At 35.4% G+C, this 72,089-nt stretch overlaps 1 long non-coding RNA gene across 1 annotated transcript; it reads left to right on the top strand.

The window, feature by feature from the left end:
- Positions 1-19,580: 19,580 nt before the first annotated feature.
- LOC105719317 (uncharacterized) lies at positions 19,581-53,639 on the top strand. The gene is made up of 3 exons (XR_001107950.3): positions 19,581-20,005; positions 53,033-53,112; positions 53,207-53,639. It is a non-coding gene; the product is annotated as an uncharacterized LOC105719317 (long non-coding RNA).
- Positions 53,640-72,089: the final 18,450 nt, after the last annotated feature.

The following is a 72,089-nucleotide window of genomic DNA, read 5'->3' as shown; positions in this document are numbered from 1 at the left end:
GTCACCAGGCGCCAAGCTGGAGTGCACCGGGCAATCTTGACTCACTGCAACCTCTGCCTCCCGGGTTGAAGCAATTCTCCTGCCTCAGCACCCCTAGTAGCTGGGACTACAGGTGTGCGCCACCACGCCCAGCTAATTTTTGTATTTTTAGTAGAGATGGGATTTCACCATGTTGGCCAGGATGATCTTGATCTCTTGACCTTGTTATCCACCCACCTCCGCCTCCCACAGTGCTGGAATTACAGCCCTGAGCCATTGCACCCAGCCAATACTATGCACTTTAAAGATTCATCAGTTGAGAAATTATACCCTTATATGTATCAAATCAGTATATTTATATAATCTTCTTAAACAACATTTGTTTAGTGTCCAGGCATGACTCTGAGTTAAAGAGCTGAAGAAAAGCTGTGGCTGAAGTCCATAGGGACCAGGGAATTGAAGAAACTTGGAGAATATGTTTTAAACAATTGACCTCTTAGTTAATATTGAAGCAGGGTATTAGAAAACCAAATCTTGGGGATTGCTGGCAAGATAGCTGAACAGGAAAAGTTCCAGCGGGCAGCTCCCAGTGAAAATGAGGCAGAAGGCAGTGAGGTACCTAGTTCATCTCACTGGGACTGGTTTTTCCAAGTGAGGTACCTAGCTCATTTCCAAGTGAGGTACCTAGTTCATCTCACTGGGACTGGTTGGACACTGGGTACAGCCCAAGGAGGGTGAGCCTAAGCAGGGTGGGGTGTTGCCTCACCTGGGAAATGCAAGGGGTCACGGAAATCCCTCTCCTAGACAATAGAAGCCATTAGGGTCTGTACCCTCCACTCCAGCCTGGATACTGCACTCTTTCCATGGTCTTCACAACCCACAGACCAGGAGATTCCCTCCAATACCTACACCACTACGAGGGTCTTGGGCTCTCAGCACAAAACTGGGCGGTCCTTTGGACAGACACCAAGCTAGCTGCAGCAGTTTTTTTTTTTTCATAACCCGTGGTGCCTGGGACACCAGTGGAACAGAAATGTTCACTACCCTGGAAAGGGAGCTGAAGCCAGGGAGCCAAGTGGTCTGGCTTGGTGGGCCCCACCCCCATGGAGACCAGCAAACTAAGATCCACTGGCTTGAAATTCTCTTAGCCAGCACAGCAGTCTCAGCTCAACCTGGGATGAGTGAGCTTGGTAGCAGAGAGGGGCATCTGCCATTACAGAGGCTTGAGTAGGTGGTGTTAACCTTACAGTGTAAACAAAGCTGCTGGGAAGTTTGGACTGGGGAGAGCCTACCACAGCCCAGCAAGGCTGCTGCAGGCAGACTGTCTCACTACATTCTCTTCTTGCTTGGCAGTATATCTCTAAAAAAAGACAGCAGACTATCAGGGATTTAAAAATAAAGCCTCCACTTTCTGGGAACAGAGCACCTGGGAAAAGGAATGGTTGTGAGCACAGCTTCAGCAGACCTAAATGCCCCTGCCTGGCAGCTCTGAAAACAGCAGTGGATCTGTCAGCATAGCACTCAATCTCTGATAAGGGACAGACTGTCTCCTCAAGTGGATCCCTGCTCGCACCATGTATCCTGACTGGGATACACGTCCCATTAAGGGCAGACAGACATCTGATACAGGAAAGCAATCTTTGCTGTTCTTCAGCCCCTGCAGGTGATTCTGAGGCAAGCAGAATCTGGAGTGGACCTCCAGCAAACTCCAGCAGACCTGCAGCAGAGGGGCCTTACTGTTGGAAGGAAAACTAACAGACAAATAGGAATAGTTTCAACATCAACAAAAAGGACGTCCACCCAGAGACCCCATCCAAAGGTCACCAACTTCAAAGAACAAAGGTAGATAAATCCACAAAGATAGGAGAGACCAGCACAAAAAGGCTGAAAATTCCAAAAACCAGAATGCCTTTTCTCCTCTAAGGAATCACAATGTCTCACCAGCAAGGAAACAAAACTGAAATGGAGAAGGAGTTTGATGACTTTACAGAAGCAGGCTTTAGAAGGTGGGTAATAACAAACTCCTCTGAGCTAAAGGAGCATGTTCTAACCCAATGCAAGGAAGCTAAAACCTTGAAAAGAGGTTAGGCAAATTGCTAACTAAAATAACCAGTTTAGAGAAGGACATAAACAACATGATGGAGCTAAAAAACACAGCATGAGAACTTCATGAAGCATACACAAGTTTCAATAGCTGAACTGATCAGGTGGAAGAAAGGATATCAGAGATTGAAGATCAACTCAATTAAACAAAGTGAGAAGATAAGATTAGAAAAAAAAAAGAGGCAAAAGAAATGAACAAAGCCTCCAAGAAATACTGAACTATGTGAAAATACCAAATCTATGTTTGATTGGTGTATCAGAAAGTGATGGGAAAAATAAAATGAAGTTGGAAAACACTCTTCAGGATATTATCCAGGAGAACTTCCCCACTTTAGCAAGGCAGGCCAAAATTCAAATTCAGAAAATACAGAGAACACCACAAAGATACTCCTTGAGAGGAGTAACCCCAGGATACATAATCGTCAGATTTACAAAGGTTGAAATGAAGGAAAAAATACTAAGGGCAGCCAGAGAGAAAGGTCAGGTTACCCACAAAGGGAAGCCCATCAGACTCACAGTGAATCTCTCATCAGAATCCCTACAAGCCAGAAAAGAGTGGTGGCCAATATTCAACATTCTTAAAGAAAGGAATTTTCAGCCCAGAATTTCATATCCAGCCAAACTAAGCTTCATAAGCAAAGGAGAAATAAAGTCCTTTACAGAAAAGCAAATGCTGAGAGATTCTGTCACCACCAGGCCCGCTTTACAAGAGTTCCTGAAGGAAGCACTAAACATAGAAAAGAACAACCAGTACTGTCACTGCAAAAACATACCAAACTGTAAAGACCATTGATGCTATGAAGAAACTGCATCAACTAATGAGCAAAATAACCAGCTAGCATCATAATGGCAGGATCAAATTCACACATAACAATATTAACCTTAAGTGTAAATGAACTAAATGCTCCAATTAAAAGACACAGCCTGGCAAACTGGATGAAGAGTCAAGATCCATCAGTGTGCTGTATTCAGGAGACCCATCTCATGTGCAAAGACATACATAGGCTCAAAATAAAGGGATGGAAGAAGATTTTTCAAGCAAATGGAGAGCAACAAAAACCAAAGGCTGAAATCCTAGTCTCTGATAAAACAGACTTTAAACAAACAAAGATCAAAAGAGACAAAGAAGGGCATTACATAATGGTAAAGAGATCAGTGCAACAAGAAGAGCTAACTATCCTAAATATATATGCAACCAATACAGGAGCACTCAGATTCTTAAAGCAAGTTCTTAGAGACTTACAAAGAGACTTAAACTGCCACACAATAATAGTGGGAAACTTAACACCTCACTGTCAATGTTAGACAGATCAATGAGACAGAAAATTAACACGGATATTCAGGACTTGAACTCAGCTTTGGAGCAAGCAGACCTAATAGACATCTACTGAACTCTCCACCCCAAAACAACAGAATATACATTCTTCTCAGCACCACATTGCACTTACTCTAAAATTGACCACATAACTGGAAGTAAAAAACTCCTCAGCAGGCCAGGCATGGTGGTTCATGCCTGTAATCCCAGCACTTTGGGAGGCCCAGGCGGGTGGATCACGAGGTCAAGAGATTGAGACCATCCTGACCAACATGGTGAAACCCTGTCTCTACCAAAAATACAAAAAATAGCCAGGCATGGTGGCACATGCCTGTCGTCCCAGCTACTCGGGAGGCTGAGGCAGAAGAATCGCTTGAACCCAGGAGGCAGAGGTTGCAGTGAGCCAAGATTGGGCTACTGCACTTCAGCCTGGCGACAGAACAAGACTCTGTCTCAAAAAAAAAACTCAAAAAAAAAAAACAAAAAAAAACTCCTCAGCAAATACAAAAGAATGGAAATCATAACAAACAATCTCTCAGACCACAGTGCAATCAAATTAGAACTCAGCTTTAAGAAACTCACTCGAAACCACACAACTAAATGGAAACTGAACAATCTGCTCCCTACTGGATAAATAACAAAATGAAGGCAGAAATAAAAACATTCTTTAAAACCAAAGGGAATGAAATGGGAATGAAGACACAACATGCCATAATCTCTGGGACACATTTAAAGCAGTGAGTAGAGGGAAATTTTTATCACTAAATGTCCACAAGAAAAAGCAAGAAAGATCTAAAATCAAAACCATAATGTCACAATGAAAAGAACTAGACAAGCAAGAACAAACAAATTTAAAAGCTAGCAGAAGACAAGAAACAACTAAGATCAGAGCAGAACTGAAGGAGAGAGAGACACGAACACCCATCAAAAAATCAACGAATCCAGGAGCTGCTTTTTGAAAAGATCAACAAAATAAACCATTAACCAGACTAATAAAAAAAAAAGAGAATAAAATAAATGCAATAAAAAATGATAAAGGGGATATCACCACCGATCCCACAGAAATACAAACTACTGTCAGAGAATACTTTAAACACCTCAATGCAAATAAATGAGAAAACCTAGAAGAAATGGATCAATTCCCGGACACTTACACCCTCCCAAGACTAATCCAGGAAGAAGTCAAATCCCTGAATAGACCAATAACAAGTTTTGAAATTGAGGCAGCAATTAATAGCCTACCAACCAAAAAAAGTCCAGGACCAGATGGTTTCACAACCAAACACTAACAGAGGTACAAAGAGGAGCTGGTACCATTCCTTCTGAAACTATTCTGAACAATACAAAAGGAGAGAAACCTCCCTAACTCATTTTATGAGGCCAACATCATCCTGATACCAAAACCTGTCAGTGACACGACAAAAAAAGAAAACTTCAGGCCAATATCCCTGATGAACATTGATGCAAATATCCTCAATAAAATACTGGCAAACTGAATCCAACAGCACATCAAGAATCTTATCCACCACAATCAAGTTGGCTTCCTCCCTTAGATGCAAGGCTGGTTAAACATACAAAAATCAATAAATATAATCCAACACGTAAATAGAACCAATGATAAAAACCATATGATTATCTCAATAGATGCACAGAAGGCCTTTGAAAAAGTTTAACCGCCCTTCATTCTAAAAACTCTCAATGAACTAGGTGTTGATGGAACATATCTCAAAATAATATGAGCTATTTATGACAAACCCACAGCCAATATCATACTAAATGGGCAAACACTGGAAGCATTTCCTTTGAAAGCCAGCACAAGACAAGGATGCACTCTCTCACCACTCCTATTCAACATACTATTGGAGGTTCTGGCCAGGGATATCAGTCAAGAAAAAGAAATAAAATGTATTCAATTAGGAAAAGAGGAAGTCAAACTGTCTCTATTTGCACATGACATGATTGTATATTTAGAACACCCCATCGTCTCAGCTTAAAATCTCCTTAAGCTCATAAGCAACTTCAGCAAAGTCTCAGGATACAAAAATCGATGTGCAAAAATCATAAGCTTTCCTATACACCAAAAACAGATAGAGAGCCAAATCTTTAATGAACTCCCATTCACAATTGCTACAAAGAGAATAAAATACCTAGGAATACAACTTACAAGGGATGTGAAGGACCTCTTCAAGGAGAACTACAAACAACTCCTCAAGGAAATTAGAGAGGACAGAAAAATGTGGAAAAATATTCCATGCTCATGGTTAGGAAGAACCAATATCATGTAAATGTCCATACTGCCCAAAGTAATTTATAGATTCAGTGCTATCCCCATCAAGCTACCATTGTCTTTCTTCACAGAATTGGAAAACACTACTATAAATTTCATATGGAACCATAAAAGAGTCCACATGTCAAGACGATTCTAAGAAAAAAAAAAAAAAGCTGAAGGCATCATGCTACCTGACTTCAAATTATACTGCAAGACTACAGTGTTCAAAACAGCATGGTACTGGTACCAAAACAGATATATAGACAAATGGAACAGAACAGAAGCCTCAGAAATAATGCCACACACCTACAACCATCTGATCTTTGACAACCCTGACAAAAACAAGCAATGGGGAAAGGATTCCCTATTTAATAAATGGTGTTGGGAAAACTGGCTAGCCATATGCAGAAAGCTGAAACTGGATCCCTTCCTTACACTTTATGCAAAAATTAACTCAAGATGGATTAAAGACTTAAATGTAAGACCTAAGACCTGAAAACCCTAGAAGAAAACCTGGGTAATACCATTCAGAACATAGGTATGGGCAAAGACTTTATGACTAAAACACCAAAAGCAATGGCAACAAAAGCCAAAATTGACAAATAGGATCTAATTAAACCAAAGAACTTCTGCACAGCAAAAGAAACTATAATCAGAGTGAACATGCAACCTACAGAGTGGAAGAAAATTTTTGCAATCTCTCCATCCAACAAAGGAATAATATCCAGAATCTACAAAGAACTTAAACAAATTTACTAGATAAAAAACAACCCCATCAAAAGTGGGCAAAGGATATGAACAGACACGTCTCAAAACAAAAAATGTATGCAGCCAACAAACATATGAAAAAAAGCTCATCATCACTGGTGATTAGAAAAATACAAATCAAAGCCACAATGAGATACCATCTCACACCAGTTAGAACAGTGATCATTAAAAAGTCAGGAAACAACAGATGCTGGAGAGGATGTGGAAAAATAGGAATGCTTTTACACTGTTGGTCAGAGTATAAATTAGTTCAACCATTGTGGAAGATGGTGTGGTGATTCCTCAAGGATCTAGAACTAGAAATACCATTTGACCCAGCAATTCCATTACTGGGTATATACCCAAAGGCGTATAAATCATTCTATTATAAAGACACATGCACATATATATTTATTGCGGCACTGCTCACAACAGCAAAGACTTGGAACCCACCCAAATGCCCATCAATGACAGACTGGATAAAGAAAATATGGCACATATACACCATGGAATACTACGCAGCTATAAAAAAGGATGAGTTCATGTCCTTTGCAGGGACATGTATGAAGCTGGAAACCATCATTCTCAACAAACTAACACAAAAACAGAAACCAAACACCACATGTTCTTACTGATAAGTGGGAGTTAAACAATGAGAACTCATGGACACAGGGAGAGGAACATCACACACCAGGGCCTGTTGTGGTTGGGGGACTAGGGGAGGGATAGCTTTAGGAGAAATACCTAATGTTGATGACGGGTGATGGATGCAGCAAACCCTCATGGCACGTGTATACCTATGTAACAAACCTGCACATTTTGCACATGTACCCCAGAACTTAAAGCATATACAAAAAAAAATCTTGAAAACTAGTTGTTTTGAAAAACTGAGCAGAACTCACAGGCAAGGAAAGATTCATGTGTTAATCCAATGCCATTCAAATTGAAAAAGAAAAGATCCATAGTTGGGAGATATCTATATGCAGAATTATAAAAAGGGAGTCAAAACCAATACAAATGGGCTAGCAAATAATAGGGACTAAATGTAGGATAGTTAGCTTTAATTTCAGAATCTACATGATGATTTCACAAACTGTGTTCAGAAATGATAAAAACATAAAACCTGTCTAAAAAAACGGTGTGTTGTTCACTATTAGAAATTCTGCCTTTAAGTTATCATGGATCCCCAGGTAGATATGTCCAGGGGATATAGGAATTGCAGGTTTAGGGTAAGATCAGGGTAAACTTTGGCAATATAAGTATTATAAACCAATGTTTGTGTCCACTCAAAATTCATTTGCTGAAACCCTAATTCCCAAATATAATTATGTCACAAAGTGGGGTATGGGGGAAAAAGTAGGTAATGAGGTTACAGCACTCATGAATGAATTAGTGCCCTTATAAAAGAACCCTAAGAACTCTTTTACTCTTTTTCTACCATGTGAGAATAAAAATAGAAGTTGGTAGTCTACAACTCAAAAGAGGGCCCTCATCAGAACCTTACTATCCTGGCACCCTGATCTCAGACTTCCAGTCTCCAGAATTATGAGAAATAAATTTCTGTTGTGACTAAGCCACCTAAACGAAGGTACTTTGTTTTAGCAGACCAAACTGACCAAGATACTATGCATGTAACTTGAGAATAGAGAGATTTCTCAAAGAGAACAAAGAAATAAGATGATCAGTGGGTGAAAGGTGAAATGTCAGCACAAAAAGAGGCATAAAGGGGTGGAGGAGGAATAGGAGACCTGATGGAGACTTGGAAAGAAAGATTTGAAGAGAAAAGAGGACAATTAAGAGAATGAACCTACAGATTGGTAAACACATCTAGAGCCAATGTGGTATTTTTTAGAATAATTATATGAGTAGTTTGATTCTAATTAAAATATTTAGCTTAGTGTTTCAAGTAAAATTTTCACTTTTTCAAATTATTGTTTTCTCTCATTATATATATATATATATATCTTATAAATTATCATAATAACCAAATTTTTTTTTAAAAAATATGAACTATATTAGTTTTATGAATACAGAATGATCTTATTCAAAGTATCTTAAAAATTAATCATTTCGAATCTAAAATTAAAGATCTAGAGAAAAAGTGAGATAAACATATGACAGAGAAATTATTTATGGTACAAACTTAGTTTTTATGATTACTATCGTAGGAACTAATTCCTTTTTCCAAATGAATGTTTGCCTCCAGGCAAACTAAATAATTTGGAAAGGCAAAAGTTCTTTTGTGACTCCATTTATAATTCACATAAAACACATTCTTCTAAAGGTTATATTTTATCTCAATGACCTACTATCACTTTATAATACACTAAAGCATTCTGGTCCTGCCCTTCCTGGTATTGCTATGCTCATTGTTTCTTGGTTCTGCGCCTCACACTGATTCCCAGGTAATTTCCATCCCTCCGCAATGTGATGACTTCCTCTATTGGAGTGAATATAAAAACAAAGCATTTTTGGTTTCTCTGCAGTTGTTCAGGTTCAGACTTTAAAGTGCTCTCTTCACGAGATACATTTCTAAGGTTCTAGCTATTTGTTTGGCTTTTCTTCTGCCCCACATAGATGTCTGTGATAACAGTACTTACCAATATTAACTTTCCTTCAGCATGTCCTCTGCCCAAATCCCTGCCGCAGTTGTGTGGAATTGGTTTATCCCTCTCCTCTGAGATAGCAGAATTGGGATTATTTAAACTGCTCTGACTTTTGGAACAGGGAGGAGTAAAGGAATTTATTTTAAAATTAAGTATGGCCTTAAAAAAATATTTTTTCAAAGCATTAAGAAAATCCTCTCTGGCTATATTTTGTGTTGAGCTAAAAATTGCCTTAATAATAAAATCAACTCACTTGCTTCTCCATGAAGTAGTGCTTTCACTCTATTATTCCCATTTTAGACGTAGGGACTGAGGCACAAAGACACTCAAGGTCATGGAGTTAGTGAGTAGGAGTCAGGGAACATGACTTGTTTTTTTCCTGGTATGTATATTGTCTTCTGCACAGCAAGAAGGGTTGCAGAGTAGAAAGACTGGTCTACAGCAGAGCTTTATGCCAACTTACATGTGAATGCATAATACTACATACTGTGCTTACCAAGTTTCTGAGAACCTAGCAGAAAGCTAAACTCCTTCCCAGGTCTCTGAGTTCATTGGGCAAACAGAGAGGAATGGACTGTCTTCCTACCTTCTTTCAGATGGCCAGCATTTGCTGATGCATTTCTTTGAGTAAAGCATAGTAGGCCACCAATGTTTTTTTTTACCCCAAGTGCATTATCTTTAGAATAATTAGAAATGTCTTTTAAAACATGATAGTCTTTTGACCATTAGTCCTGATCTTTTATATTGCAACTATTCCATTTTTCTGAGCCATTTTAGATATTTTAGAGCAAGGTTGAAAGAAGGCTGCTTCAGGGTCTCCCAGAGAGGTTTCCTTTTAGCTGAGAACCTGCCATTAAATACTCTTGGTGAGATGAGTGACAGCATCAGAACTGTGTTTTCGAGAGATTTATCTGGCAGCAGTTTATAAGATGCATTGAAATGGGGCAACATGGATTTTATAGTATTATGTTTGTTTATGCATGAAAAACATTGACATTCAATTTCCTCCTTCTGAGGTAATACTGGTTATAGGAACTTCTTCGAGTTTGCTACAGTCACTCCAAATAATATTGGGTTGTACGAGAAAAATTTGACTGGTTAAACGTTGCCTTATTTAACTAACATTAAGCAAATCAGGAAGCTCAGCAATAATGCCATGCTGCATTTTTTAAATGTTTGATAATTTTAGCATTATCTTTTTTCCAGGCATAAAATAATTTTGGGATAACATTATTCATAAATTAATCTAGTCTTAAACCTTGATATGCCTTTATATCCATGCATTTGCACTCTGACAGAGAGGTGAAATAAAAGATGTTATAAAGACTAATAAAAGACTGTGATGACTGAAGACACTTCTTAGTAAAAAAAGGAAACTATCCTGGGTAGACCTCAGAGCTGTAAATCAGTAGTAATAAGATATATCATATTGGTTCTATATGATTAATAGTAATAATTTTTTAGTTATATAAACTAATTCCATAATACTAGGGCAACCTGGTAGTTTTTGGAGCTGACAATATTAAGCCTTTTATGTTTTAAAATTCATTTAATATGTCTCTCATAACTATAAAGTTGTAACATTTCTCTTAGAATTATAGGTCTCTGAAAATAATAGGAGAGATATTTAACAAACATGCTTCTTTATGATTTATTTTGAAAATAACTTTTTATGGTTGCAATAGAAAAAAGCCTTTGTAAACTCCTTTTTCCCTCTTTTTCATAGCTTGCTGCCAAGAGGAAATGAATGGTGTCTTTGAGATATTCACAAACATCCGATGCGGATGGGGAAGCTCACTTTGAGAGCCAGCGTTTATTCTATTTTCTGTATTTGATCCATTCTCAACAAAGGCCGTTCCCAACCCCATCTTTCACAGTGTCTTTCTGCTGCACCAGATGTTGGAATAAATCTGTATTTTTTAATCAAATGTGCATTCCCTCTGTGTTGCCCTCACTTGTTCTCTTATTCTAGGACCTGGGGATATTGAGATCTGAAATGTGCCCTGTAACCTCAACTGCTCCTCCCCAACCTAATACAAGGGAAGGTCCTGGGGACCTGACCCAGCAAAAAGGGAGGTCCTCAACAGTTCAGGAATAAAGTATTTATATGACATGTGCTTCCTATGAAAGCCTTATGTACTGTTATACATGCAACCTCCCATTGACCCCATTGGGCAAAACCAAGTATGAGCTTCAGGAATATCCTCCTGCTAAGTGGAAACTTTCTTCTCCTTCAGGAAAAAATCTATTACTTAAGGAAGCATAAACATTGTGTAGCACCACTTCCCCTTCCAGTCATTCTGTTGCACATAAAGAGCAAAGAGTGAACCTTTCTGCCTCTTCCCTCCCTACACCTCATGAATGTGAATATATAGCCTATAGGAGTTTTCTATGCTATTCTAATGCCCCCAATATAATTTTCCAAGAATACAGACATACAAATATTATTATAGTCATACTTTCCTTGCAACTTCTAATTAGTAGTAGCAATAACATATTTGGAATAAACCATGCCAGTGAAGTTTCCATACTGTCAACCATTCTATTTATCTCAAGGCCTGCCTGCAGCCCCTCCTAAGTGAGAAATAATGATGTTTCCCATGCTTGCTCTGCAGTTCCAGTGGAATTCTCTTCTTACTTTTAGCCAAGCTAACTCTTAAGATTTAGGTGAATTCCTTTTCTGTTCTTCCTTTCCCAGTGGGCTAATGGCCTGGTTCTTCACTGAGTTCTACCCTCTTTTCTCAAGTGGAAGCTCTCTCTTTAGCTAGTTCCATCCTACTCCAAAGAACCTAGTTCTTACCTTGTTCTTCCACTCTGTAAAATTTTCAGGTCCCTGATCAATGCCCTTTCCAATATTTTTCAGCTGTGAGCCAGTTTTCAATGTCATAAAATATTATGTGAGCTAGCAGCTATGGCATGAATGGACACCTCACAAGATTAGCTTGTGTATGGTGGTCCAACTGGGGGTCAAGACAATGCACACAACTAGGAGAAGATAATGAGGACATGAGAAAATAAGAAGAGCCAAGATGCCTTTCAGTCATATTATTCTGATACAGGAAGGGGGCAGGGAAGTGCTGGTAGAGAAGGGTGGCATCCTTGGCAAGGGCTCCACCCGCTGGCCTGTTCCCATGGATCTAAGTGAAGACAGATATTTCTGTTTTCATGCCCAAAAAGTTGTCTTTTGTCCTACCATACCCCCTATGCTGTGCCCATTTAAGCCCAAGACTTTAAGCAGGCACAGACACAAGCAGCTGAACATCGTGAGGAGCAAAGGAACAGAACAGTGGAGAGCAGTAAAGAGTGTAGCAGGGTGGCACAGCAGAGAAAGATGGTGTTGTTTGTTTTTTTCTAGTAAATTTGTTTAAGTTTATTGTACATTCTGGATATTAGCCCTTTGTCAGATGGATAGATTGCAAAAATTTTCTCCCATTCTCTAGCTTACCTGTTCACTCTGGTGATAGTTTCTTTTGCTGTGCAGAATCTCTTTAGTTTAATTAGATCCTGTTTGTCAATTTTGGGTTTGTATTTGATCCATTCTCAACAAAGATGTTTTGGTCATGAAGTCTTTGCCCATGGCTATGTCCTGAATGGTATTGCCTAGGTTTTCTTCTAGGGTTTTTATGGTTTTAGGTCTTACATTTAAGTCTTTAATCCATCTTGAGTTAATTTTTGCATAAAATGTGAGGAAGGGGTCCAGTTTCATTTTTCTGCATATGGCCAGCCAGTTTAAGGATTATAAATCATTCTACTATAAAGACACATGCACAAGTATGTTTACTGCAGCACTATTTATAATAGCAAAGACTTGGAACCAACCCAAATGCCCATCAATGATAGACTGGATAAACAAAATGTGACACATATACCCCATGGAATACTATGCAGCCATAAAAAAGATGAGATCATGGTTTTGCAGGGACATGGATGAAGCTGGAAACAATCATTCTCAGCAAACTAACACCGGAAGAGAAAACCAAACACTGCATGTTCTCACTTATAAGTGGGAGATGAACAATGAGAACACATGGACATGGAGGGGAACATCACATACTAGGGCATGTCAAATGGTGGGGGTCTGGGGAAGGGATAGCATTAGGAGAAATACCTAATGTAGATGACAGGTCGATGGGTGTAGCAAACCATCATGGCACATGTATACCTATGTAAGAAACCTGCATATTCTACACATGTATCCCAGAACTTAAAGTATAATTAAAAAGAGAAACAGAGAAGAGAAAGGACATCTGGACACCAAGGAGAGTTCAGCTAGGAGTGGTCAGAGAAGAGACCGGCTACTGGGCAGCCCTACTCCAGGGGAAGATCACCTTTCCACTCCATCCCCATCTTCCAGCTCCCCATTTATCTCACTGAGAGTCGCCTCCACCACTCAATAAACTTTGCTCTCATCCTTCCAGCCTGCATGTGATCTGATTCTTTTGGTACACTGGGCAAGAACCCAGATTGTCACATTGGCCTGCTGTCTTCAGATAAAGCAGTGGGTCTAATTGAGCTGATTAACACAAACCATCTGCAGAGGACAAAGCTGAAAGAGCACACCGTAACACAGGCCCACTTGGGATTTAGGAGTTGTAAACACTCACCCCTAGAAGGTGCTGTGGGGCAGGAGCCCAAAACATGCTCCTCAGGACCTCTGCACCTGTCCGTCTGCACACCCTGTCTAGGGGTTTGAGCATCAGGACATGGAAGAAGCTAGCCACACCCAGGTCACACACCCTGCCAAGGGGATAAGGGAATTTCTCTCATTTCAGTTTCACATTCCTCAAAATTTAATCTATGCTATGCTTCTACCCTGTATTTGTCTTCCTTCTCTTAATTTCTTTTTTCCCTGCCCCTTTGACTCCAGTATTAATTTCCAGTTGTACTATTACCAAGTACACTTCAACCTGGAGCAATGAGACAAGATTTTACATTTGGAATACTATATCAATAGAGCAGCAGTGAAGATAAGGCAGAAGCCAAGGAGGACTCATGTTAGGGGCACAATATGTGGAGCCATTACACCCAGTTAAGTAAATCACCCATTCCACATGGGTGGAGTCACTACCTTAGAGAGGGGGCCAGTCTGGCTTCCTGCAACCCTCTAATACATACTTTTTCTTCTATCAAAACAACTAGAAATGCAATGATATAGAAGTTTCCAAATCTACTATAGAAACAACCTTCTTACCAGTTCCTAATGCTTTGGCTCTCCCTTCCATTTCCATTGTGCTAGACCAGAATCATGTTAAACAAACAAAAAAGCTACTTTGTCAGAGTACAAAGAGAAAAAATATTAACAACTTAAGAAGTATAAATACATTTTACCGTGTTTTTCAGAAAGAAATACCTAGACATTAAAAAGTTCGAAACTTACAAAATTAATTGTGAATCAGGTACTAATTAATATATGATTAGACATTTTGAGACCCAAAATCAATATATGATTAGACATTTTGAGACCCAAAAAGAGAGAAAAAATCACTGAAAGGCAAATCTAGAGGAAACTCTTTGAGCAAGAACAAAGGTCTGTGAGTGAGAGCTCACTCTAAGCTTCCCCTAAAAGCACAAGGAATACCTATGGGAGTTCCTAAAGGGCCAGATATTGGTATAACTGCTTCACAAAGCTGTCATCTAAACCCACTTCAGATATGGCCTGAATGCAGATATCATGCAAATGCAATCCTGAAAAAGACTCACAAAACCTTTGGTTTTCTTCTTAAACAGTCATTTTTGAAATAAATCCCTAGAAATCAACTTCAACATGATTTCTAGGGAGGAAACTAAGCACCTTCAGTTTTCACACTTGGTTTTCAGTTTCCAGTTGCATATTCTAACCTATTGAGAAGTTTCATTTCCATTAAACATTACATATTGTAGATATGTATATACAAATATAATACACATACTCTATAACCCATTGTGTGTGTGTCGGCGGTGGGGAGGTCAGTATTTTGCAAAGTATCCGGAAAGAAAAATTATTTCACAATTTTTCTTATTAGTTTATTCCTGGAAATTTTAATGGACCCTCATTCTGTTTTTTATACTTGAAGTAATAGGTCAACTCTCCTGAGTGATATCATAATCATTGTGAACATGAGTACTTAATAGTTACACACAAATAAGAAACATAAATCTGGAATAACAAGCTACAAATGCCCTTTCTATATTAGTTGAGTATTTTAGTCTCCCTTATACATAAGACAAGCTTCCAGTTACACATCTGATTCTTCATTTGGGTGAGTTTTTCACCTTTCTTACTGGTGTTAGAATGAAAGCTTTTATTTACTGTGCGTTTTTTCCCCTCCTTACACAATTTCAAAAGAGCGAAAATTTTAGGAGCTATAGAAAATATATGGGCACTTAAATCAGACAGTGCATAAGCTAAATTCAAGTTTCACCAATTTCTAACTTGCAGTGTGTGATAATTTATTGAGCTGTAGGGTTATATCTATGTAAAGAATAACATCTAGCAAACAAGCTTGATGTAAGAACTTAATGAATAACCTATGTAAAGACTATCATTGATACCTAACAAGTATTAAATAAATCCAAGTTATTATTGCCACATATTACACGCATTAAGTCATCTATCTTGAGTTTTTTTCCAAAAAAATATTGCTGAGATTTTAGTAGATGAATGGGCAAAGAAAGAAAAATGTTAAATTATATATTTACTTTTAGCCAAATATTTGTTGAGCATTGTATCCAGTTGTGCCATAGCCTAGATAAAATGAATAAACCATGCCATCTAATAGCTCAAAGCTAGGTGGGGAAGATAGAAACACAAACAAATAATTACAACAGACTCTGAAAAGTGTACAAATTAGTATATGCATGAAGTATACTTGTGACTGATATAAGGAGTTTCAGCTAAGTATTCACAGAAAGAATACTTGGCCACCTATTAAAGGATGAATAGACCTCCTTTACATATAACTGAAACATGAAACTGTCTCAACCTTAAGTACTAGAGAATGCATAAATGAGTGCTCTGACAGTGAACAGACTAAAAAAACTTGATATGACCTTGTTTATAAGACTAGATCACCTTATTGATGAATTTAATAGCTCCTTACATATATCCCCTTTTTCTGACTCAGCATTAGAAATACTGAAATGCATTCTCTCTCTTCGTTCACTCTATGTATGTATTGAATCATGAAAACTTATCCACTCTGTATGTATTGAAAACTTGATATGACCTTGTTTATAAGACTAGATCACCTTATTGATGAACTTAATAGCTCCTTACATATATCCCCTTTTTCTGACCCAGCATTAGAAATACTGAAATGCGTTCTCTCTCTTTGTTCACTCTATGTATATATTGAATCATGAAACTTATCCACTCTATGTATGTATTGAATCATGAAAACAGTTGGGAATTTCCCTGGAGTTGCTTGCTTTTCAGCATTTATTATTTTCCTTCCTTCAAATAATATTCCATCTGCTTTTGGGAAACTACTAGTTATCCATTATTGGTTATGCAATTTTGATGGTACTGCCTAGGGTTTATCAGCAAAGCTCACGTCCTTGGCCACAGTGATTGGGGTCAAAGAGGTGTTCCAACATATTGATTATTTACTGGATGAGTTAACTAATAAATGGATATATGCAGGCTTCAGCCAATAGGCACATTATATTTTCCTGTCCATCAGAATTGCTGCAGGTATTGGCCAATAATTTAGTCCAGTCCCAGAAGTGTGATCCTCAGAACAATTGTTAGGCCTGTGAGACATTAGCTTCTCTGAAGTAGGTGGTAGAAGAATGTGAAGGTCACTGCTCTTGTACATCCCTTGAGAGGCACAATTGAAAGGACTGAGCTAGCCTAGAGGGCAAGGGACAGCATAAAGTGAAATTCTAATCATTAGAATTCTAGTTTCTAATTAAACTGAACTACTTATTTACATTATAGCCAATGATACCTCAGTTTTATTAATTCAACTTAAGTTGAATTATCAATCACTTAGCGGAGAAAGAGCCCTAACTGGTAGATGCTACTATCTTTCTGGCCAACTTGTTGCAATTCTTCATTTGCATAAATTGGTAAACTTTTCACCTCGCAACAGTTGGGATCTTATCAGTCTAAAGAGAGGCAGTCTATTTTTTTTTAATCAATTTTCCACTTGTTTCACAAAATCAGGGCAATTCAGGAACTGCCTTCTATGTAACTAAGGGCATTTAAGTGTAATACTTTCTGATACCTTTTCTCACTTTATTTCCTTTATGTTATCTCTTTTCTTCTCTGGTTAAGAAAGTCAATTTCCATTTTCATGGGTCTTCCAATGGACTTTCTTTCCTAAAGCACCTTGTTTTTATCACAGATATTGTAGGTTTTAAGAAATTGATGTATACAGTTAACATGCAGAAGTACTTTCTTAATTTCCATGCTCTTAGTAGCTACTAAACTGATTTATAGCCTGTCAGAGCAAGTATCTCTGAATACCATTTTATCAAAGATAAAAATTATTTGAAAATACCAAAATTAAAAATAATTACTTGGAAAGAAGTATTCTAACCTACCAATGATCAGATTCACATGAGTGCCACAAATTGGGTATGAATAAGAAATATTTAAAAATACAAAATGTAATAAAATGTACATAATATTATGCATAAAACCATATTACACATACTATAACATACAAATTTGTTTTTTTCTGAATCATAAAGTGCTTCAAGGACATCAATAAAGAAAATGACCATGTTTCTGTTAATTTGTATGTGGGCTCCTTGTTTCTTAAAGAATTATGGTTGACTGCTTGATAGATAAGTTTTATCTTATTTAAATGGACTGTGCTACCATCCATTTTTTTCCTCACTTAAGTTCCACACACAAATATGCATAAAATGTTGGTTATTAGTTATTCCCCTTTCTTTTCCTGTGTCATTTATTTTCTTCAATAAATAGCTTCAGGGAAAAATGAAACATTGGCTAAAGATTAAAAAAAGTTACTTGTTCTTTTCCAAGTTACAAATTAATGTTTATAATTAAACTCCAACTTTAACAATTTATTTGTTTTGAATCCATCCTGTTGAGTGGTTACAGAATTGTCCAAATATATTTCTTCTAACCTAATGCTAATAATGTGCTGGCTTCTACATCTTTATAATTGTTCATTAGCTTTAAGCAGTATGTTTTGACTTTTATGTCCTTGAAACTATGAAATTATGTTTCTATAATTCAGTTTTTCTTAATGTTTCTACTTTACATAGAATGTATAATGAAACTGAGATCTGAGACATTTTTAGAAATTCTGAACTGGGAATATCAGTTTAGTCAGAGTAGTGTCAAATGTGGAATCCAAACAACATAATTGGTACTTCGAGGTTGAGGTTGATGTGACATTCTCTTGAACATATTTTAATGCTTATGCATATTTAAATTAAAATTTTAACCTCCTGACATTCAAACCAACAAGCCAATCACCATTCAACTAGAGAGACATGTCTTACAAATAAGATGACACCACAAAAGTCAATTGTCTTGAATCTATCTTCATTGCACAAGAGATTTCCAAAAAGCCTAATTGTTTACTAATATTTTGACAGTGGATTTTTAATTAGAATAGCTTTTCCAATGTATTATACACCCAGAATTCATCTCAAATATATTTGTCTATATACTAAAAGTCTGCTATCTAAAAATGAAGGTATGGTGTGTGTTCAAGCATGACATCCATTTTATTTTAAGATTTTATCTTTTTATATGGCAGGTAGGTTTCTGGCTATCCCACACAATATAATTTTTTGTTTTCAGGAAGACTGGATGAGGTAGGCATCTGTATTAGACATACAGTATACCTCCCTATCAGAATCTACCTGTCCAGAAATAGTATTATTTATTGTATCCATTGTCGACCCTTGTTACCAGCCTCAAAGTAGCAAGGCTTCTGCAGAGAAGCTTAGCTTTGATCATGGCCAGAGCCAGGTTGACAGGTTAAAGTTTGTTCTGCCCCAGTATGATCTTGTCATGACCCATTTTGGTGCCATACAGCTGAAGGTATCGTTTGGTTGAGGATTCTAACTTCTAGTGGAAGTGGCACCCCCATGCACAGCCGGGTCATGTTGGGAAAAAGGATCATCTTTCAACCCTTCAATGGTATTTTCTCTTAAAATTTCATTTTACATTTATTAGAGTACCAGCTTTGTAGTAAAATGCTGAAGTGAAAATTCTTATGTTTAATAGCAGGCAAAAGTGAAAATTACTGTATCTGACTGAATCTGTACTTGCAGTGAATGGTTGAAATTTAAATTGGGAAGGTGCCAGCGGCCTATTGGCTTCCTTCCATAATTGTCAAGTTTCATGGAATTGAGGAAGTTATTTTAATTCCAAGTAACAAGAATAAGTTTGCATCCTGAGATCCAATGCTGCTACTTAAAACCAAAATACATCAACATTTTATGGCACAGAAATACAGAAGATTCTTCTTGCCAATTGCCTCTGTGTTTATTTATTTCAAGTCCCAGAAGAACAACCCAGATCAGTTTTGCCACTGACATTATAAATAGCATAGCAAATTCATAAGGAGTCTTTTCTTCAAAGAGCGGAAATGACTCTGAAGTCTGACTAAACTCACAGTGTCCTTGTGAGGGAGATGGGAAGAGGCAGAGTATTTTGTCTAATTTCAAGTTCAAGAAAGCAAAGAACACAAAAGTTAAGTGGCTGGTGTCCATTTATTCAAGTAAATTTATTCAGGAGTCGAGCCAGAAATAAAGATCAAGTCTCCTGGCCCATGTACTAGGCCCCATGCTGCCTCACAGCTTTCAAAACCTTCATTTTCTTGGAAAAAGCTAAAAAGCTTTCCTCTACCATACATACTAGATTCAGACACACTGCCATCTACTGACCCACCAAAGGATGTACCAGCTAAGACATCCTGACCTTCAAGGGAGAGAGGAACACCTAGAGAGGAGTTGAGATCCTGCTTTCCCTTCAGAATGCCATCTCCAGGATGCTAATGGAGGAATGTGCTGCAAGAGGTAAGTGAATTTAGAACATTTCCTCCCCGATCATAGGATTAATATTCATATTAAATGCACCATGGCGTCTATATGTGGGACATCCTTGAAATCACCCCTTCCTCCTAGTACTCTTATTTTGACAGACTCATCTAGGGATTTGAATATTCTAAGACAACCTTTCTTTTTCACATAAGACAGTCTGAGGAATGCTCTACGATTTTTGCATTGTCTATTTTGTCTTTCACTGGTGTCCTACAAGATGTGCTAGTTATCCTACATGATGCCAAAAAAAGCATAATAGAAACACCAAGCTAAACAGCCACAGTCCTGTGCATGTAGAAAATACCATAAAATGTCCAAAAAGAGCTCTAACAATAGGAGAACTAGGCTCCTATGTATATTTTCAGTAAGATTCTTTTTTGTTCAGAGCCAAGGTATTTTTTTCCCAGAAAAAAAATATCAGTGTCTTTCTTGCCACATCAACTCTTTAGAGCTTGCCTGCATTCTTCTTAGGATAAAAGTATCATTTTCCAGACTTGATCAAGAAATGATGAATACAATTACTATTTTCATTCCATTTTTACAGTCAAAAATTAAAGTTATGATGTTTGTCTATTGCTTGTGATTTTACTTAGTTCATTGACTCTAAGAAATAAGTTGAATTTAAATATGTGGACCATATATTTCTTTGTTGATGAGAACAAATGAACAAAATTAATATCTTAATATATAATAGGTATCTATAAAAGATTTCATATAGTAGCAGAGAGGTATCTGTGGCACCCCGGTTGCTTGTCTTCATTTGCTTTAAGATCTCAGGAAAAGTTTATTTCCTGGGATGGTGGTTCACAGGCATCATGATTGAGAACTATACATAGAAAACTTATTTGTGAATATAAAACTTATTTCTGTTCTTTCAGGATATGAAATATTATGTTCACGACAATTTGTTTTTATAAAAGAATTGGTTTGGCAGTTACAGGTAGTCAAGTAGAACTTATTCTTTGAAGTTTAGAGATTGAAACTCAATCTGAAGAAGACCATTGATTTAATTTAGAATAAATGTCTGTATGTGTCCATCCAAATCTTTACAGAAATATCTTATTTTGAAGTCTTCTTAGGCAGAAATAAGAAACTGTTGTTTCCAAGTGTTTTAAATGTCAAGAGGGTTTCTAAAATCAAGAAAGATATGAGGGATGCCAGGTGAGATACATTAAGAATGGAAACATCTAGGAGTTTTACTGACTCAGTGAAACCAGGACATTGTGAAAATTTTATTGAGAAGTCTAAAGACAGAAAAGTCCAGTTCAGAAATCTGGCCCTCACATGTTCAGTCCTTCGTAAAGGCTTATTAGATGTTGCAAGATAAGAGTGAGGTCCAGGAATGGTTAAATGGGAAATGAGAAGATAAAAGCTTATGAGGAGAGAGGGAAGAAATGATAGGAGGGTGCCAAGGCATTTGAACATCTTTGGTATGAGCTTGGACAAGATGCCAGATATTTGAAAAGCTTATCTGTGTTAAACAGAACTACTAAACTTATTGAGAAGCAGTAACAAGAATAAAATGTCCTTTAGCCTTGTTCTATTTAAAGCAGATGCACTTATACCAATCTTTTACAACATGATTATTTACATTTGTTGCTTATTGTAAAATCATCACAGGACATCAAATTGTCAGAATAAATAGATTTTTAAAATGCTTGCAGAAACTATTTTCCTGACACTGGAATGGCGAATTAATTCAAGTGTAATCCATATGTTTCTTACGTTATTCATTCTTTTAATTTTTTCAGTCCTTGTATTTTGATGATTTGAGTGATAACATCACATTTTGTTAAATACAGAATATAAGAAAAATTTCACACAGAATCAAATGTATTTGTACAAATTAGTATGGTTTGTTTTAGATAAAATACTAAATAATCAGTTAAATCTCCTAGACCTAGGTGAGCCAGAAGAAACACAGGCAGGGTCTGACATTCTTGTAGAGCTGAGGAAAGAGGTGAAAGTTCCCAGACAAAAGGAGCTACGGTTCACAGAGCATGAGAGAGGGGAAAGCTGCACATGGAGAAAACTCTGGCAGTGGGGTCTGTCTCAAGTGTTTCAGTAGAGAACTGATCTGCACATGTGGGGGTGAAATCTACTCGAAACTGAAGAGTGAACCTCTGGAAGGACTAAAGGGAACAATTCTTGGAGCTCATGTTAAGCCAAGAATATTTTATTTTTCTTCACCATCCAGAAGGGTCAATTCATCAAGAGGATATGGCATTCCTAAGTGTTTATGCAGGTAGTAACAGAGCCTCAAAATACATGAAACAAAAATAGATAAAGCTTCAAGGAGAGACATATTCACAAGCATAGTTGAAGGTTTCAATATTCCACTCTCAATTATTGATAGAAAAAGTTATGGTAATTCTATACAAACTCTTCCAAAAATTGAAAAGTATGGAATACTTTCCTAATCAGTTAATGATGCTAGCATTACCGTGACACCAAAACAAACAAATAAAAAAGCATTACGAGGAAAGAAAACCAGAGACCGATATTTTGCATAAACATAAGATATAATAATTCTTAACTACATGTAAAAAATAAAGAATCCAACAATATGTAAAAAGCATAATGTGTCATTACCAAATATATATTATCCCTGGAAATGCAAAACTGGTTTAACATTTGAAATTTATCAATGTTATTTATCATGTTAACACATTAAAAAGAAAAAATATGTAGTAATCTAAGTAGATGCAGAAAAAAACTAAGACAATGAGATTGAACATCTATTACTGATAAGAACTCTCAGCACATGAGAAAAAGACAGGAATTTGATAAAGAAAAAACTATAGAAACCTACATATAACATCATATTTGTGTTAAGGGTTAAATGTTTTCTCCTGAGATAAGGAACAAGAAAATTTTATTCCTTTTCAACGTTGTACTGAAGGTTCTAGTTAGGGCACTAAAGCAAGAAAAATAAATAAAACACATTCAGATTGAAAAACAAGTTTGTTTGTTTTTTTTGAAACAGGCTAGCTCTGTCACCCAGGCTGAAGTGCAGTGGTGTGATCTGGACTCACTGCAACCTCTGCCTCCTGGGTTCAAGTGATTCTCCTGCTTCAGCCTCCCGAATAGCTGGGATTACATGTGTGTACTATCACGCAGTTCTAATTTTTGTATTTTTAGTAGAGATGGGGTTTCACCATGTTGACCAGACTGGTCTCAAACCCCCGACCTCCAGTAATCTGCCCACCTCAGCCTCCCAAAGTGCTGGGATTACAGTCTTGAGCCACCATGGCCAGCCGGAAAACAAGGAAACTTTTTATTTGTAGACACAGTCAACTGACATCTACAAAAAAGCTATTAGAAACAATAAGTGAGCTTAGCAAGTTTGCAAGACGCAAGGTCAATATGCAATAAATTAATTGTATTTCTATATACTAACAATAAACAATGCAAAATAGAAATAGTATTTGTAATAATATACATAAAAAGCCCTTATGGATAAATGTAATGAAAACATGTAAACAATATAAAGCATTGATGAGAGAAATTAAATATGATATAAATAAGTGGAGAGACAGTTTATATTTATAGATGAGAAGACTCAATATTGTTAAAATAGCAATTCACAGATTGATCCATATTCAATCCAACTTCAGTCAAACCACAGCAGTTTGTTTTACAGAGGTTGGCAATCTAATTCTAATATTCATATGGAAATTCAAAGAACTTAGAATAGCTCAAATAACTTTGAAAAGGAACATAGTTGAATGACTTACATAAGCTGACTTCAATGCATACTATAAAAGCTGCATTAATCAAGAAAGTATGATATTGGCATCAAGATAGACAAATAGATAAATAGAACAGACTGAAGAATCCAGAAATTGATTTTCAACAAAAGTACAAAGGCAATTCTGTGGAAATAGGATAATAGGATAATCTTTTATAAACATGATGTTGGATAAATTGTATATTCACATGCAAAAAAAAGAACTTTCATCCATATCTTACATTATGTACAAAAAACTTAAAACTATTAAAATTCTTAGGAGACAACAGTTATCTTGAGTTAGGTAAAGATTTCTTATATAAAACCACTAAAACACAAATATATATGAGAAAAAAATGAATAAATTCCATGTCATCAAAATAAAGTATGTTTGTTGATCAAAAGATACTGCTAAGAGAATGAAAACAGAAGCCACAGACCAGAGGGAAATATTTGCAATTCACATAGTAAATTATTTGCATATTGAATATATAAAGAATTTTCAAAATAAGAAACAAACAAAAAAATTGTATTAAATTATGGGCAAAATTTTGAACTGACTCTTTAAAAACAATATGGATGCCAAATAAGCACATACAAAGATGCTGAAATAATTAACCATTAGGAAAATGGAAACTAAATTTGGAATGAGATATCTCTATACACCTAGTAGAATGTTTACAATTTAAAAAATAACTGATCTCATCAAGTGTTGTGAAAGATGTGAAGACATCTCTTTCATTCATAGATATTTATACAAGATGAGTGAAAACATGTCCATAGAAGAGGTGATTCATAGCAACATTATAGGTAATCTACAATACCTGGAAACAATCCAAATTTCAATCATAGATGAATGTGTAAACAAATTTCAGCATAACTAATTAGTGCTCAGAAAGAAAATGGAATGAACTAATGATACGCAAAATGACGTATAATAAGATTCAGGAAACACTACATCAAATATGGCACCTTGGCATACAGAAGAAAAGAGTAGAAGCAGACATGTTATTCTGAACTTACCCCCAACCCTCACCCTTCTTCTCTTAAGCAGGTCATAAGATCCTCATGGGAGAGTTGCCCTCCCTGTACCTCAAGGAAAGAAACCTCTTTCTCTCTAAAGATGAAGGGTCACAGAGAAGCATCTGAATAAACACATCTTACTAAGTTTCCCCCAGTTTATTATTATTAGATCACACCCCCTTTGCCCAGTATATCTGCTTTTCCTCAAACCTACTATAAAATACAGCTGACTTGTGAACAACATAGAGGTTAGGAGCACTAACTCCCTACACAATAGAAAAACCACATATAACTTTTGACACCCCCCTAACTTAATTACTAATAGCCTACTCTTGACCAGAAGAAGGCTTCCCAATAATATAGACAGTTATTAACATGTATTTTGTATGTTAATGTATAATATACTGTATTCTTACAATCAAGTAAGCTAGAGGAAAGAAAATATTGTTGAAAAAATCATAAGAAAGAGAAAATACATTTACAGTACTATACTGTATTTACTCATGCCATAAGTTTACCTCATGTGTTTACAAGATGAATCGTCTATCTGAAATGATGAGCAATGGCAGCTGCAGACCTCAATCTACAGTACATGTCAAGCAATTCAACTTTTTTTGAAATTCCATGACTTTTCTCCATTCCTTAGGGACACTTCCAGCAGCACTAGTGGCACTTTATGTGGGTCCCTGTTCCTAAAGGTTTAAGGTATTGCACTATACAAGATGAAAAATACGTGAGAACTGCAAGAGATCAATTTTTACTGCAATACACAATTTACTGGAAAGATCAACTGCTCATTTGAAGATGATTAGCCTCATCCAGCATTTGAAGCAGACACTTGCAACACTTGAGCTCATAATTATTAATAACAAGAGGAGGTGACTGCAAAAGTATTACAGTAGTATGACATATACTATAGGTAATTTATGCAGTTATGATTTAATACTGCATTTTTATGTTTTTTTTTTTTTTTTTACATTTCTCTCAACTACATATAGCTGTGTCACATATACTCTGTAAGTGCATGCATACATTTTGACAAATTTTATTTTTTGTAATAGATGTGTATACATTTTGTGGGAATCGATGAAATGGTATAGTATCTATGTACAATTATTTTCATTTTTGACATAGCTTTTATTTTTTGATATTTCTAGGCTATGTAGTTTATCTGGGAGTTTTTCAAATTCTTATAAATTTCTAAAAATTTTTCCAACATATTTGTTGAAAAAATTTTCATGTATAAGTGGACCTGCATAATTCACACTTGTATGGTTCAAGGGTCAATTTCGTACTCAAGCCTAACTGTTTCTTTTGGTTTTCATATCCTTATGAGGATTCCTTTGTCATGTAAAATATATTAAGTAAAGGTTTATGCTTTTATTAATCTGTCTACTGTTACAGAAGCCTCAGTTGTGAACCTAGGATGGGTGTGAAAAAGATAATATTTTTTTGTTCCCTATAGATGAATCTCAAAACACCGGTTCTAGGTAAAAGACGTAACAGAAAAATGAATACATATTGCATGATTACATTTACATTAAATTCTAGAAAATGCAAATCAATACATATCAATAGTATATTAGTAGGTTATTTGGGAATGGGTGTGGGTGGTAGAAGTATGCAAGGGGCAGAGATTATCAGGGCCATAGAAACTTTAGAGGATGGTGAATATATACAATATCCTGATTGTGGCATTTGCTTCATGAATGTATAAATATGCCTATACTTATAAAATTTTACACTTTCTTAGCAGTTTGTTATATGTCAACTATACCTTTGAAAAAACAAGCAAAGCAATGTGTAGAAGGAGATAAATTGACAATGCTGGGTTAAAAGATCTGCAGAGAAAATGACCCCAAATTATTTCCCTTCTTGTTTCCATGTCTTTGGCAATATGACCTTGCAACTCCTCCCATTAGAAGTGAAGCTTAAATCTCAACTGGACTTGTAACTGTCTCTAGCTAATAGATTATGGCATACATTACAATGTGCAAGTTCTGAGCCAGCCTAGGTCTTAGGAAATCTTGCTCATTTTTGCTTGCTCTCTTAAAATCCTACCACACCATAAGAGCAAGCTGGGCTAGCCTGCTGGAACAGAAGACAAGCTATCAAGAAGAGCTGAGACCATCCAGACAAACTAATAAGTCAACTGACACTTAAAACCTGAGAGAAAGGTTAGCAAAGATTAGTAGAGCCATCCAGCTGGGCTGTAGATGTATGGCAATGAAAACTGCTTGCTATTTTAAGCGATGAAATTTTGTGCCAGTTTGTTTCAAACAGTAGCTAATTGGTAAAACCTCTAAAAATCTAGTTGAGAAATAATACATTAAAGCCATGCATTCTCTGTAAGAACCCCCTTCTAAGGGATCTGAGCTATCTAAGGTTAAGCTCCAGCAACTACTGGGCAGGGACTATAGGCTCAGCAAGTGCTGTAAGATAAAAGGAAAAAAAAATTCTAAAACAAAGGCCAAACTCCCCAAAGCTTAAATTTATTGGAGATACAATTCAAACAGATATCAATTACTAGTAGAAAAAGAAAGGAAGTGATAACACAGAGAATTGTGAAATAGATAATATAACAAGGAAAACGTTTTATCCTCTCATAGGTGGCACATAATTTTCATATATAGCATCAAGTTGAATTCTTCACAAGAGTTCTACTAAGTCAAAAATATCTTATTTTTGGATAAGCTGGGAATAAAAGAGGACCAAGTCTTTCAGAATTAGTTGAGAATCAGTGTTTGAAAAGTAAGGGTTAGAGACAATGAAATAAACTGGTCCTCAGGAATTAAAAAATACTCCAGACAAAAGTTTCTGAGAAAACTCTACATTATCATATCATATGATGTCATTATCATATCATGTCAGAGTTCCTCTGAACACCCTCTGATTTTGATTCTGAGGTTCATGGTTGTAGGTATGTGTTCTACCCTAAGAAGAACATAGTCCTTTTGTTTCCACCCAGGAGTCTTGGTTTCTAGATGCGCATATGCCAACCTGAGAGACACTGAACGAATGCAGTGTGGTTATCCCTATTTGAAAGTCCTTTTTTGTTTAAGGAAAGGAGAACAATTCTCAGAGAACTCATCTAGAATAACATGCCTTTACTTTCTTATGAGGAAGAGAAAGTTGCTTATTTGAGTCTTTGGAGATACAAGTTTTAAGGTGTTAAGAAAGAAAAGTAGATCACTCTATTTTTTCTCTCACAAAGCTGTGTCTAATTTCCACGATAGGAAAGTCATATCTCTTATGTCACTACTAATCTACATGTCATGTTCTGCCTTGTTTTAAAAAAAAAAAAAATTTATTTTTGTATTTCAATAGGCTTTTGGGAAACAGGTGGTATTCGGTTACATGAGTAAGTTCTTTAGGCATGATTTCTGAGATTTTGGTGCACCCATCACCCAAATGGTGTACACTGTACTCAGTGTAGAGTCTTTTATTCCTCGCTATACCCTCGCTCTTTCACCTGATTCCACAAAGGCCAATGTATCATTCTTACCTCTTTGCTTCCTCATAGCTTAGCTCCCACATATGAGTGAGAATATTTGATGTTTGGTTTTCCATTCCTGAGTTACTTCACTTAGAATAACAGCTTCCAATTCTATCCAGGTTGCTGTGAATGCCATTATTTTGTTCCTTTTTATGGCTCAGTAGTATTCCATGGTATATATATACACACACATATATACAACATTACCTTTTTCCACTCTTTGATTAATGGGAATTTGGGCTGGTTCCCTATTTTTGCAATTGCAAATTGTACTGCTGTAAAAGTGCGTGTTGTTCCAGTGCTGTTGTGGAAAAGACTATGTTTTCTTCTTTGTATTGATTTTGCTTTTTTGTCAAAGATCAGTTGACTATACTTGTGTGACCCTATTTATGGGCTCTCTATTATGTTACATTGATCTATTTGTCTATCCCTTCATTGGTACCACATAGTCTGGATTAATATAGCTTTATAGTAAGTCCTGAAGTTGGGTAGTATCAGTCCACCAACTTTGTTTTTCTCGTTCAATACTCTGCTGTCTATTCTGAGTCTTTTGCTTTTTTATATAAATTTTAGAGTAACTTTGTTGATACAAAACAACTAAGATTTTAATTGAGAGTGCATTCAATAAATCAAATCGATAACTGACATCTTGATAATATTGTCTTGCTATCTCTCCATTTTGTCTTGTATCTCTAGTCTTGTATCTCTTCATTTGTTCTGTTATACTGTTTCCTGTACCTCAACACAGTTTTTCTGATATAGATATTGTACATATTTTCTTAGATTTATGCATAAGTATTTCTTTTGTGGGTGCCAATGGAAATGGCATTGTGTTTTAAATTTCAAATTCTATTTGTTCATTGCTGGCATAAAGGAATGTGAATTGGCTTTTGTGTATTAATCTTGTATCTTGTATCCTACAACCTTGTTATCATTTCTTATTAGTTTTAAAAGATGTTTATTCTTGTCAAGTATTTCAAGAATTGACTTTCAAAAATTTCAAGATTTTCTAAATAAACAATCATATCATCTGTGAACAAAAAGTTTTATTTCTTCCTTACCAATCAGTACAGCATTTTTTTTTTTTTTTTGAGAGAGGGTCTGACACTGTCACTCAGGCTCGACTACAGTGATGCAGTTGCAGCTCACTGCAGTCTTGACCTCCTGGGATCAAGTGATTCTCCTGCCTCAGCTTCCCAAGTAGCTGGGACTTCAGGCACACACCATTACGTATGGCTATTTTTTGTATTTTTTGTATTTTTTTTTAGGGATGGGATTTCACCATGTTGCCCAGGCTAGTCTCAAACTCCCGGGCACAAGTAATCTGCCTGTCTTGGCCTTCTAAAGTGTTGGGATTACAGGCATGAGCTATCGTGCCCTGCCCCTTCTTTTTTTTCTTTTTTGTATTATTGTATTAGCTAGAACTTCCAGTATGATTTTGAAAAGTAGTTGTGACAGGAGATATCCTGCCTTGTTTCTCATCTTGTGAGAAATCTAGCTTTGCACTATTAAGTATGTTACCTATAGATTTTTTGCAACAATTCTTCTCAAGTTAAGGAAGTTTCCCTCTACTCTTAGTTGACTGAGGGTTTTTTTTAAATCATGAATGAGTATTGAATTTCATCAAATGCTTTTTCAGCATATATTAATATAATCATGCGATTTTAATAATTTATCTTATGGAAAAGGATAACATTAATTGATTTTTGACTATTGAACCATCCTTACACACTTGAGATAAATTCTTCTTGGTCATGTGTATTATGCTTTCTGTACTTTTAAAAATTCAGCCGGGCACAGTGGCTCATGCCTGTAATCCCAGCACTTTGGGAGGCCGAGGCAGGAGGATCACGAAGTCAAGAGATCGAGACCATCCTGGCCATGGTGAAACCTCGTCTCCACTAAAAATACAAAAATTAGCCGGACGTGGTGGCATGCGCCTGTGGTCCCAGCTACTCGGGAGGCTGAAGCTGGAGAATAGCTTCAACCCAGCAGGTGGAGGTTGCAGTGATCAGAGATTGCACCACTGCACTCCAGCCTGGCAACAGAGCAAGACTCCGTCTCAAAAAAAAAAAAAAAATTTCAATTTGCTAAAATTTTGTTGAGGATTTTTGCATCTATGAGAGATACTATGATCTGTAGTTTCCTTGTCTTATAATGTCATTGCCTAATTTTGGTTTTAGGGTGATGCTGTCCTCACAGAATGAAAATAGAACGTATTCCCTATGCTTCTATCTTCTCAAAGAGTTTGTAGAGAATTGGTATTGTTTCTTCCTTCAATGTTTGGTAAAATTCACAAAACACTGTATATTGGCTTCTGTGTACTGACCTTGTATCTTGTATCCTACAATCTTGCTATCATTTTTTATTAGTTTCTTATTAGGTATCTTCTATTTTGGAAGGTTGTTAATTGTTGATTCATTTTCATCAATAAACATAGGCCAATTAAGATAGTCTATTTCTTCTTGTGTGAGTGTTAACAGATTCTGTCTTTCACTAGTATGTTGATTATTTGCTAATCAATGGGTACAGGTTACAGGTGTTTTTATTTATTTTTTCTTTTATAAGGAAACATCTACTTGTCATTATCTCTGTCCTTTCTATCAATCTGATTTATAAAGATAACAGTTATTTACTTACCTGCATAGGGTACTATAAACCTGGTAGAGAGTGTTTCTGGGAGTTCAAAAAAGAAAGAAAACAGTAGACTAAGCATTAAAGACTTTTAGTAATTTTGGTTTTACAAGAAATCTGAAAGTTGGGATTTCAGAGCTAGTGCAGTGGCTCATTGATGGGATGACTGACCTTAATTATTTCTTTTTTTTTTTTTTTCATTCTTGCCTGTAAGAATGAAATTTTTGTAAATTTCTATTTAGTCTACCTGTTTTGGTAAGTTGCTTCTCTATTGCATTCCACTGCACTTGGTGTTCTCAAACTCTCCAGGCAGTAAATCTGCTGCCTTCTATTAGGATGGGAAGGGGTAGTGAGCTGGAAGTTTTGAAGGTATAGCTATTTCACAGACCCATTTGCAATTCTTCCTCCTGGTTTTTTGTTGTTGGTGTTGGTGGTGATGGCTTGTTGTTTGTTTGTTTATGGTTCTACATTTCTTTCCCAAATTCAGTACATGGAAGATCATGTACTTGATCCTCTAATTAATAAGCCTCACTGGGAATTTGTGGACCCAACTAGCTTGATTCTTGGGGTTTTCTCCTGCAAGGACTTAGCAAAGGTATGAAAACAAAAACCCAAATCATTCTTACTATTCATGTACTTTTTTTGTGATTTCTGGATTCAGTTGGCATCTTTTCCTTTGTTCTTCTTACCCTTTTAAGTTTTAAAATCAATTTTATAATATTTTAATTGGGCTTAAGGATAAAGATTGAGATAATGCATGTATTCAATTTATCACATTCATGCAAAACTTACATTTTTTTCTTATTTCAAAAAGTTAACTTAGTTCTATTATTTTAAAAAAAGCTACATCTAAGCTCATGAAACAGAAGGTACATACAGTTAAGTAATAGGTAGTTAAGTCTCTCACATGTAATCATCAGAATCACACAGTGTTTGCTAAACAACCAGATTCCTAATTCCTCTATACATTCTAATTTAGAAGTCCTGGGGTATGGCTAGATAATTTTTTTCTTTTAATTGAATTATCTGATGAAACTTATGTTCAGACAAATTTGTAAAGGATGTCTATATCAGTGTTTTCCAATTCCACTGATAATACAAATTACTTGGGATGCTTGTTAAAAAAAAAAAAACCATAAGTCTCACCTCAAATTATCTGAATCAAAATTTCTAGGGGAGGATCCTGGGAAAATGTTTTTTCTAATAAGCCCTCAAGGTGACTATTATCAGGAAGGACTTTTAAGAAATGGTGTTCTAGATAAGTAGTAAGGTCAAGAATGACAAGTTTTAATATGTTTGACCATTTTAATTGGCAGTGACTCTGGGAAGTTGTGCTGAGAACTCTGAAGCCTTGCTGTGACTTCTTGGGTAAAAGTTTTGTTATCAATTAGCAGGAGCTCATATATGAAAATACTTTAAGATATAGTTTTTCTACAAATGCCTATTAATTTCTCTGTGCCAAGCACTGTAGGTTCTAAGGATAGCCACGATACTCACAAAAACTAATAATTGCTATACTGCAATTTAGAGTCTAATATAGAAGACAGGCATTCATCAAGCAATCATACCATTATGTAATTATAAAATATGATAATTGCTAACAAGGAAAATTATAGGATATGATATGAGCATATGACAGGAAGATCTGATTTAGTTTAGAGATTTAATGAAATCTTTTCTAAGGAAGATGGGCAATATATATGAAAGTTTTATAAATGTGGTAAGTGGATGTAAAAATTGTCATTAATAAAAGTAAATTTAAATTAAAAAATAAATTGCAGGTACCCTGACATTTATCCCATGCTTCTCTCTACTGGCCACATATTCTTCAACATCTGAGAGCACCCTGAATGATAAGGATTGCATTAAAGACTGAATCAGGTGCTGTTATTCACTTTTAGAATTGTGACAATCCTCATTTCTACTAATATTTAACTTGATGTTAAAGACAGTAGAATGTTCTATTTATGACAATGCTGTGCAGAGTCAATCTTGCATCTCTATGGAAACATGACACCACTGTGAAATAATCACATTATAATGAGGAAGAGAACTGCATGGTGTGAGTTAAATAGTAAACAAGTGCAAAACTTCAACAGTAAGTCTTAGCAGCAGGGTTTACTGGGGAGAAAAGGGGTGGTTTACTCACAATGGTGTCCAACTGAAGGAGCCATTTGAAAATAAATGAAGTCTACTAAAGTGCTCACAAGTTCTGGTTCTTTTTTTTTCTTTTCCTTTCTTTTTTTTTTTGAGAGGGAGTTTCACTCTTGTTACCCAGGCTGGAGTGCAATGGCGTGATCTCGGCTCACCGCAACCTCCGCCTCCTGGGTTCAGGCAAATCTCCTGCCTCAGCCTCCTGAGTAGCTGGGATTACAGGCACGCGCCACTATGCCCAGCTAATTTTTTGTATTTTTAGTAGAGACGGGGTTTCACCATGTTGACCAGGATGGTCTCGATCTCTTGACCTTGGGATCCACCCGCCTCGGCCTCCCAAAGTGCTAGGATTACAGGCTTGAGCCACCGCTCCCGGCTCTTTTTTTTTTTTTAAAGCCATAATACCTGGCAGTTTAGTGAATTCTGAAAAGCCAATGAATCCAACATTTGTGAACTTGTTTTTATATATTTTCACATAAAATGTCATGAATTCTAGCTGTCTGGGTGGCTTCCTAGAAAAGCTATTTAAGGGCTTCCTAGAAAATCTATTTGAGGATGAATCATAAGAGGTTTTGAAGGCAAGATCATGTAGCTCCTCAGTGCATGCAAAGATTGTATTTTTCATTTCTTAAAGACAAACCTTGAGACCAGTCACAGTGGCTCACACCTGTAATCCTAGCATTTTGGGAGACCAAGTTGGGAGCATCAGTTGAGCCCAGGAGTTCAACATTAGCCTGGGGAACATAGTGAGACTTTGTCTCTACAAAAACTAAAAACAAAAATTACCCACATGTGGTTACACACACAAGTGGTCTCAGCTACTAGGGAGACTGAGGTGGAAGGACTGCTTGAGCCCTGGGGTTCCAGGCTGCAGTGAGCCAATATTGCACCACTTCACTTAATCCTGGGCGACAGAGCAAGAACTTATCCACCACTACCCCCCGCAAATAAAAAGACAAACTTTGAAAAATATAACAATTGGAAATTATTAGATTAGATCACCTCTGAAATAGTCTTTAGCTCTTATAATCTCAGAGTGTTCCTAGGAATTATTAAGAGACAAAATTACAACATATTTAGATTAAAGTTATAATTGGATTTTATTGCAATTCTAGAACTGGGCAAAATTTCACTGTATAAAGTTGAATGACTGTTCTGATGAGTTAAGCAAAAGAGGTTGGTTTTATAGGCAGGAAAGAACCAAAGAAAACATAGAAAACAAAAAAACAGATTGGTCATTTCAAAACTATTTTAGAGGGTTAAAACAGAAAAGTCTTCTTTATTAAGCTTCCCCAGTTTGACTAGAATCTTATTTGTTTGTTTTTATGTTTTTGCTTTTGTTTTTTGAAAACTGGCTCTTTAGAAAGTTTAGTTTGACAATGCAGCACTTAGCACAAATGATTCCCTCCTGGTCTACTGGAGCCTCATGTAGGAGGCTAGTCCAAAACAATAGTCCCCCCAATAAACTTTGTTTAACAAAGTAAACTTAGAATTTTTTTTCTTTTTTTTTCCTTCTGAGAAGAAGTCTCAGTCTGTCACCCAGGCTAGAGTGCAGTGGCGCAATTTTAGCTCACTGCAACTTCTGCCTACTGGGTTCTAGTGATTCTCCTGCCTCAGCCTCCCGAGTACCTGGGATTACAGGTATGCGCCACAGGTGGCTAGTTTAATTTTTAGTAGAGATGGGGTTTCACCATGTTGACCAGGCTGTTCTTGAACCCCTGACCTCAAGAGATCTGCCCACCTTGGCTTCCCAAAATGTGAATCTGAATTTTAATACAGTGATTTGACCACAGTTTTATGTAGAAGTGTGTGTGGGGGGGCTTGATTTCTTAGTGAATCAGAATTGTCTTAGAATTTTGTTCATTGAAATTGTGGGGAGAGGACAGTTACCATATCTCAAAGCAAGATCAGTACTGCCTATAGAATGCTAGAGGGTAATAGAAGCTAGCAGAGGTAAATTTTGAGGTTTTCAGTTTGAGATTAAGATTGTCTAATTGCTTACTCATAGGTATAATGATTATTTTACAAGTACTTTAATAAAATGTATGTTGATATTTAAATTAATTTGGAGCAAGTCTAATATTACTATAACTAAAATATCCCTTTGGGTTAATTTACAAATAAAACTATTTCCAAGAATATTATGGTCTTTAAATATTCATCGACTATTTTTCAGTAATCAAACTGTATTATTTTTATAATGTTAATTGAACTTACTTGTCCTCCCCAGATCAAAATATGTTATTGTATAAAACTTTCAGTGTACTTTCAGAATGAAATTATTTTCATTGTTCCCCAAAATTTGCCCACAGAAGCATATTAAAAGCAAGAATTAGCTTTCCCTGAAACCGCAGAAGATTGCATATTTATAACAAAGCTCTTTAAATGAGCATCTGATCTTTCAGGAACAAAAGAAAAACATTTCAGAACTAAAAAGGAAAATGTCCCAAAGAACCATTTATAATGTCCAACTTTATACAAAATTTGGCTGAATTAAGGAGACATACTTGAGTCAGGCTACTTCCTGAATTTTTCCTCTGTGATCAGCCTTTAGAGCATTGTGGCTCTCAGTATTTCACTAAATTAAATGCTATGGGGACCCTTTCTGGCAACAACAGTTAGAGCAGGATCAGATTGTGCAGTAAAATTAAAAATGCCTGACAGCTCTGGATAATACGTGACTTTGGACTTCTGGTTAGAATTCCAGAGCATCTCTAGACCAACTGTACTGGACTATAAAATGACAGGGTCACATAAGAATATTAAAATCCTCCCATTTCTAACATATGACCACTTGAGAAATTTATCAATCAATCTCAATATTGTGGTGGTATATAGAGTTAGACAAATTTACCTGTCCTAAAAAGTTCCACTACATTGCAGAGGGGCAGTAATTTCTAATCTCTGGGCTTAGAAATTAGACTGGGGTTGCATCCATGTTCTATGAGTGCTGATTTGGCAACAGCTTATGGGCAGCTGTCATCTGCATAGAACAGAACTCAACATTTCTTTTTATTATTGATCACCATTGTCTGGCAGCTAACTCTCTAGTATCTGCATATGAATAATCAACTGCAGTATTACTTTATTTTCTGATCTGAGAAAATTGTCCTTGACATTGTTTACTGGTATTCATTATGCCCTTGGGAATAATAACTAATTTTAATGTTAGTTTAGGTTAAAACTTAATTATAAAAGCAAATAATGTCTGCAAAAGTCAAGCCAATCCTATATTCCTAAAGCAAATATTACTCTGATATCTTGCTCAACTATGCCTCTTGGTGGCTTTCAGCTAACGGATTTAAGTAGCCTTTGTTGATTCTTATTTTTAATGTAGGCCAGGTACTTTTACAAATATTGATCTACTCATACATGTATTGAACACCTTAGTTGCCCGGTATGAAGCAGTTCTCATGTAGGGGACCATAATTATTATGCTTTGGGTCTCCAGGCATCAATGTCAATTAAGACCTGTGTTAGTAATCCTAAAAGTATTTGCATAATGCCTTTTTCCAAGTTTATCATTTAACTCGAATAACTGGCTATAGATCCCTTCAGGGAAGGAATGAGAGTCATTGCGGAATAGACTTGCTGTGTTGTTGCAGCTTTCTTTCTCTTGGGAGGATCTAGTTTTCTTTTTGGTCAAATGATTTGACAACAGGAAGTAGGCTCATATTGGAGAATTGATCAAGGTATTTTTTTTTTTATTGAGGCAACTGCCCTCAGCCTCCTGATCATCCATGCTTGATTTCTTCTGCTGATACAAGCTGAGTAACAATCCTTGTTGCCCACCTGTCTTGCTATAGGGATGCCATGTTCTATAACTACATAAATATCTATCAATTCATAACCCTCTGTGGGTCACATCTCTTCACTTCAACTCTAACTTGCTGGATAATAAATAATTGTAGCCTATTAAATTTAGTAGTTAACGTTACCACCTATCCTCTAATTTTTTTTTAAAGTGTAGGTGGGTCCTATTAACCATACTGCTATCAGAAAGCCACATTTTAGTTTATCCAACTAACAGTCATAGTTCACAGGGTAAAGTCAATACTAAAAGTTTTAGTGTTGCTGATGCCTGTCTCACCAGATTATTTCTTACAGCCCTTATAAATAATACATTCTCTGGGCCTTTCCAAGAAGCATACTCATTTGGTACACCTGATGACTATACCTGCTATATTTACTTCCTGTCTGTCCACTTCCAAGAGCATTTTTATTCCTTTCCCTTTTATACTTCTCCAGTTTTTAGCCTTATAACTTCATTCAGCATAGTCTATTGCTTTTTACATGCCTCTAGTCGACATCCCACTAGTATGTTTGCCCCATATCCTGGGATCATTGCCTAGATGTTAAATTCTACATCACAGGAGAGCATTTACAAGTCAATAAACTCTTACCTATCCTATTTTATATTCTTTCCCCTTGATTAAGTACCCTTAGAATCCAACCCCATTTATGCTCCCCCAGGACTTGCTGGTATATGATGTCTATTTTATGTGGCTACTTTTGACTATAAAACAGCTAGGTTATGCTACAACTTAACATAGTTATAGCAGCAGTGGCCATGATGGAAGGTGAGAGCAGATCCTGAGGGGCACACCTGAAGACTTACAGGAAAGAGCTTCTGAATTATTAACCAACACAAGAAATGAATTATCAGGGCATTTTAGCTCTTAATGGGAGTGTCATTTTTATAGAGTCAGTAGGGGTTTGAGAAGTCAGAAGGATTGATGGCATACACCCAGGCCTCTCCATCTAATGTGCCAGTATTCTAGGATTTTTCTACTGGAGCCCTTACCTTAACATGAGAGAACAGCCTTGATGAGCATTTAACTGTCTTTGAAGTTGATTTCTCTGTCTGTTAAGTCTACAGCTTTGTCCTTGGCTTTCTCTACCTATCACTGCAGAAGAAGCTTTCACACCTGACTTTAAATTGTCTAGTACTCTCTTTAGCTCCTCATAACTTTTCTGTGGAACATGAATAACATTTAACTATAGCCAAGCAAGCATGTTATCGATATAGCATTTCTTCCATTTATCTCCCCTAATGCACAGGATTAACCAGCATATTTCCTTTCACCAATACACCCTTTTAACTCACTACCAGTGATAGGGTTAATGACTGGACCACCATCTTATGCTAGGTCCATTTGTACTCCACCTCTCTTCAGTGCTGGGATCCTTATTGTCAGACAGGTGGAGAATGATGCAACTTCAAAACCCAACTCCAAAAACAATCCACTTTCTTACCTGCTTGCTTGAATCATTCCCAGCTCCAATTTAGATCATAGTTTATTGGAAATCCACATTATGATGCTTGCCTGCAAGACCTTTGCTAACATGACAGGGAGCACTGTAGCAATAATTTCCCAAGAGTTAACCCATATCAGCTTGAAATTTGACAGATTTTATACGTCTGCTTCTATAAGATATGAGATTCCCTTGAAAAGCCATGCTCTAATGCAAACAGCTCTCTATACCGCTGAGGCCAACTTTGAAGGAGCTGACAGCTGGATGCTTTCTACTCACCACACTTCTGACAGCTGAACAGAAAGACCTTTGAAGAGAATTCACAGTAAACATTTTCATATCTGCCAAGTTAGTCTTTTCCAAAAAAATAACTTTTGACTTTATTCAGTTTCCCCATTGTCCATTTGTTGTTTATTTCACTGACTTCGGCTCTAAATTATTCATTATTGGTTTGTTTACATTTAATTTGCTAAATTTTTTTCTAGCTTCATGAGATGAACACATAGGTTACTAATTTAAAAATGTTTCCTTGGCCGGGCGCGGTGGCTCAAGCCTGTAATCCCAGCACTTTGGGAGGCCGAGGTGGGTGGATCACGAGGTCAAGAGATCGAGACCATCCTGGTCAACATGGTGAAACCCCGTCTCTACTAATACAAAAAATTAGCTGGGCATGGTGGCGTGTGCCTGTAATCCCAGCTACTCAGGAGGCTGAGGCAGGAGAATTGCCTGAACCCAGGAGGCGGAGGTTGCGGTGAGCCGAGATCGCGCCATTGCACTCCAGCCTGGGTAAAAAGAGCGAAACTCCGTCTCAAAAAAAAAAAAAAAAAAAAAAAAGTTTCCTTTTGTCAATTAGGAGCATTTAAGCTCCTATATATTTCTCATTAAGCACAGATTTAACTGCATCCCATATGTATATAATTTAGTATCTTCGACTCATTTGGTTATTTTGAGGATTATTGCTTAATTTATAAATATTTGAACCTTTTCAAATATTCTTTTTCTATTGCTTTCTTGCATAATTGCACAAAGAAAACACTCTTAATGATTTAAATCGTATGACATGTGTTGAGATTTTCTTTCTGGCCCAGGATACAGTCTATTGTGGAAATAGTTTCATGTCCACTAAAAATGTATTCTTTGGTTGTTTGATACAGTCTTCTACAACTGTGTCAACTTTTGTGAGCATTGTTATTCTTTCTTATCCTTAATGATTTATTTTCTGCTTGTTCTAATATTTACTTAAGTTCTAATATGATTCAACCTTTTCTAAAGTTTTACTTTATTTTAGTTTTTACTTTATGTACTTTGAGTACATGTTATTAGCAGCATACAAATCTAGGATTATTATAATTAATGACTTACTTTATGCTTGTTCTAATATTTACTAGGTTCTAGTATGATTCAACCTTCTTTAAAGTTTATTTTATTTTAGTTTTTATTTTATGTACTCTTGGTACATGTCATTAGCAGCATACAAATCTAGAATTATTATAAATTTTAGTAAATTGAAAATTTATGGTGAATTAAATATTTTGATGAAATGTCAATATTTTTAATAGTCCTTGACTTTAGGTTCAAGTTGTATGATATTAACACAGCTTCACTAGACTTCTTTAGTTAATGATTTTATTACATGTCATCTATCAAGATGAGTTTTTTTTTAAGTTGAAAACTGTCTTTAGAGCTTTCTGTTTGTTTATATAATACAATTACTGATTTGTTGAGTTTCAAATCCATTGTCCTACTACTGTTTCCTCTTCATCCCATCTATTCACTGTTACTTTTTACTCATTTTTGTATTGCTTAAGATTTTAAAATTATTTATTTTCTTCTATGATCTTATAATTAATGTTTTAGTGGTTAACCTAGATTTTTATATGCCTTTTTGATTTATCAGACTTTACCTTAAATCAATACTTATACTGCTACCTGGACAATGCAAGGACCTTACAACTTCAGTTCCATTTACTGAATTTTGTGCTACTATTTTTGTGTACATGATTTCTACACATATTTTCAACTCCACAGCTTATTGTTTAAGCAGTGAATATTCTTATCTTTTTATCTGCTTGATAATATCTTTTCATTTCTTTTAATGGGGTCTTCCCTGCATGAATCTCTCTGATGTTTATTTTTAAATACCTTTATTTTCTTTATTTTTGAAAAAAAAATTATCATGAATAAAATTCTAAAATGGGTTTCTTTTTCGGCGTTTTCAAATTTTTTCATTGTCTGGTTTCCACTGTTTCTGAGGGTAAGTTCATTGGCAGTCTATCACAACTTTGAAGGAAACATCCCTTTTATACAGCTGCTTTTCGAATTTTCCCTTGTTTCCAGCTTTTTAGCCACACCAACAATATGTGTGTGTTCTTTTATTCCTATTTGGAGCATTTTGAAAGCTGTTTGAAGGAGAGGCTAGCTCTTTTTTTTCTTTAATTATTTTTAATTTTTTAAAGCTGTCTCAAAACGATTGCTCTTCATTCTCTTTGAATATTACAGTTTTTCTCTTTTGCCTTTCCTCTCGAGCTCTAATCACACAAACTTCAGAAATTTTCATCATTTTATATTTGACATCTCATTATATTTTCTGCATTTTTAAATTTTCTGTATTCTTTGTGCTTTAACTTGGGTATTTCTTGCTGAACTGTCATCTAGTTCACTAATCTTTGGTTCTGTAATATCTAAATCACTACTATAACTTATATTACTTTCTTAATATATATTTTTCTTCTAAAATTTGCATTTATTTTATAGATGGATCAGTAGACTATGTATTGTCCAAAAATAGGGTTGAAAATGCCAAGTCAAGTAAGGAGAGGGTGTAAGTTAGAGAACACTCTCTCCAGATAATGCCAAAATACAGACACAGAAATTCCCTGAAAAAAAGTAAAGTCAGAATCAGGAGGAAATCCTGACTGCATTTAAACAGAAAGAAGACAAGAAAACAGGAGGATGAGAAACAATGCTAAAAGCTTGGAGAGTTAAGTAGGGTAGGTGAGGAAGAAGCTACAGACTCTGTACAAAAGCCTTCAGCTGCATTTATAAACAAGCCATATTTATGGGGGCATGGCTGCTCCGCAGTGCTCTGTGTGGGCCATGGAGGCAGGAATAAACATGTAAGGGGCCAGGCTGAATGTCAGTGGTCACCCTGGCACTGTTACCAGTGGAAGAGATCCGAGTTTCCTCAAGTTACCTGCAGTGTATCTACAGCAAATTCAGTCCTTGCCTCCCCAGAAGAAAGAATTAGACCGAAGCGCATAAAGCTGTCGTGATTGTTTTCTATGCTATCCTAGAAAACAATCACGACAGCTTTATGCTATCTGGATAGCAAGAGACAGAGGCAAATTTCAGAGCAGGAGTGGAAGTTTATTTTAAAAGTCTTTAGTAAAGGAAAGAAAGAAAAATTTGCTTGGAAGAGACCAAGCAGGAGGGAGGGTCCAAGAGAGAAAAGAGAGCAAAAAGAAAGGGCCTTTAACCCTCATCCTGGGACTTTATGAGCTCCCCTTTTTCCCATGATTCTTCCCTTAGGGTGTGCTGCCGCATGCGCAGAGCCCTCCTCACCCTTGGGAAGTGAGCAGGCCCAGTGTGTTTCTGAAGTTGTATGCATGCCCATCTGAGGCTTTTTCCTTTTTCTGTTGAACTGTACCCGGAAGATTGTACTTCCCATATTTGTCTCTTAATGTGCAAGCCCAGGGAGTCGCTTTCTCCATGGGGTCTGCATTTAGTTAACACTTTACTGTTAACAGGTGTGGAACTTCAGGAAATGACCTCTCCCTGGAGCCAGTGCCAATTTATCACTTTTAAAGAGGCAATGAAATAGTTGCCGAATCACTGCCAAACATTTCTAGTGGGTGGGGGGAGGGTGGGACAGCCCTCTCCTGCCCTGCTCATGCCAAGCTACCTGTAACAGGCATCATGGAAGACCTACCCTATACCTAACATCATGGAGAGCTGTCTGACCTGGATGTTTGTATGCTGCTTACACACATCTTGTGTACTGGCACATTTCTCCTATAGAAAAACTAGACTTCCTAGACTAGTCTAGACTTCCTACTCTGTATCCCCTTTCCTAATTTTCTATCTCTCCTCATACAGCCTTCCTACTTTCCTCCTCAACTGCTCCCTTTCCTTCTTCCTCTTCCCCCCTTTTTTTTTTTACTTTTTATCTTTCTTTTGCATCCTCCATATGCCTGCTTTTCAAAATCACCAGCCTATTTAAGGAAGGGGAAAGAGCCAAGAGTCAAACTGGGAATTGTGTTAGAAAAGTGGGATGGAAGGAAAATTCAAGATCATCTATTTCAATATCCTACCATACATAGGGACTGTCTCTGAAATGAAAACATTTTCATACAGCTTTTATTGGAACATCTAGCCATGAGCAACTCACTACTTCAGAGTCAGTTTGTTCTATTCATAGTGGGTTACAGTTGGTAGAAAAATTTCTTATTGTAAGCTGAAATCTGTCACTCTCTAAATTTAGGCTAATTAGCCCTATTGACTCCTTTATTTCTAACATATATTTTGCATATATTATATAGGTATAGTATGGAAACTTCACCTTCCTCAAATTAATTGTACTTGTCTATTAGTCATAACTCTCCAAAACAAGAATTTTCTTTAACATTCTTACTGGAACCATTAATTATGGAACCATTGAAAAATCAATGGCAATTTTGGTGCTGCAAGATTGAATGGACTAAGACTCATTAAAATCAACTGAAATCTGTACCTATCAGAAAGTTTGGTTAACACTTAGGCATAGCCATTCCAGATGACAAAAGATAATACACATTCATTAGTAATATATCCCAGATACCTGTCTGATTTGGGGCTACCTTTTGTAATTGATTCTGGGTTTGTCCCTAGTGCCTTGCTGTTTTATAGTTTTTAGAGGAGCACCACATTGATTCTTTTTTCAGATCTGAAAAGCTACGAAACACTCAATCAATCAAATTGAAAACATAAAGAGAACCCTTGAAGTCAGTAATTGCTAATCAAATATAAAGATGTCATTGTTGCAGTAATAGTTTCCAAATTCAAGAATCAGAGAGAAGACAGATTTTAATTTCCTTGGGGAAATTTCCTTCCTACCCATTAATGGAAGGTCAAATCTGTAAGAGGTAGTGCATCTGACTCACAGTCATAAGACTTGAATTTAAATACAGGTTTTGCCATTGCATTAATCTATAACTTTGGATCAGTAACTTGACTCTTGAAACTCATTTTTCTTATCTGAAAAAATAGTACTAACAACAAATGAGTAATATATGTAGATTATATATTTATATATATCAGTAAAGGATTATATTGACTTTAGATAATATTTTTCTCCACTAGACTGTAAGCTTTTGAGGATAGAACCTTATATTATTTTTCTTTGTATCTCAGAGGATAACAGTCCTAAAACACAGATGTAATCATTATTATAAGTAATTATAAGAATTTTAAAAGTACTCATTAAAAAAGTATTTAATAAGTTCTAACTAAAAACTCAATAAAAAATGATAACTGCAGTATTTTCTTTCACTCCTTCTTATTTTGTGAGTAAGCAAGTTTCAGTAAGTAGAAAATAAAATAAATTATTTAGGGCAAGGTATTAGCACAAGGCTTGGAAAATCTTATTTGTGTTAATAAGATTATAAATCACCTTACATGATGTAGTGTCCAGTATTTATTTAAGAAAATATGATCTTAAATGGATATTTCTTCAGGTAAAGTAGGTTTTTTCTGAGTTTCCACAATATTAAGAAAAAAAGAAGATGTTCAACAAGTATTTGCTGAATAAATGAATACATGCCTAGGATCCTCAAACCAAGAAAACATCAAATATTTCCTTTAATTTTAATGAAGTTACATTTTAAAGTTTATTCTTAATCTCTGGAGTTAAAAAAACAAAAACAATTGGAGTGGATGTCTCATACAGCTGAACAATATGTTCTGAGGATCATCAGATTTTTAAGATATTAAAATCTGATAAAGGTCTTTGACACGGCAACCACAAGAACCTCAAATATTTTACAGAAAAAAAAAATTAAGGATGTATTATCATTAAGAAAACAAATATATCTAATACAAATGTAATGTCAACCTGCATCTCTCTGAAATGAATTACTGTGTCTATAAATATAGAACATGTCTCTTTAAACCTTTACCTCAGAGCTACTTGAGATGTAAAAAATTACTGAGTAAACAGAAGAAGCACTTTGAGAATACTTGTTTTCAGCCTGATAAAATATGACCATTCATCAATAAAATGTCTTCCGTTGGAGTCACCAATTCCTAGAGTCATTGCCTATTCTGTTTCACAGTAAGACATGGAAATATGTTCACAAAAGGCTTTTGTTACTGCAACCCCCTGCAGATGTCTGTAATTGGGGTTAAATGGGTGACCCATGCTTACTTGAAAGTAAAAAATAATTTAAGAAGGAGGTAGCATTTGAGTTGAGACTTAGAGGAAGAATCAAATGTAGGTACCCGGAATAGGGACAAGGGCAGTGGGAAGAGCATGAATAAAAACTTGGAAAAGAAAAATTTATTATGAGTAGAAAACAGGAAACATGAGATGGAAACTTACGGGAAATTAGATAAGAAAATAGGTTGGGGTAAAGTTATGGAAGTCCATGAATGTCCAGCCAAGAAACATGGACACACAGTTACTCGGGCAGTGTAGTGTCATTCAAGTACAACATTTAACATGTCCAAAGTAGAATTTAAAATTTCTACAACATGATTACAAGCATTTACTTAGTGCTAAATATAGTCATTTTCTAAGCCAGATGTTTCCTTTTTAAAATTAGTATTCTGCTTTTATAAATTCAGATGACCAGTATGACTATTAACAACATTTATCTCTATCACTTTAAATATGTGGAGAAATGTTCATGCACATGTAAAATATTTCAGATAAAAAAGGGTATAAAGTCAGATACTTGTCTATGATTACTATTATGAAGCATTTGACTAGTTATACAATGTGTCACACTCATTGAGCTTTCAGTATTTTAAAGATGATCACATATCCAAGTTATTTGTCTTAAGTAATATTTTGCTTATGATCTAACACACAATTGACACTTACATAACATGCAATTAAACAAGCATCCTTTTTTAGTATCCAAATTTAATTTGGAGATGTCATTTGTCTCTAAAGATTCTTTAGAAACACAATGTCTGTTCATTCTCATTAGTATGTTGTTACATAATAATTTGAGTTCTCCTTTAGCGCTTATGATTTCGTTCTTATGAATCTTTCTTCCTTTAAGGATACAAAATTGTTTGCCATATATCTCTCTCATAGAAAAGTGACTGGAATCACTTATTGTCAACTCATATAGGCAATTCACTAAATAACAGTCAAACCCTTCTTGAGCACAGACATAATCAGTGTCAGCATTTTTCCCAACTTGCATATTTTTGTTTCACGATACATGTTCTGTCTCCTTGTCCTAAATTGGGATGACTGTCATGATAGCATTTTCCATTATACTAATTAGAACAGTCCAATGGTGATACAGTATAATATCTCAGTTGTGTTGCTGAATTCAGTTTTTTCAGTTTTTTTTTTTTAAATGCTACCAATTAGGGTCTGGATGTTTGTAGATATTCGTTTTGGCCGAATCAATTCATATCTCTCAATAAGCTATATTTGAAGCAGAAAAATTCTAAGTGAATTATCTTTGCCATCTAGCCAATAATGGGCCCCAAGGCATTGTCAGTATTCTAATTGTTGCTAGTTTACCTTTCTCTACAACAAAGGAGATGAAGGATGAAGTTCTTAGATCTAGGCAAAATCACATGGCAACTTCATTATCATCCAATCAGCTATTGGTTAATAAAGATAAATGTGTGGGGTGAAATAACCTAAACAATCAACTGGGGTTCTTGGTTGTAAGCAACGGAAAATAAATCTAGATGATTTAATTGGTCATCAGGAAGGTAAGAGAATTATACTCAGAAAATAATAAGAAAATGGGAGTCAAAATCATAGCACAGATTCAGCACACCGAGACCATCACTGCTGCCTTGGTTGAATTTTACAAGCCAGAGACTGCAGTGCCATGATTGCAAGCTCTGAATCCCAGGTGTGTTTTCTGCCACACTTTTGAAAGTCATTCCTTTCTTTGAGACATATAAACCTAGTTAAAATGCAGGGTAAGCCTTCTGGATTGGTGAAGCCATTTGCCCAATCCATTTCTTTCTTTTTTGAGTGGAAGAGGAGGGGATTATAAACAACAGAGATTTATTTCTCACAGCTCTGGAAGCTGGAAAGTCCAAGATCAAGGCAATAATAGATTTGATATGTGGTGAAAACCGACTTCCTGGTTCATAGATAGCTGTCTTCTTGCTGTCTTCTCTCTGTGTTCTCAGAGGCTGAGGGAGGGGTGAGGGAGCTCTTTGGGGTTTCTTTCATAAAGACACTAGTCCATTCATAAGCACTCCACCCTCATGATTGATCGCTTCCTAAAGAACCCACCTTCAAATATCAAAGCTTGGGGAATGGGTTTCAACTCATGAATTTAAGGGGACACAAATATTCAGTCCATAGCAGTCAGTGAAGTCCATTTTTTTTTAATATTTGGAAATTGTATTGTTTTTCGGAATATCTCAAGTGAGAAAAGTAAAGGATTTAATAATAATAATAGAATCAAAATAGTACATTCTGGAACCTAATGTGTTCTTATTTTTCAATGGACTCAAGATTTTATCTTCTTCTTTTTGTTAACTTGTATTTTAGGTTTGGGAGTACATGTGCAGGTTTGTTACATAGATGAACTTGTGTCACAGGGGTTTGTTGTACAGATTATTTTATCACCCAAGTATTAACCCTCATACCCAATGGTTATTTTTTCTGCTCCTATTCCTTCTCCCACTCTCTACTCTCAAGTAGACTTGAGTGTGTTTTGTTCCCTTCTTTGTGCACATGGGTTCTTATCATTTATATTTATAACTGAGAAAATGTAGTATTTGGTTTTCTGTTTCTGTGTTGGTTTGCCAAAAATAATGGGTTCCAATTCTATCCATGTTCCCACAGAAGACATGATCTCATTCTTTTTTATGGCTGCTTAGTATTCCATAGTGTGTATGTACCACATTTTCTTTATTGAATCTGTCATTGATGAACATTTAGGTGGATTTAATTTCTTTTATATTGTGAATAGTGCTGCAGTGAACATTTGTGTGCATTTGTCTTTATGGTAGAATGATTTATATCCTCTGGGTATATATCTAGTAATGGGATTGCTGAACTAAATGGTAGCTCTGCTTTTAGCTTTTTGAGGACCCACCATCCTGCTTTCCACAATGATTGAACTAATTTACACTCCCACTGCAGTGTATAAGTGTTCCCTTTTCTCTGCATCAATTATTTTTTGACTTTTTATATTGCCATTCTGATTTGTGTGAGATGATATTTCTTTGCAGTTTTAATTTGCATTTCCCTAATGATCAGTGATATTGAACTTTTTTTCATATGCTTGTTGGCTCTATCTATGTCTTCTTTTGCAAAATTTCTTTTCATGGCCTTTGCACACTTTTTAATGAAATTGTTTGTTTTTCCTTTGTACATTTGTTTAAGTTCCTTGTGGATGCTGGATATTAGAACATTGTCAGATGCATAGTTTGCAAATATGTTCTCCCAGGTTTTAGTTTGTCTGCTTACTCTGCTGAGAGTTTCTTTTGCTGTGCAGAAGCTCTTTAGTTTAATTAGATCTCATTTGTCAAGTTTTGCTTTTGTTACAATTGCCTTTGGTATCTGTCATGAAATCTCTGATTGTTTCTATGTCCAGGATGGTAGTGCATGGTAGTGCCTAGGTTGTCTTCCAGGGTTTTTACACTTTGGGGTTTTACATTCAAGTTTTTAATCCATCTTGAGTTGATTTTTGTAAATGGTATAAGGAAGTAGTTCAACTTCAATCCTCTGCATATGACTAGCCAGTTATCCCCTTACCATTTATCAAATAGGTAGTTTCACTGCTTGTTTTTGTCAGCTTAGTTGAAGATCAGATGGTCATAGGTGTGCGGCCTTATTTCTGGGCTCTCTATTCTGTTCCATTGGTTTATATGTCTGTTTTTGTACAAGCATCATGCTGTTTTGCTTACTGTAGCTCTGTAGTATAGTTACAGTTTGGTAATGTGATGCCTTGTTTTCATTTTATTTATTTATTTATTTGTTTGTTTAGTTTAGGATTGTGCTCAATCCATTTCTTCATGGTTGACTCAGAAAAGGAGTATCGAGCATTTCAGTGCCCATGGAGAGAGGCAGACTCTGCCTAGCATTAAGACTCACATAAAATATGGGAAATGTTTGAATATGAGAAGGATATTCATTTGTTGGTCAGATAAACAGACAAAAGACAAATACTCACTAAAATGTATAAAGTTAAAACTGAGAAGACAGAATAGGTGACAGTGGTTAATGACATAGATTTTGACATTGGATTGATCTAAATGAGAATTTTGGCTCTCCTACTTTCTAAATATGTAATCTCCAACATACTTTCTATCCTCTCTGAGCATCTGCTAGTTTATAAGTTCCATAAAACTGTGTCTGGCTTATTCACTGTGGTATTTCAAGCAGCTAGAACAATGTCTCGCAATGAGCAAAAGCTCTAAAATAGTTATTGAATTAATGACAAGGCCAAATCCCAGTATTACACATGATGACAGCAGCATGTTACGTGCCTCCTAAACACTTAAATATTTTATTTGTTTTTATGATTATCCAACTGAAGTATTTCCCCACGACTACACTAAGCTCTATGGAGTCAGGGACAATAAGGTTTGTAAACTATTTTTTCCTGTGACTGTTTAATTATTTGAGAAGATCTGTACATTTAGATTATTTAGTCATTGTTGAGAAATGAGAAATATCCATTAAATGGGAACACTCAAATATAAAAGATTTTTCTTTATATTATTATTAAAAATTAATATCTCCAATAAAATATAATATTTTAAATTTATGTTCATAAAACTATCAATAATACACCATTTTTAAATAAATCTGTGACCATTTTTGAATTTTTTTCTAAGTACAGTAATTCCATTTACTTAATAACATAATTTTGCTTACTAAAGAGAGTGATGTAATTAAAAACAGTGTGTAGATAAATACTTCTGAGACTGCCTTTCCTCAGCCTGTCAGGTTTGTCCCACACTTCCTCTTTAGGCAGGTCTCATTATGCCAACTTTTTGTGTAGCTATCCATCCTGATAGATCATTAAATATGTGGCCCCCCACGAGATAACTATATCTATACAGATGTTGCTCCAGTGCCTCCTGGAATATAATTTGTTCCCCAAGAGTAGATGAGGAACTCTTAAAATAAGGTATTATTACTACTATTATCAGGGCTAACATTTATGGAACCCTTGTTAAATGTCAGGCTCTATGCTAAGCACTTCATGTGCAATTACTCTTATAATCCACTCTAAATCTAGATTAAATAGGGTCCATTATTATCCCCACATTACAGAGGAAAAGTGGATCTTAGATAGGTCACATAGCTTGTAAGTCATAGAGCTGGGATTCAGACTGACCCCAGAACACTATGTGAAACTTCTTCCCTATGTTTTCAGATTCTGACTACAAGTTTCTCTCTCCTCTCTTTTAGCAAGGGATTTTTTTTTAATATTTGCATTTGTATTTTAACTTTTATTTTTTTTTCCTTTATAAAGGGAGCCTATTTTGCCTAAACAAGAACCACAATTATGTAAAGGTAAATATTGAATGAGAAGTTTTATGTTGCATTACTAAATGTGCTTTCAGTCCAGAGTCATGACCTTATGACTCATGCAGCCAGACATAGCAATATGATAAAGATTTGGCTTGTTATGGTGATATAATTGTGACATCTCTGTTGCCCTAGGAATAAATTGAGATTAGAAAGCACAGAGACTAGCAATAAGGAGTTACCTCTTGAACATAAAAGATTTTGTTAGCTCTTCTCAAAAATGATATGAAGGCAAAATAATTTTCCATTGTAGAGAAAAATAGCAGGACAGTGACAAAAAATAATCTGATCTATTCATTTTTCAATTTTTCCAAAGAAATTCTAAACACCTCTAAAACACATGCATACTGGTGGTGTTAGTCAACTTATACCACTGCCTGTGAGGATGATGCAGCAAATTCAACGAAAGTTGTATACATTATGGAAAAGCTTAAATTGCATGAAGAAAAGAAGCTGACAGAAGAAAGGTGGAAAATATTTTCAATATCATTTTCTTTATTGTTATTTTAAATTGACAAATTATAATTGTGTATTTTTATGGGGTACAAAATGATATGACATGTATAAACTGTGGAATAATTAAATCAAGCTAATTAACATATCCTTTACCTCAAATACTTATCATTTTATGCGGTAAGAACAACTGAAATTTACTCTCTTAGCAATTTTGAAATACATATTATTATTAACTATAGCTAACTCATTGTTCAGTAGATCTAACAAAAACTTTGTATCCTTTGACCAACATCTTCCCATTTCCCCATCCCCAGCCTCTGGTAACCACCATTCTACTTTCTGCTTTCATGATGAATTCCACTGTTTTAGATTCCACATAGGAGTGCTTGGCTTATTTCACTTAGCATGGTACACCCATGTTATCACAAAGAACAGAATTTTCTTCTTTTTTTCAGGATGAATAGTGTATCTACAATACTATTATGTATAGACCATAATTTATTTATCCATTCATCCATTGATGGACACTGGGGTAGATTTCATATATTGGTCACTGGGATTAGTGCTTCAATGAACATAAAAATGCAGATATCTCTGACATACTAAACAGAATTGCTGTATGATACAGCAATCCCACTTCTAGTATAGATCCAAAGGAGGGATATTTTTAAAAAGAGAGAGTATTTCATCATTTCAATCTTATATGTACTTAATGAGAATGTTAGTTATCATCAGGATCTCCTATCATCAAATTGTAGTTTACAACAGAAGTCAACAAATCTTTTTCACAAAGGATGAGTTAGTAAATATTTTAGGCTTTTCAGGCTAGTTGGCTTCTGTCAAAACTGTTCAATTCTGCCATTAATAGCATTAAAACAGTCATAAGTAATACACAAAAAAATGAGCATGGTTGTGTTCCAATGAAACCTTAACAACGACAACAAAAAATAGCCTATAAGCCACAGTTTGCCAATCTGTGGTCAAGAAGAAAGACACACAGAAACACAAATCGTCAAGGCAAAAATAACTGAGACTGATTAATGTCAGAGCCTTACAAGATTATACTGGGTAACTTGGGAAAACAGTTGCCAAGAAAGTGTTTGCTAACATTCTTCATATCATTTATGGGTATAAATACTGAGGGAAAAAGACAAATGCTTAAAATAATGAGATCCACTTAAGAATTAGAAATACTTAACAAAGTCAAGGTGATGTTATTCTACTGCTGGTAAACCTAAGTGATTACTACAGATTCTGTGACAGCATGAACAGGAGGACATCATGAGAAAACATACCAACCTAGAAATATATAAATCAGATCTGAGACCATTTCAGAACCTCAGATGTCTGATCATGGGTAATTTCTAAGCTCTTCATTGAGGTCTTTATAGACACATTTCCCATGTCCACCCTTGCTAGACTTCGCTTCAACATTTACAGAAGATTTGAAAAGTCATGTGCAGTCATTTAGCATGCAGGCATACCTACACATATACACACATATGGGCAAAGAAAAAAAGCATGTATTATTTGAAGAACTAGCATCTCTATGGCAAAGGAGACATGGAGGATACAGATTTGAGGTTCAATGAGTGGAGAGAAACAGGCCGTCTGTCCATCAAAGCATTATCCTTATTGATACTCCGGTCACACACACTTTTGAAAGGTCTATAGTTACTCTTTGACAAGAATTTATCTGCTGAATAATATCAATTACTCCAAAGACAAAGGAAAACATGACTAATAATCACACTTTCTCTGGACATAGGAAAGTATATAATCTCTATCCAGTAATCCAGAGATTAAAATTGGGACGATTTTATAATTAATGTTTTCAAAATTGTTACAAAATCTATTTTCTTCATGTTTTCCCCACATGTGAACTATGTTTTCATCCATGCGATCACACAAGTTAGAAATATGAGAGCTGTTTCTTTCTCATTTCCTTCTACTATCCACCTTCAAGCCCTGACAATCTTATAGATTCTGTCTTCAAACCACTCCTCTGTACAACTGCTAAAGGCTTTCTTATCATCATCATGCATTTTCTTTGTTTTTTTTTTTTTTTTCATTTTGAGACAGAGTCTCACCCTGTCACCCAGGCTGGAGTAGAGTGGCATGATTATAGCTCACTGCAGCCTTGACCTCCTGGGCTCAAGTGATCCTCTAACCTCAGCCTCTTGAGTAGCTGGGACCATAGCTACTTGAATCCAAAACTGAGGTCTATTTTAAAAAATCCACCTTCTACATTCCTCTTCTGCAATATAGGAAAAAAGAGTAGAGTAAGATACTCTATAGATAAGAGGAAAAATGAGAAGTGGACACCATTGTGCTATTTAAGTCCCTGGCCACAGCTGTCCCTATGCCAGCTTCCATCTACCCTAACCCCCTCTGGTTTTCCATCTTGTGATATCATCCAGTGAATTTCTTGTTTTAGCTTAGATTACTGTACCGGGATATTATTGCCACTGTGATTAAAAAATTTCAGCTAATGTAAATTCACATTTCTTTCTCTCCCTTTAGTTCCGTCACCCCTCTGAAGACCTGGTTCTTAGCTGCAGCTGCAACTCTATCCCTGGACTCATCTTTGAAACTACTCAGAGGTCAGAGGCAAAGGTCCAGCATACTCTTTTTTCTTCTTTAATTTTATTTTTATCTTACCTAATGTTGACTTCTTTATTTTTCAAATCCCAACAGATAGACAGTCAAGAGCTTTAGAACTTTACAACAGGATCTTCCAAGTGCCCTGAGACTTCGTGATGGAGCCAACAGAAATAAATCATACAGGACAAAGCCAGACCCTGGTGTGAGGGATGCTTATGAAACAACATAAACAAGAAGTTGTATGAAAAAGACTGTATGGAAGGAAGAAGAGATAATGGAAATTAACTCATAATAGCCCTAATTAAAACACTTACAGTAAAATATCATTAGTACTACTTGATGTTGGTGAAAGGCTCAAGACGCAAGTCAGAAAGCCTGTTTGCTGTGAGTTCTTGAACAAATAATGTAACTTTGTTGAAATTCAGTTTTCTTTTCTATCATTGGGTATTAATAATTTCTCTGGGATATAAGAGTTATGTGAAGTTAAAATAACTAATAAATGGGTAAACCCTGAAAATGGATCGAATTTTGTAAATGTGAGAATCTTATAAATATAGTACTTGAAACCAAAATAATTAAGTCTCAGATTGAGGAATATCGGATACTAGGGCAGGCTAACTGGACAAAGGTCTCATTTATCAGCCACCTTCAGTCACACTAAAATGGGGCTATATTTTTTTTATTTACTTACCTACCAGTACTGCCAACAGTCAAAATAGTGTTACTTTCCAAGTTATTTAACTTTTTTAGGATAACAGAAAAAAAGATCATTTCTAGTTTTCAAGGCATGTATTCAATGAGTAATATAGATTTATATCACTTGGTGAACACATGGCAATTTCCCTGCTACCACTAAAAATAAAATTTTAAAATGCTATTTGATACCTTCATTAAAAACTTTTATTGTTTGTTTGTTTGCTGATATGGCAGGAATTCAAGTCAAGATAATTAGATTTATGAAACAACATAGAAAGAGCTCCCAATTTCAGCATTGTGACAGGTCCATTGATAAAACCTGCTCAGGCAGAGACCAAGTTGGAGAGAATAGGTTATTATTCTAGTTCTCCTGAGGTAAAGGAAATAGTCTTAAAAACATGAATCTATCCAACCTCTTTTAAGTAGAGAGGTCATTAGTCTCTTTCCTTATTAAAATGAGCACAAATTGAACATGCATAGATTGATTCCCTCTATTCAGTTGCTGTTTGAAACTTAGCTTGCTACACATTTTAAGAGACATTTTCTGCACATTTTAACAGACACACATTTTCTACACATTTTTAACAGACACATTTTTACAGACATTTCTCAGTGTAGCTCTCTGACTTTATGACATCAGCGGAAGCAGTCTTCAACCTGGTAAAAATGTAAGGAAAATGTAATGCCTACTTATAAACTTAACAAGAATATCAAAGACAACTATTTTATCAATAAATTTCAAGATTTAGAGATTTCACATGATAGCCAGTAGCTCTTTGCTATAAATATAAAGCTATATAATCCACAATTCCATTTATTTGCTTATTTTATGTTTTCCTGAAGTAGTTATTGAGAACCTATTGTCTGTAAAGAGCTGGAAAAGACAGAAGAATACAGAGTAGCAATGCATTCAAAGAATGCCAAGTACAGGAAGTGGAAAGATGCTGAATTCTTGCCTGGATTTGATTTTAATTAGTTTTATGACCTTGGTTAAGTGACTTCTCCCATGTACATCATTAAGCACTTTTTTATTGAGGGCTTCCCATAGGCAGAAACAAGATTGACAGAGGAACAAATAAACCTGCCCCCAGCCTTTGTGGAACTGATATGATAGTGGGTAAGACAAATATGAAAGAATTAAACACATAAACAAATGTAAGTAAAGATTGTGTAAAGTGTAACTGAAAGTAAATGGTGCTAAAGAAGTGTTAAAACTTGAGCTTCTGATTTAATTGGCCAGTCGTGGAATACTTATCTGAGGAAGCAAAATTTAGACTGATACCTGAAGAAAGAAAGATTACTGGGTGTAAATAACAAATGTGGAAGTGTAACAGATTTCAGGAAGTTCAGGCCAGTCTGGTTGAATTGCAGACACCAAAGGGAAGAAGGCAAAGGATGAGACTTACTAACCAGGCACTGTCCAAATCCTGCAAGGTAAGAAGACATGGTAAGAAGTTTGGAATATACCCTAAGTCAAATGAAAAATCACTAACGGATATTAAACAGCTGTGTGACATGACCAGATTTGCATTTTTAAAGATCACGTGGGCTGTGGTATAAATAGAGGATTGAGAGAGTAAGATGCAGCTGTTGAAAGCAGCGGACTAGTTACACACACTGAAATGTGACAATGCTCCAAAACACATAATACTGAATGAAAAAGAAAAGAGAATGTGCTTCAAAGCACAATGCCTTTATATAATGATAGCTTGATGAAAACACATAAAAATAAAAGATTATATATTACATCTCTTAAAATGATTGCTCTTGAAAGGCTTAACAGGGATGACAATGGGGGTAAAAAAAAATAACCTAATAAAACAAGAGAGCGCTTATGAATGGACCAGCAACAATAATAGGCCTTGCATTAATGAACATGATAAATTCATTTAAAGGCCCTAGGATTTTTAGAATGGCAAATGAGCATTGGCTTCAACTTAATGTCACCAGCTGCATTAGCCTGTAAAAAGGGAGTCAGGCTATCTTTTGAAGTTTTGGAGCCAGACATTGGCTTCTCCTCTCAAGCTATGAAATTCCTAGATTGCTCTGCTTCCAATGGAAGGCTACTTCATCTACATTGAAAATCTGTTGTTTAGTGTAGCCACCTTTATCACTTATCTTAGAGAAGTCTTCTGGATAATTTGCTGCAGTGTCTACATCAGCACTGGCCACTTTACCTTGTACTTTCAGGTTATGGAAATAGCTTTTTTTCCTGAAACCCCATGAACCAATCTTAGCTAACTTCACACTTTTCTTCTGCAGTTTTCCCACCTCTCTTAGCCTTCATGGAATTGAAGAGAGTTAGGGACTTGCTCTGGATTAGGTTTTAGTTTAAGAGAATGTGTTGGCTGTTTTATTCTTCTATCCAAACCACTAAAACTGTTTCCATATCAACAACAAGGCTGCTTCCCCTTTTCAATCATCATGTGTTCACTGGAGCAGCACTTTTAATTTCATTCAAGAGCTTTTCCTTTGCATCCACAACTTGACTAACTGGCACAAAACTCCTAGATTTCAGGCTGTTTCAGGTTTCAACATACCTTCCTTACTAAGCTTAATCATTTCTAGCTTTTGATTTAAAGTGAGAGACATGCAACTTTTTCTTTCACTTGAACACTTAGTAGCCATTTTAGGGTTATTACTTGGCCTAATTTCAATATTGTTGTGCTTGGGCCCGAGAAGACGGAGTGGGATGAGGGAGCCAGTCAGTGAAGAAGTCAGAACAGATACAACATTTATTAATTAAGCTTGTCATCTTATATGGGCACGATCCATGGTGCCCCAAAAGAATTACAATAGTAACATCAAATTTCATTGATTGCAGTTCCTCATAAGAGATATAACAATTTAAAAGTTTGAAATATGGTGAAAATTACCAAAATGTAACACAGACACATGAAGTAAGCACGTGCTGTTGGAAAAATGGCACCAATAGTGTTGTTTGATGCAGCATTACCATAAACTTTCAATTTGTAAATAACAAAATATTTATGAGGCACAATAAAGCAAAGCACAATAAAAATGAGGTGTGCCTGTATTTTAAAATAACAGATTGAATGGGGGGAGAATAGTTGAGGAACTGGAAGCAGAGAGAACAGGTACAAGATTCAAGTAGTAGTCCAGGAAAATTAAAGCAAGTAGAAAAACTAACAGAAGTCCAGGATAAAAGATATTGAGGACTTAACTACATATTTCCAGAAGGAATGAAAAAAAGGTCAGAAGTGATAATGTTGAAATATCCTCAGCTGACTTGACTATAAAAGAAAGTGTTGGCATTAAAAAAAAAATGGACGAAGCTGAAGAACTCACAGAATGATGAATAATCAAGTAAATTGTGGTCTCCTTATCAAAAAGAAAAATAAAGACATGTAGATAGAAATTCAATTTGTATGTCTTTACTCTGTAAACCTAGGAGGCATTTACAAAGTACGTAAGAAAAATTTAAGATTGGAGTTAATGAACCAGAGATAGGCAAGAGAGACGTAATAGGTAATACAGCTTAGCTGGTAAGATCCTTGGAGCACAGCAAATTTGGATTTAAGTTAGTAATAATAATTATGCATTGCACATTATAGCCTTTACACTTTTTAATCAGTTCTTCCACTTAATAGGCAAATATTCTTTTAACATCTATTAAGTATAGGAAAATACTAGGAGTGGGAAATACAGCAGTAAGTAATAAAGTTACTTAAGTAAGTGTAAAGTTAATAAAACACAGTCCCTAACCTAGTTACTCTTCTACTGTGAGATTTTCACATTCAAAATGTACTGAGCACCTATTGGGTACAGAGGACTTGGATGAGCAAATGAATGTGATATGTCTCTTGCTGTGTTGTTGGAATAAGTTGAGTGCTGGGGACATCCAAAGAAAGGAAACCACATGGAAGAGGTGACATTGGATCTTGAGGGATGATTAAGAGTCATCAAACAAAGTACATTTATATATATTATAGTATCGCCTATAATCCTGCTCACACCCTGTGAGGATCAAGTAAATATATTAAAGATGTCTTTCTTACAGGATATTCTGAGCAAGATGAGAGAAAGGGTAATATGATAGCCCCAACAGTCATTTTACTCCTCTTCCTAATTTCACTGTTTTGTTGAAAGTAAGTGTTTTTTTGTTAAAATAGTCTTATTTTTTATTTAGTTCTAGGCAAAAGAACAGTACTATTCCTTGAAAACATTTATTCTTTAGGGATATGAAGTGGTGTTTGCCCAACAAAATACACAATTTCTAAAACATTATGACTAATTCAAGCAAATATATTCTCTAAAGAAAAGTCTCTATTTCACTTTGTGTACATAGAGGCAGATTTAATAAACAAGTTAAAACAAAAGTCTTCTGTCAGTATTATTCCTCAGCACTGTTATAAAGAGTGGCAAAAATTCCTTTCTTTGACAAAAGAGACTTTTTCCCCCTTTTCCCCCGAGACACCAATGAATATAAATGTGCAAGTAAAATATTTTCACTTAGATTCACAGAATGTTTGACACTAATATACTCTGGAGCATTTAAATTTTTTCCTGAACTTAAAACTGCCAGTTTTTAAAATGTTAAGTATTATTTACCAAATTAAGTGAGAATAATAATTTATTTTGCATAGCAAGCATTGTGCCTGCTAAGAAAAGAGGCTTTTTATTTTCTGTTTAGTTATCTTCTTCTTGCTGTCCATCAGTGTCAGTAGCTTATCAAAAACAAGTCAAGGACAACCCACTTTGGTATCTATGCAAATAGGATTCAATTATCCCCAATGAGTTTGCAAAACTTGCAGAAGTCATTAATTTGAAAAACATGAGGATTAATGCAGGGAATTTGGAACCTATGACAAAGACGTTTTAAAATTACTCCCATTTAAACTTTGATTTTTTGCACACAGAAAATGCCTAATCCAGCTAATTTTAACTACTATGAACTATAACTTCCATAATAAAAACACAACTAGCAAATATTATTATCCTGTTTCTTACATAATTTGTCTAAAAATTAACATATCATGCTTCTCTTAACTGAAGAACTTCTTCAAACATTTCCTTTATGCAGGTCTGTCAAGAATTAATTCTTTCAAGTTTTTTTGGTCTGTAAAAGTGTTTATTTCCTCTTCATTTTAATAACATTAATAGACTTTATTATCATCACAATTTTAGATTTTCTAAAAAATTGCAAAGATACTACAAAGTTTCTGTGAACCTCACACCCATTTCCTCCTATGATTAGTATCTTACATTATGATAGTATAATTGTTACAGTTAATGGACTAAAATTGATACATTATTACTAGCAAAGGCTCATGGTTTATTCATTTTTATTTATTTATTTTTAGTTTTTAATGTAATACCCTTCAACTTTTTGATTTTCTTCCGGATGCTATATTTTCTTCAGTATTCTATTGGCAATTCTAGATCTTTTGCCTTGCCATATAAACTTTGGAATCGGTTTGTCAACATCTGCACTATAACTGACTGAGATATTGATTGGGATTGTGTTGAATCTATAGACAAAGTTGGGAAAACGTGACATCTTACCAATACTGAACAAGATGAAATATATCTTCATGGACTTTTACCTTCTTTGATTTAGCAGAGTATTGTAGTTTTCTGCATATGACACCCACACATTTTTGTGAGGTTTATACCTAAGTATTTATTTTTCTTTTTTGGTATTATTGTAAAAGTTATTAAAAAGGTTTACTTTTAAATTTCAAATTATGAATGTTCCTAACTGGTATACAGGAAAGCATTTGATTTTTCTGTATTTACTTTGTGCCCTGTAACCTTGTTCAATTTGACCATTACTTCTGAGTATTTTTGTTGATTCTTTGAGAATTTTCAGGATGTCATTTTATTTTAATTGTACTTTAGGTTCTGAGGTACATGTGCAGATCATGCAGCATTGTTGCATAGGTAGGCACATGGCAAGGTGGTTTGTTGCCTTCATCCCCCCATCACCTATATCTGGTATTTCTCCCCTCGTTATCCCTCCCCACCATCTCCACTCCCCGCTGTCCTTCCCCTAGCCTCCACCAACTGACCGCAGTATGTGATGCTCCCCTCCCTGTGTCTATGTGTTCTAATTGTTCAACACCTGCCTATAAGTGATAACATGCAGTGTTTGGTAAAAAGACAATATTATTTCTTCCCTTCCATATGTATATATTTTATTTTCTTGTCTTGTTGCAACAGGTAGAACTTCCAATGTGATATAAAGTAGGAGTGGTAGGACAGACATCTTTGCCTTTTCCTGATACTTGTCAAGAAATATCCAGTTTCTCACCACTAACTATAATGTTAATTGTAGATTTTTTGTTTCTCACCACTAAGTATGATGGTGATGTTAAAGTGTAGATTTTTTGTTAGCTGTAGGTTCTTTACCAACATGACATTCCTTTCTCTTTTTCAGTTTGTCCAGTATTATGATAGTCCCCATCCAAAGGGCATTCTTTATTTCCATCACTGCATTTTTTATTTTTAGAATTTCCTTTTGATTTCTTAGAAGTTCCATTCCTCTGTTTACATTGCCCATTTGTTCTTGCATATATTTTTGATGCTTATACTTTTTGTGTGTATTTTCTAGCCTTTGATATTTCTTTTTTTTTTTTTTTGGTTGAAAACTGGACGTTTGTATCAAGTCATGGGAACTGAAGTAAATAGACCTTAAGTGTGAAGATTTAGTTAACATCATCTAGGTGTTAAGCTTTATTTAGTGTTTTCTCTGGTAGTTAGTGCTAAAGTCATGAAGTTTCCCTAGTGCCCTTGTTTTGCCTCTCCTCCTGACTTTGAACTTCTCATTCAGCTGTATCCTACTGCTACTGCTACTGCACTGAATCCCTGTTGCTGTAGCAGTAGGGTGTAGGGCAAGAGAAGTCTCATGTAATATGATGATTAAGTTAAACATCTGTCTTTTAGTGGGGCTGAGTCTCTGGGATATAACCTTTATTTCTCTTAGACAGTAGGTCATTTTTTATTAAATGAAGAATGCTCTTAATGGATTGCACAATGATTGCTCTTTACCACACTCCCACCATAGCCAGGACCAGATCTTATTTTATTAATAGACTTTATCACAATAATGTTGTACAATTATAGAGGTAAAACCTATGAAAATGTGAGAACTGAAATTTCTAAGACGTTCTGGGCTCAAATGATCTTCCCAGCTCAGCCTCCTGAGGTAGCTATTTTCAGCACTTTGAATATGACATCCTTGTGCTTCCTGTCCTCTGTTGATTCTAATTAGAAGTTAGCTGTTAATATTATTCGTATTCCTTTATATATGATAAATCTTTTTTATTCTGCTTTCAAGATTTTTTTCTTAGACTTTAAACATTTCATTATTATATTGTTATTATTTAATAGAGACACAGTTTCACCATGTTGCCCAGGCTGGTCTCAAACTCCTGAGCTCAAGCAGTGCTACCCTGGCGCCCCAAAATGTTGGGATTACAGGCATGAGTCACCGTGCCCAGCCTCAAGGTTTCACTCTATGTCAGAGTGTGGATCTATAGGTTTATTTCACTTGGATTTCATTAACTTCTTGAATATGTATATTGGTGCTTTTTATTATATTTGAGAAGTTTTAAACCGTAATTCCTTCAAAATGCTTTTCTCTACTTTTATAACTAATGACATGTATCTTGGTACACTTAGTTGTGCCCCACATTTTTCTGATAGTCTGTTCAGTTTTTTTAGATTACATAATCTTTATCAATCTATCTTCAAGCTCACCGATTCTTCTGCCTGCTTAAATTTACTGTTAAGTCTCTCTTGTAAAGTTTTTATTTCAGTTATTACACTTTTCAACTCCAGAATTTCCATTTGGTCCTTATTTTCCAATTTCTATGTTCTTATAGATATTTTCTATTTTTGAGATATTGTCAATATATCTTCTTTTGACATAGCTGCCTTTAGTTATTTGAACATATTTATATTAAGTACTTTTAAGCCTTTTCTGCTATATTCAACATGTGGACTCCTTCAAAAGCAATTTCTGTTGCCCCATGTTTCTTTTTTCTTCTGTGTGTGAGTCACACTTTTCTTTTTCTTTGAATGTCACATACCTTTTTTATTTAAACTAGACATTTTTAAATAAATGTAACAATTTTAGACACAGAGTCCCTCTACCCTTGGTGAATGATTTTGTTTGTTTGTTTGTTTTTAGTTTGTTTTAAGTCTTAACTAATCTAACTTTTTGAAGTCTACTTCTCCCACAGTATTCAGCCTCTGGTATCCTTTTACAGATTGTGTGTATATGTGTGTATGTGTTTTCTTTTAGCCTAATTACCTAGAAGTTGGCCCTTAGTTGCCATATATCACACTTACTGGTCAAAACTTTTGCTTATTCATTAGTGAGGTGTTTATTATTTAGTGTTAGATGTGTGCAAAGCACGGAATTTATATCCCTATTTAAGAAATTTGTTTTTTCTCCACATATAGGCAGGAACTGCTAACTGAGATTTTCTCTTTCTGATTATTTCTGAGAGGGTGAAACATGCTCACAGTCTTTCAGAATGTGAGACATATATGATATTATTAAGACTGGCTTCCTAGGAGTTATTCCCGAGTTTACTTATTGCAGTCGTCGTTAAGTAAGTGGCTGGAGATCGTGCTTAAGACCTTTATTTCAGTCACAGATTCCTCCCTTTGTTGATAAATTTTGTTTGGCTGGGGAAATGTTTTCAATCCCATCCCTCCCTCCCCTTACCCTAGGTTCAGCTCTGATTGCTCCTGAGTGGAAGTAGCCTAGAGTTTGTGCGCAGTCTCGTTTTCCCAACCCCAACGTGGCCTGTGACTTCAGGAGGGCCTCTCTTGCCTGCTTCATTCCCTGATTCTCTCTGTAAAACTTTAGCTTCTTTGTCATTTTTCTCGTTGCCACTGATATCATGGGACTATGAGCACCTTTTTAATTGCTCTCCACCTGTATCTCCATTGACTTTTAGAACACCCCTAGATACAGACTTCTTAATTTTCTGTTAATATAAGATCAGTTTCTTCTGATTTTTCAAGTTCCTCAGGAGTGTGTGGGCCTGCCTTTGCTCCTTGGCAGGTTCTCTATCCCACTGCATAAGAGCTGGTGGTGGAGATAGTGACTCATCTCTCTCCTAGTGACATCCTTGTTATGAGCAGGCACTAGGGACTGAGCTGAAACAGGGAAAAGGATGATAGCTTCTAGTCCTCTCAACTTACTCTTGCCAATGTAGAACTTTCTATACAGAGTGATTGAGCTAGGGCAGAAACAAAAACGAGTATTCTCTGCCTGCTGTGCTTGAAGTGGAGACTCTATCCCATAAATAGACACTGAAAGCAAGAAGGAAGACCCATCCTTTCTGTTATATTTCCAAAATGGAACTTCTACAACACAGGGCTAGGGGAGATAAGAAATGCTGGCTCTCTCTCTTTCCCAGTTTGAAACTGTCATCCCATACTAGAAGCTAAGGGGAAAATGAGCCCCTTCCTCCTTGACCCATCCACCCAGGGTAGCTTCTTTATAAAGGAGGTAAGAGAGAAAGAAGAAAGTTGTGGCTTAGAAGCCACAGATCTCAACTATTTTGAGGTTTAGATTTTGTTGAGTGAAGATTCTCCACTTACAATATACTCTTAGGACAATATTCAGAAACTTTAAATGATTGTGTTTTCATTTTGTAATTTTCTCCAAAGAAATACTATTGGGAAGTAGGTCCAACATCTTCACAACACCATTGCAGAAGCAGAACTCACTTCGGAGTAAGACACCTTTTATTTGTTTTTCCTTTAGGGATCACTCTTATAATAATTTCTGTTGTTCAATACCTTAAGACTGATGACATACACACACACACACACACACACACACACACACACATATATATTTTAAACAGTATCCATGAAATAAATCAGGCTAAAATATTCACACAATTCACAGAGAAAAATATTCAAAACTATAAAAACTACAGTGAGAATTCAATTTGCTCTGTATAGCATATAAAGGGATTATTCTCTCAATTAGAAAATATTAGAGTTTGCACAAAAAAAGTAAATCAGAGATATACTCAATAAAAAGACTATTTCCGGGAATTCTTTGGAAAAAAAAGAATTAGAAAAAATGGTTTTAGAAAAAACCAAGATAATCTATTAGCAACATATTCAGCTAAAAATTGATTAAAGTACATTAATGTGAACCAAGAATAATCTTGTTGCTTATTTTATTTTTGGGATTTAGCTAGTCAATACAAATATTTTTAATTTGCCTTAATGTGCATAGAAATATGCTATTTTAATTTTTAGAATAAAATATATTTTAAAAATCATCTTTTGAATAAAATTAGTATATAGGTTTACCAATATTAAAAGCTAATTTGATGGTCCGTAAGCAAATATTTTAAAGGTATAGAGAAGTTCAATCATATTAGTTCCTACTTTGCTAATGTTTGCAATATTTAATCCCTCCCTTGCAAAGGTTATTACAAGTATTTTTGTATCATTTGCTATTAATCAGTACCTATTGTGTAAACTTAATTGTAAATATTCAACAAAGAAAAAGACATGCTTTTTACTCTCATAAAACTTCTTGTTTAACAAAATGTATATTTTAAAATAATCACATCAGTAATTAATACTTATAATACAAGCCTATAATATAGAGTCCTAAGAAAATGTATAACAAAGATTTAGAGATACAAGATATTAAGCTTTTTATACCATACTTAGCATGTATCAAAATTGCAGTCATTTTGATTGCTCTCATTATTTTGTGCCAATTGGGATACCTATAAGCAAAAACCTCTAACTTCTCTTGGTGAAATTAAGAAGAAAACTGACAGAGGCAGCTGAAACAAAAACATAGTCAATATTAGAGTAGTTATGTTCTATAAAGTTGTCACAGACCCTGAATTAGCAAATACTAAATCATTTCACTTAGGTAAAATACAGGGTTAGATTCCTACAAGCCTCTAGTGGCAACATTTTCTCCAATTCCTCTTGTTTCATGTGTGTTTCTATCTAAAAATAGATTTTTTTAAACTTTTACTTAAGTTCAGGGTACACGTGAAGTTTGTTACATAGGTTGAACTAATTTACACTCCTACCAACAGTGTGTAAGACATTTTTTATTTTTATTTTTTTGCTTAGGATTGCCTTGGCTATTCAGGCTGTTTTTTGGTTCCATATGAATTTTTAAATACTTTTTCTATTTCTGTGAAGAATCTCAATGATAGTTTAATAAGAATAGCATTGAATATATAAATTGCTGCTGGCATTATGGCCATTCTAATGATATTAATTCTTCCTGTTTATGAGCATGAAATGTTTTTCCATTGTTTAGGTCATTTTTGATTTCTTTGGTCAGTAGTTTGTAGTTCTCCTTGTAAAGATCTTTCACCTCTCTAGTTAGCTGTATTCCTAGGTATAAAAATAGTTTATTTAATATATATAGTTGATTCATTAACATTGAACTCAGCCAACAACACTATATTGCATACCTGAATGAAACTTATCCAACACATAAATTTTATCTACAAGGCACATCACAGTCTTCCTGTGCTTAGGAAAGGTGGACAACCCTTGAGCATGATGCTTAGGGGATATTTTAAACAGGGCAATCATCTACAAGCACTAAAAAATGTGGGACTATATAGATAGGGAAAGGGACACTTGTTTGCATCAGGAGAGCTGAAATAAGAAACCGGAACTGGCTGTGTTTGACCTCAGCTGAGAATATGCTTGTCTGGTGACTGAGATTTTTGCTGCTCTATAAAAATGACTTCAAAACCACTGTGAAAGGCCGGGCGCGGTGGCTCAAGCCTGTAATCCCAGCACTTTGGGAGGCCGAGGCGGGTGGATCACGAGGTCAAGAGATCGAGACCATCCTGGTCAACATGGTGAAACCCCGTCTCTACTAAAAATACAAAAAATTAGCTGGGCATGGTGGCGCGCGCCTGTAATCCCAGCTATTCGGGAGGCTGAGGCAGGAGAACTGCCTGAACCCAGGAGGCGGAGGTTGCTGTGAGCCGATATCGCGCCATTGCACTCCAGCTTGGGTAACAAGAGCGAAACTCCATCTCAAAAGAAAAAAACAAAACAAAACACTGTGAAGATTGATTTTTGGAGTTATAAATATATTTTAGCAAATGGGCAAATTCACAATACAGTATCCATTAATAATTACAGTCAATTGTATATATGTGAAAGAAACCATTCGAATCTTCAGATTTGTTTAAGAAAACAGTACTGAGAGCTGGTGTCCTGGGCAGTTCTTTAACACGACTTACTATCTAAGTATTCACATTTGGAATCTAAATGTTTTTGATTTATGGAAAACATAAGTTTTTAAATTTTGTGTCTGCTTGTAAGGGTTGTCATATTAGCATCACAATTTTACTTGTTAGTTCTATGTTTATTCCTTTAGGCCTTAAAATTTTACTTTGCTTCATACTTGTAAAATATATGTGCTACTTATAAGATAGACAGAAATAGAAATGTTTGACTCCAGTTCATAAAGACTTGAAGAGCCTAAAAGTAAGTCATTAATAAAACTATTGTTATATTTTCTCTGTGCCAGGCTTCCATATTAATGACTAAGACAGCTTTAATTAGAGTATTAAATAGAGATTATGTGAAAATTTCAGATACATGACAAGTCAATGATCAGATATCAGCAGAAAGAGTTGAAGCAACTTTCCATCAAATACTCTCAATTTAATATTATTTGCCTCAAACTACCATGAATTAAAATGTATAAGTTGAAACATACATATGTATACATACACATTACGTATATAGACATATTTATATGCACATATATATACCTAAATATATAATGCATACATATTTTAACACAAACGAGTAATAAGAAAATAACTGAGTAGACTAAATATGTGACATGTTATGCACATTCGATTGTCTTATTACTAAAATAATCCATTGATCTATTTTATCAGTATTTGTTGATTTGATAGAATGTAAACATTGATACTGTCTGTCCTAAACATATACAACAGTGGAAGACACTATTCTCTTCTAAATAACACAATTTTTTCATATTTAACTGGTAAATTTGGTCATAAAAACAAAAGTATTACTTGGTAGTAGCATATGTGTATTTCAGTATTATGAATTTGCTATTTCATAGGATTATGTTATTTTCAATATATAACCACACTGCATTTGGCTCAAAACTATATTTTCTGTCTCTTCATAAGCATAAGACATTACACAAAACAGCTACAGCAAGTTTATAAAATAGCGTTTCTATGCGTGTACTTGCATCACCTGGTACTGATATGAATGAAACCTATGATGCATGGTGTCAACTTCCTCATATCATTTTGATTTCAGTTACTTCTGAATAGACTGAGGAAAAAAATAAACTTAAAAAATTTAGTTGGGATTAAATTACACTTAAGTATCTTGAATGATAAGTAGGGGGTCATTAGGCAAAATGTGGAGCATATTCAATGCAGAAGTTGTGTAGAGTGAAGCACAGCATGACTATAAAGTTATAGGTACATGTCTATAGTACAGATATCTATATTCAATGACCAATAATCCTCCCCTTTTGGGTTCAGGTACATACTTTTGAGTTCTCTGTGTGCGCTTCTAAACATCTAACTGATTTTTAGACTTGGTAATAGAAATTCACAATAAGGGCTAAGAAATTATTTTCAGAAAATTGAAGGAAATTCAGAGGATAATCTAACAAATGAAGAAAACTTATTCATGCAATAGCATTCTATGATAGTTATATTACAATAGTAGTATCTAAACTCTAGTTTTTAGTTCTTAAGCTTGATGTTGGAAGAGAGATACTGATTTTGATAACATTTTCTGGAGTAACAGCACTTTAAAAATGTCATTTTATTTTTCTGGCTTGTACATTTCTGAAAAGAAGCCTACAGAAATTGTTTATTCAGCTATTAAAAGTTTTTTTTCTCCAGGTGTTATTAAGCTGTTTCTACTTATCACTGACTTTCAGGAATTTGATTATTATACGTCTTGGTATAATTTAAAAATATTTTATATGTGCTATCTTTCTTGGGGTTTGTGGAACTTCTTAGATGTGTGAGGTTATACTTTTCTTAAATCTAAACAGTTTCAGCCAGTATGTCTGCAAATATTTTTTTCTGTCCTCACCTTTGCTCTTCTGGAATACAAACTACATGTACATTAGACTGCTTAATATTGTCCCACAAATTTCTAAGACATGGTTATTTTGTTCAGTATTTTTTCTCTCTTTGCTTTACATAGCTTCTATTTTTTTTTTAACTTTTATTTTAGATTCAGGAGTACAAGTGAAGACACAGGTAAACTCATGTCAGAGTTTTGTTGTAAAGATTATTTCATCACCTAGGAATTAAGTCCCATACCAATATCTTTTCTGCTCCTCTCCCTCTTCCCATACTCTACCCTCAAGTAGGCACCAGTGTCTGTAGTTCCCCTCTATGTGTCCATGTGTTCTCATCCTTGAGCTCCCACTTATAAGTGAGTACATGCAGTATTTGGTTTTCTGTTCCTGCATTAGTTTGCTGAAGATAATGGTCTCCAGCTCTATCTATGTTCCTGCAAAAGACTTGATCTCATTCTGTTTCATGGTTATATAGTGTTCTGTGGTGTATCTGCACCACATTTTATTTATGTAATTCGTCATTGATGGGCATTTAGTTTTATTCCATTTCTTTTTCTACTGTGAATGGTGCTGCAGTGCACATTCACATGCATGTGTCTTTATGGTAGAATGATTATATTCCTCTGGGTATATATCCAGTAATGGGATTGCTATGTCAAATAGTAGCTGTTCTTTCAACTCTTTGGGGAAATGCCATACTGCTTTCCACAATGGTTGAACTAATTTAAACTCTCACCGACAATGTGTAAGTGTTTCTTTTTCTTGGCATCAGTTATTTTTTGTCAGATGCATAGTGTACAAATATGTTCTCCCATTCTGTATGTTGTCTGTTTATTCTGTTGATAGTTTCTTTTGCTGTGCAGAAGCTTTTTAGTTTATTCAGATCCCATCTGTCAATTTTTGCTTTTGATGCAATTGCTTTTGGTATTTTTGTTATAAAATCTTTGCCTGTTCCTATGTCCAGATGGTATTGCCTAGGATGTCTTCCAGGTGTAAGGAAGGGGTCCTATATGATGTAAGGAAGGGGTCCAGATTCATTCTTTTGTATATGGCTAGCCAGTTATCCCTCCCTATTTATCAAATAGGGAGTCTTTCTCCCATTGCTTGTTTTTGTCAGCTTTGTCAAAGATCAGATGATTGTAGGTGTGTAGACTTATTTCTGGGTTCTCTAGTCTGTTTCATTGGTCTATGTGCCTGACTTTGTACCAGCATCATGCTGTTTTAGTTAATGTAGCCCTGTAGTGTAGTTTGAAGTTGGGTAACATGATGCTTCTATCTTTGTGCTTTTTGCTTAGAATTTCCTTGGCTATTTGAGATTTTTATTGGTTCCATATGAATTTTAAAATAGTTTTTTCCAGTTCTGTGAAGAATGTCATTGATAGTTTGATAGGAATATAATGTTGAATCTATAAATTGCTTTGAGCAGTATGGCCATTCTGATGATATTGATTCTTCTTATCCATGAAAATGGGATTTTTTTTCCATTTGTTTGTATCTTCTCAGATTTCTTTGAGCAGTGTTTTGTAATTCTCATTGTAGAGATCTTTTGCCTCACTGGTTAGCTGTATTCCTAGGTATTTTATTATTTTTGTGGCAACTGTAAGTGGGATTGCCTTTCTGATATGGTTCTCAGCATGGTTTCTGTTGCTGAATAGAAATGCTAGTAATTTTCGTACACTGATTTTCTATCCTGAGACTTTGTTGAAGTTGTTTATCAGCTGAAGGAGTTTTTGGGCTGAGACTGTGAGTCTACTAGATATTGAATCATGTCATCTGAGAACAGAGACAGTTTGACTTTCTCTCTTCCTATTTGGATGCCATTTATTTATTTCTCTTGCCTGATTGCTCTGGCTGGAATTCCAATACTATGCTGAATAGTATAAGAAGGCAATCAGTGAGAAAGGGTATCTTGTCTTGTACCAGTTTTCAAGGGGAATGCTTCTAGCTTTTGCCAATTTACTATAATATTTGCTGTGAGTTTGTCATAGATAGCTTTTATTATTTTGAGGTTTGTTCTTTCAATACCTAGTTTATTGAGAGTTTTTAACATGGAGACGAATTGAATTTTATTTAAAGCATTTTCCATATCTATTAACATAATCATGTGGTTTTTGTCTTCATTTCTGTTTATGTTATGGATCCATCTATTGATTTGTATATATTGAACCAAACTTGCATCCTGGGGATGAAGCCTACTCGATTGTGATGAAGTAGCTTTTTGATGTGCTGCTGGATTTGGTTTGCAAGTATTTTGTTAAGGAAGTATTCTCATCAAAGTCCATCAAGAATGTTGACTAAAGCTTTTCTTTTACTGTTGCATCTCTTCCAGGTTTTGGTATCAGGATGCTGGCCACACAGAATGAGTTCAGAAGGAGTCCTTCCTCCTTGATTTTTTGGAATTGTTTCTGTAGGAATGGTACCAGCTCTTCTTTATACATCCCTCACAATTTGGCTGTGAATCCATTAGGTCCTCATTTTTTCTTGAATAGTAGACTATTTATTTATGATTTCATTTTAAAGCTCATTTTGGTCTGTTCAGGAAATCAATTTCTTCCTGGTTCAGTCTTGGGAGGGTGTATATGTCCAGGAATTTATCTATCTCTTTTAGATTTTTCTAGTTTGTGTACATAGAGGTTTTCATAGTAGTTTCTGATGGTTGTTTTCATTCTATGGGGTCAGTGGTAACATTCCCTTCATCATTTCTAATTGTGTTTATTTGGATCTTCTCTCTTTTAGTCTTTATTATTCTAGTTAGTAGTTTTTTTTATTTTTTTTTTTCAACAAACCAACTCCTAGATTCATTGGTCTTTTTAATGGTTTTTTTGTATCTCGATTTCCTTCAGTTCAGCTATGATTTTTTTCTTGTCTTCTGCTATCTTTGGGTTGACTTGTTCTTGCTTCTCTAATTCTTTCAGTTGTGATGTTAGGTAGTTAATTTGAGACCTTTCTAACTTTTTGATGTGGCCATTGATTGCTGTAAATTTCCTCTTAACACTGCCTTAGCTGTGTCCCTAATATCTTGGTATATTGTATCTTTGCACTCATTAGTTTCCAAGAAATTCTTGATTTCTACCTTAATTTCATAATTCACCCAAAAGTCATTCAAAAGCATGTTGTTTAATTTATATGTAATTGCATGGTTTTGAGCAATTTTTTTTGTCTTGACTTCTATGTTTATTACATTGTGGGGTCCAAGAGTGTGTTTGGTATGATTACAGTTCTTTTCCATTTGTTAAGGATTGTTTGAGTCCAGTTATGTGGTTTATGTTAGAATATGTGGCATGTGGTTATGAGAAGAATGTGTATTCTGTTGTTTTTAGGTGGAAAGTTCGAAAGAGGTCTATCATATCCATTTGTTCCAATGTTGAGTTAGAGTCCTGAATATCTTTGTTAATTTTCTGCCTCAATCATCTGTCTAATACTGTCAGTAGAGTCTTAAAGTCTCCCACTATCACTGTGTGGGAGTCTATGTATCTTTGTAGGTCTCTAACAACTTGCTTTATGAATCTGGGTGTTTTTGTGTTGAGTGCATAAATATTAAGTATAGTTACACCATCTTGTTGAATTGAACAATGCTTTTTATATTTTTTTATCTTTGTTGGCTTGAAGTCTGTTTTGTCTGAAATTAGGATTGCAACCCCTTATTTTTTCTGTTTTCCATACAGTTGGCAAATTTTTCCTCCATCCCTTTGAGTCTATGGGTGTCAATGGGTGACATTTTGTGTGAGATGGGTCTCTTGAAAACAGCATACCACTGAGCTTTCCTTTTTTTATTCAGCTGGGTCCTAATTGGGGCATTTAGCCTGCTGGCATACAAGGTTAGTGTTGATATGCGTGGATTTGATTCTGTCATTCTGTTGTTAGCTTATTATGTAGGCTTGTATGTGTTGTTGCTTTACAGTGACACAGGTCTGTGTGTTTAAGTGTATTTTTATATTAGCTGGTAGCACTATTTAGTTTTCCTTTCAAGATCTCTTGTAAGGCACATCTAGTGGTCATGAACTCCCTCAATATTTGCTTAACTGAAAAGGATCTTTTTCTCTTCTTCTTAGGAAGCTTAGTTTGGCTAGATATGAAATTTTGGTTGAGGATATTTTTCTTTAAGAATATTGAATATAGGCATCCAGTCTTTTCTGGCTTGTAGGTTTTCCACTGAGATCTACTGTTAGCCTGATGGGTCCTTTGTAG

Source organism: Aotus nancymaae, unplaced genomic scaffold (assembly GCF_030222135.1).
Source record: "Aotus nancymaae isolate 86718 unplaced genomic scaffold, 86718_ANA_hifiasm-v0.15.2.pri h1tg000012l, whole genome shotgun sequence".
Taxonomy (NCBI): Eukaryota; Metazoa; Chordata; class Mammalia; order Primates; family Aotidae; genus Aotus; species Aotus nancymaae.
The sequence above is the reverse complement of the archived record's forward strand: the minus strand, read 5'-3'. Positions and strand labels throughout refer to the sequence as shown.